General features: G+C 38.1%; 1 protein-coding gene across 1 annotated transcript; it reads left to right on the top strand.

Annotated features, from left to right (window-relative positions):
• The first annotated feature begins 40,421 nt into the window (after positions 1-40,421).
• On the top strand, positions 40,422-69,993 carry LOC131935173 (omega-scoloptoxin(05)-Ssm1a-like). Its single transcript, XM_059291542.1, has 3 exons — positions 40,422-40,441; positions 68,230-68,376; positions 69,785-69,993. The coding sequence occupies exons 2-3, from the start codon at positions 68,262-68,264 to the stop codon at positions 69,991-69,993; spliced, it is 324 nt and encodes a 107-aa protein (XP_059147525.1). The 5' UTR covers positions 40,422-40,441; positions 68,230-68,261.
• The last annotated feature ends 2,096 nt before the right edge of the window (positions 69,994-72,089 follow it).

Raw genomic sequence — 72,089 nt, 5'->3', positions numbered from 1 at the left:
CACTGTCTCACTATTGTCTCACCCCACTGTCTCACCATTGTCTCACCACCGTATCTCACCCCACTGTCTCACCATTGTCTCACCACCGTATCTCACCCTACTGTCTCACTATTGTCTCACCCCACTGTCTCACTATTGTCTCACCACCGTATTCCACCCAATGTCTCACCATTGTCTCACCACCGTATCTCACCCCACTGTCTCACTATTGTCTCACCACCGCATCCCACCCCAATGTCTCACTATTGTCTCACCCCACTGTCTCACTATTGTCTCACCACCGTATTCCACCCAATGTCTCACCATTGTCTCACCACCGTATCTCACCCCACTGTCTCACTATTGTCTCACCCCACTGTCTCACCATTGTCTCACCACCGTATCTCACCCCACTGTCTCACCATTGTCTCACCACCATATCCCACCCTTCCATTAGCCTGACATCCTGTGTCTGACACGCAAAGAAACCCTAAAATGTTTGCTGCGAACCAAACCAGGTCACGTGTCTCAAAGTTAACCCCGCCCACCTACTTCCGTTTCTTACTCTCCCGATGGCATGACCTTGTGACCTCCTGTAACGATCTGTTGCTACTTACATCTCATGGAAAAAACCTCCGGTCACAACAGCAACATCAGAGGAACATGTTCAACCAGTTTCTTTCAGGCATCTCCTCGGGGTGAAGGGGGGGGGCACCGCCGAACGAAATAAATTATTTACAATATATATATATACTTCAACCAGTATCTTCGGCATCCCCGTCTATAAAAGAAAATTTAGGACCCACACTGAAAATTTCAATTATCTCTCACCCCCCCCCCCCTCCCGTCCATTACAAATTTTCCAAATAAGATAGGAGAGATTTAAAATAGCTGCAAGAATGTAATTTTGGGCTACTTAAAGAAGAGCTTTGTTGAGTATCTTAACACTGACCATGGTAGAGCCCAAAAAACTTGAGCCTAGCCCTAACCTTTGCCCTAATGTTCATGAACAAACCTCTTATCCTATACAAGACTCCAATAACGACATCGTCAGGAAAATACGTCGTTACGACATTTATTATTATTTAAAAATATAAGAAGCTTTCTATGTAATATAAACACTAAAAAGATATTCCACTTGATATACAAGTTTCGAAGAGCATCCTACTTACCCTGCAAATTGATAAAAAGCTAGAAAAATTCCAAAAGTTCTAAATCAATAAGAAAAAATAAATTAAAATCACATTATCTTTTTACTATCACGCGAATAACGTGTAGTTTGTTAATCTCTGTCCTTGTATAAACTGAAAGAAATCGAGCACTGCCCTAAAATTTCATTAAAAACCCGCGAACAGAATACATTCAGCGTCCCGGCTCTATCTCCAGTCTCCCATTTCCTGGCCAGCTTAGTATTCCCAAAATTCAATTGAAAGGCAATACATTAAAACCTGGTGAACCGGGGTGCCGAGAGGCGCTGCTAAACGGTGGGGCCTGCAAGTTTTGGCCACCGGCTATTTGAGTCTGGGGATGGCGCATTATGGGAAAAGTGTGTGTGTGGGGGGGGGGGGGGGATAATGATAGAAACAATGGAAGGATCTCAGTTTTTGAAACCAAACGTGTGTGATAAAGTATGGCCCTGTTCAATACAAGTAAAAAGAGGTCTTTAATAAAAGTACTTTTGTAATAAGACATGCTAGGCTTAGTACTTTTGTAATAAGACATGCTCAAATAAAGTACTCAAGTAACGAGACATGCTAGGTAAAGTACTTTTGTAACAAGACATGCTAGGCAACGTACATGTGTAATAAGACATGCTAGGCAAAGTACATTTGTAATAAGACATTTAAGGCATGCTACGTGAAATTCTGTAGTAGCAAGATATGCTAGGCAAAGTACTGTAGAAAACGAGTTACACCGTTTTATTCTAGTTCTAGGCAATATCCCTGGTAATAAAGGAAAAATATATTCTATTGTAGCTTGGCTTAAATTGGGAGTTTTTGCTCTGCCTTTCAGTGCACAATTTTCATTATTGTAGAAGTAGTTTGGTGGTTGGGTGTACAGGAGACGAACTCTAGACCTACAGCGGCAAGTTTTACATTAAGAATAAATAATCAATTTTAATGTTCTCAATTCATCAAACCTAAAGATTCAATCCCTTCCTTCCTCTGGCCAACAGTGAAGATCTTACTCCTACACTCAAACATAAAGCAAAGTACCGACCAAACCTCCCACATCTAAAGTAAAAATTAAATTTATCCCCCAATTATCCACAGCTAAAGTAAACACGAACCCCCAACCTCCCAAGTCTAAGTAAACACGAACCCCCAACCTCCCAAGTCTAAGTAAAATTTAATCCCCAAACCTCCCACGTCAAATGTATTTATATTTACCCCCCAACCACCCACATTAAAGTAAAGGCTAACCCCAACCACCCACTTAATACAAGTAAAACAATCTTTTGTTCCTTATTCAGCTGTGACATTCCCAGAACTGCAGCCAAGTCGTACACAATTTTTTTAGATAGACAATTTGAATCTGGTTACATGTCAAGCCTTAGGTAAAACAAAGAAAACAGCGATTGCCTAATAAGCTATTTAGCTCGAGAATAATTAAAAATAGCCAAACCAGTTATCACAAGTCTTTGATTTTCGCATTTTTTAACGCTCGTTAGATGTGTTTTAACACCCCCCCCCCCTCTACCCAGTAAGTTTTATCAATACATTCAGGTTTTTTTTTATCCGCCCCCACTCACCATCATTAAATTACAAATTTTCAATATTTTGTTCTTACACCACCCTTTGATCAACTAATTAAAAACGACGTTTTTTTGTTATGACTCGAAATACACTTTTGACAAAGGACATTTTTAGGTCTAGGGCACTTAATTTTAATTTGTCTATTTTGTTTCTTCCTTGTGTCTTTAGACAGACAACTCTACGTGTCTTTGGACAGACCACTTCCTGAACTAGTTACACAATTTCCACTGTTTTTAATGGTCAACTTCCCGTGTCTTAAGAAAGATATCTTCCGCGTTTCTTTGTAATAAAATTATACTATACTTAAGAAAACTTTTAGCTTTATTTAAAAAAAAAATACTTATCTTTTGAGTCTGGCTATATTCGTCATACATCTTTAAAACTATCTGCCCATGTTAAGCGCGGTACAAACACAAGCACACACATACCAACACACACGTACACATACAAACGAGACGAGACACCATTACGATCAGACCACAAGTCGCTGATGGCCTTTAAATGAAACATTACGCGGCACGCAACACGCTTCTGGTTTCTAAAAGCAAAGAGAAAAAAACTGTATACTAGTTACAACTAGATCTATAAGTGTGACAAAGACAGATACTATTTTTGTCTCTCTGCAATTCCCCCCCCCACCCCCACTCTTCACAATCACTGATATATTTCCTCGCTTTAATTAGTAGTTATAAGCTAACCAAATCACTCGTAGTATTTCGCTGAAAATATCAGAACAACGGGGTGCTATGATCAATGATGATATTTTTTTCTAGTGTGCTGTGGTCTATGTTAAGTATATATATATATATATATATATATATATATATATATATATATATATATATATATATATATATATATATATATATATATATATATATATATATATATATATATATATATATATATATATATATATATATATATATATATATATATATATATATATATATATATAGCCCGAAATATGTTTAGTTTTACTATGCCCTTGTTAAATCACATCTTCTTACTACCATCCACATTACGTGATTAATTCACATGAACCATCTTCTTCTTCTGCGTTCTTAACGTTCAACTTCGTGGATGAACTGTACTGTGGTCTCCAGATTTGCGGGTACCCCATGTAGATGTTCCTTGAGTTGTAACCATCTAATCATGTGGTTAAATGACACGTAACCATCTACATCACGGGGTTAAATCACACCTAACCATCTCCATCACGTGGTTACATCAAATCCAAACACCATTTACATCACGAAAACGGAGCTGATAATGTCTTAATTACCGCACTCGCAGCTAATCTAATTACCAGTCAGCGCCTTAGCCCGTAATTAGTAGCGTGTTGAAAACGAGTCGGCAGCATGGGATTATAGCCGTTTTTAAAGCCAAGATTTTTTATAAGGTCTGGGTATCAGAGCGAACAACGCTCATGTAAGAATGACATTTTTTCCCATCAAGCTAGAAGAAAGGAACATTTTTTAGACTAAATTATCACAATAAATAATTTTAGACCAATTCTTAACACTAAAAGCGTTTAAAACAAATTCCAACACTTATTTTTTTAGACCAAATCATAAAGAATCCTCTTTAGACCTAACGATCTATTGAGCAGATAAAGTAGAGTTCATAATTATGTTTCTTGACCTCGGCATATGAAGAGAATGTGTGTTCTTGACCTCGGCATATGAAGAGAATGTGTGTTCTTGACCTCGGCATATGAAGAGAATGTGTGTTCTTGACCTCGGCATATGAACTTAATATGAAGGGAATCAGTGGTCAGCACTTTGCCCAGTTGCCTTTACTTTTCCAAACATGAGTTAGGTACCCATTAGAGCTGGGTAGACTCAGGACGTACTACTGACTTGGACCCGGATTCGAACTCAAGACTTTCGGGTTAGCAGTCTAGCACTATACAACTTAGGCCACGCATTCCAATAAACCAAATAATTGCAATACAAGATGTTTACCCGCAATCGTAATACTAAAAATGTTTAGACCAAATATTAACAATACAAAATGTTAGACCGAATCAAAACAATACAAAATGTTAGACCAAATCACAACAATACAAAATGTTAGACCGAATCACAACAATACAAAATGTTAGACCCAATCACAACAATACAAAATGTTAGACCGAATCACAACAATACAAAATGTTAGACCCAATCACAACAATACAAAATGTTTGACCCAATCACAACAATACAAAATGTTAGACCCAATCACAACAATACAAAATGTTAGACCCAATCACAACAATACAAAATGTTAGACCCAATCACAACAATACAAAATGTTAGACCCAATGAGAAAACTAGAAAATGTTTGGAGTAACTCAGCCAAACGTACAAAAGTCAAACTCTGGTCACATAGATATGTTGGCTCCTAGTGAGGTTTAATACCAACTCTAACGCAGCGGATAATCTCAGCACTAGTTTCGTACACAAGGAATGATTTTAAATCATCACTGTTGAAGACTTTATGTTGATTTAAAGTCTAACATTTTTATTAGATACAATTTTTTTTTTCAAAATATTAGGACAACAATAGTACAACATAAATATAACAAACTTACAGAATTAGAAGAGTATGTTAAGATTTTTCGTTTGTTGTTTGTTATATATTCATGTATAACAAGAATACAACAAACATGCAACAACAGAAGTGTATTTTATATACCTCGCTTATTGGGTGTACTTTGTTAAAGTACAACAAAAATTTGACGCGCGGTATAACAAAAATTTGACGCGCGGTCTTTGATGAAATCCGCTTAGCAGAATCTCCGGTGTTTAGAGGATCTGTGTCTTAAAACGTCTTCATTTGCCCCGCAGCTTAGGTCTCCTGGGACACGACGCTATCACGTGACTTAATCACGTGACATGACCCAGATCGCTTTGTCAAGCGACGTGATCCACGACAAAAGTAGTTTGTTTACATTTTGTAACACTAATACCGGTCTTGATCAAATCGATTTTTTTTGTCGTGTCGGGGTTTGAATTCTTGAAACAAAAGTTAACCACGTGGTTCGGTCGCATCCGGTCATGTGCCGGAAGTACACGTCACCACCACGTGATTTTGATCTGATTTCTCAGGTGTATGTTCAGGTGAGAGTCTGGCCAGACCTTCGGCCTAACAACACAGCCTTTTCCAGCTAGACTAGGTCGTTACTTGACCAGGTATAACGTCACATCACATAGCCCAATTATGTATAGACCTAATGGGCAATGACCTAACACTTTACTGACCTATTGACCCAACATTTCCCATCCATGTACTGACCTACTGACCTATTATTATTTCCCATCCATTTAGTGACCTTTGACCTAGCATTCCCTATCCATGTAGTGACTATTGACCTATTATTCCCCATCCATGTAGCGACCTATTGACCTAATATGTCCACCTTTGTACTGACCATGACCTAGCTCTCCCCGCCCCTACTTATCTGAAGATCAGGCAACATCAGTGGACGATTGTATGACAATCATTGGCAAGACTGGAAATAGACACTTTGTATGAAACTGAACTGACAGTAAATGGACACTGAAAAGTGATACCGACAATGGACAATGGTATTGACAATGGACACTATGGACATTGACAATGGACACTGACAATGGAAAATACACACTGACAAGTGACACTGACAAGTGACACTGACATGTGACACTGACATGTGACACTGAAAAGTGACAACGATAATTCGAAATATTCCGTGTCCTCTTAACTGAACAATTTGATTTTTTTTCTAATGCAGAAATATCAAATTTGAGCTTTTTGAAATGATATACAAAAATATTACCAAATAGATTACATGGGGTTGTGTTGGCAAAAATGATATTTCTGTAGAAATATCTGCAAACTACAGATTCACAGAGGCGTAATGTTACAGACACTAGACATGAAATGATTTGAATGATATTCGTATTTCCTACTGTAATTTGATGACTTTATTTTTTTAACAAGATTTCCACAAACTTGTCTTGAAATTGTGACCGAGCGAGCTTATAAAATAAAATAGTGTCAGGTTGCTGTTCTATTATTTTCAAAGTTCTGATGCTCTTGTGGATCTTTCTGATCACATTGTCGGGACACGTGACCAGCGGAACATGTTTCCGAATACACGGAAATCATTAGTGGGCGGGGCATTGGTAAAACAGCTCACAACATTTGGTATTCTTAATTTATGTTTGTATAGGGCTGGTAAGTAGGTCAATAAACAGTTCTATGGCTCATGCAGGTTTTATTGAGCCGTAGAACTGGTTGGTGACCTACTTACCAGCCCTATAGCCGTGAGTATAATACACATGTATAATCTTGGTGATTTCAGATATAATCTTGATGGGTATAGCAACAGATGTGATGCCCAAAAGAAAAAAAAATTTTTACCTATGACTTTTTACTTAGTAATTCAGAAAAAAATCCTTTGGTCTAGTATTTGATTTTAGACTTTTTATTTATTAAACTTGTACTTACACCTGTCCTTACACTTTTACGTACACTTTTCTAGACTGTACGAACAGAAAACCCAGAAAATTGAATGCCCTAGAGGGTGTGGGTGGGTTGGGGGGGGGGGGGGGTCGAGATTTTGCTAAATTAGTGACTACGTTGACGTTCGCCTACGATTTCGGACATGTTTGATTCCCTCATGTGGTACAGTTTCAAACAGAGAGTCACGAGGCAATCCTTTGTCTAGTCCTTACATTTGTCGGGACTCCTGTCCTTACATATAGCCTTATATCTGTCCTTACACTTGTCACGTGGCCTGTGCTTACATATAGCTTTACACCCTCTTTACACTTGTCCATAACCTTGTCCTTACACCGTCCTTACACTCGGCCAAAATACAGAATCTACAAGCAGCTTACACCGCCATTACACAGACAAGAAAACATTAACTCGATTAAGACTTGTTTTAAACTGCTACTTAACAAATTCTAGAAGCTGGAGACGGGGCGGATGATTTAATTTAGATTCTTGCCTGGTGTTTTCCCTGTCAGGTCGGCAGAGAGGGGGGGGGGGGGAGGTGGCAGTTTTATCTTTAAAACATATGTGTGCTGGGATACTGGGATGGGCAGCTAAAATAGAAACATTTGACATAACTCACAGTACAGAGAGGTGATCATACTACTCCTCAAATACATGAACAGCTAACAATTACAGAAATGGAAATTCCTCACACCCCCAAGTACAGAAAGGTGAACACCTCACACTTCAAACACAGAAAGGTGATCACCTCACACCTCAAGTACAGAAAGGTGATCACCTCACACCTCAAACACAGAAAGGTGAACACCTCACACCTCAAACACAGAAAGGTGAACACCTCACAGCTCAAATACGGAACAGGAAATGTAAGATATTTACAGGAGGAACACTGCAAGCAAAGTAAATCAGAAGCTGACAATGCCTTTTGTGCAAGCCTATGCACTCCTCAGTCCCAACCTTCTCTGTCCTCTGCTTCAGTCTTTTCTGCCCAGTCTTCTCTGCCCTATGGCCTAATCTTCTCTGCCACCTATCTCAGCTATCTCTGCCATATGCTCTAGTCTTCTCTGTACTATGACCTTGACTTCTCTGCCATATGCCCTGGTCCTCTGCCGTATGCCCTTATTTTTTCTGCCACCTATCCCAACCTTCTCTGCCCTATGCCCTAGTTTCTCTGCCCTATGCCCTACATTTCTCTGCCACCTATCCCAGCCTTCTCTGCCCGTCCAGAAAGAACCAAAACTTCGTACAACCGACCAAGTGTGTAAGGCTTCCAATGCCACTGCCAACAAAAAAACCTACCCTATCTCCCTTAAACCTGGCTCTACTTATAGGATTTCCTAACGAGGAGTTGTCAACACTGGAAATAGCAGACTGATAAGTAGGTGTCAAGTAATTCTAGAGTTACAGAATAATCAAACAGATAAAAACCTTTATAATAACAAGCTTTCAATTCACCGAGAATAAGGGAAAAAACGGATTTGCTCTCTTTAAAAGCTTTGGTCGCTAATGATTTCTTTTGCAGATTTTAGTTATTTATTATTTTAAACGTGTGTATGTTTGTTTATTTTCCACTTTTTAGTTATTCATTCTAAGTGAAATTGACACTACAAAGACTACGACTAAAAAAAAATGCTTTAAATTAAAAGACGATCTAAAAGACAATTATCTGCCCCTTCTCAAGGCCAGTGGCGGTGTGTGAAAGCAACCGTCCGTGACCAACAGTATACAGACACCCATGACCAACAGTATACAGAGAACAGCAAGCTGAACAAGTGATCGCTAGTCCTTTATCAACTTTTCTCAGTTTAGTTTTGAGATAATTTAATTAATTTTTAATGAATAGTTTTATCATGTAATTAAATTTAAAAAAATAACCCAGATATTCTCGCAATGTAAACGAAGATGTATGTATCTAAAAAGTTTGAAAGAAATCTCTGCATTAGAAACTGGTTGAAATTGAGTTACAAGATGTGTTAACAAACTCACGAACGGACGCTTTGAACAAAGTCGAAGCTAGTAAAAAGTGTTACGCCGCTTGTTGTGGTCTGAGTTTTTAAGTTGGGGTTAAAGTGATGAAAAGTTGACGTTTTCCAACTTTGAAGAGTGTAGGTTTACAGGTATACGTTTTCCTGTGTTTGAAGAGTGTAGGTTTACAGGTATACGTTTTCCTGTGTTTGAAGAGTGTAGGTTTACAGGTATACGTTTTCCTGTGTTTGAAGAGTGTAGGTTTACAGGTATACGTTTTCCTGTGTTTGAAGAGTGTAGGTTTACAGGTATACGTTTTCCTGTGTTTGAAGAGTGTAGGTTTACAGGTATACGTTTTCCTGTGTTTGAAGAGTGTAGGTTTACAGGTATACGTTTTCCTGTGTTTGAAGAGTGTAGGTTTACAGGTATACGTTTTCCTGTGTTTGAAGAGTGTAGGTTTACAGGTATACGTTTTCCTGTGTTTGAAGAGTGTAGGTTTACAGGTATACGTTTTCCTGTGTTTGAAGAGTGTAGGTTTACAGGTATACGTTTTCCTGTGTTTGAAGAGTGTAGGTTTACAGGTATACGTTTTCCTGTGTTTGAAGAGTGTAGGTTTACAGGTATACGTTTTCCTGTGTTTGAAGAGTGTAGGTTTACAGGTATACGTTTTCCTGTGTTTGAAGAGTGTAGGTTTACAGGTATACGTTTTCCTGTGTTTGAAGAGTGTAGGTTTACAGGTATACGTTTTCCTGTGTTTGAAGAGTGTAGGTTTACAGGTATACGTTTTCCTGTGTTTGAAGAGTGTAGGTTTACAGGTATACGTTTTCCTGTGTTTGAAGAGTGTAGGTTTACAGGTATACGTTTTCCTGTGTTTGAAGAGTGTAGGTTTACAGGTATACGTTTTCCTGTGTTTGAAGAGTGTAGGTTTACAGGTATACGTTTTCCTGTGTTTGAAGAGTGTAGGTTTACAGGTATACGTTTTCCTGTGTTTGAAGAGTGTAGGTTTACAGGTATACGTTTTCCTGTGTTTGAAGAGTGTAGGTTTACAGGTATACGTTTTCCTGTGTTTGAAGAGTGTAGGTTTACAGGTATACGTTTTCCTGTGTTTGAAGAGTGTAGGTTTACAGGTATACGTTTTCCTGTGTTTGAAGAGTGTAGGTTTACAGGTATACGTTTTCCTGTGTTTGAAGAGTGTAGGTTTACAGGTATACGTTTTCCTGTGTTTGAAGAGTGTAGGTTTACAGGTATACGTTTTCCTGTGTTTGAAGAGTGTAGGTTTACAGGTATACGTTTTCCTGTGTTTGAAGAGTGTAGGTTTACAGGTATACGTTTTCCTGTGTTTGAAGAGTGTAGGTTTACAGGTATACGTTTTCCTGTGTTTGAAGAGTGTAGGTTTACAGGTATACGTTTTCCTGTGTTTGAAGAGTGTAGGTTTACAGGTATACGTTTTCCTGTGTTTGAAGAGTGTAGGTTTACAGGTATACGTTTTCCTGTGTTTGAAGAGTGTAGGTTTACAGGTATACGTTTTCCTGTGTTTGAAGAGTGTAGGTTTACAGGTATACGTTTTCCTGTGTTTGAAGAGTGTAGGTTTACAGGTATACGTTTTCCTGTGTTTGAAGAGTGTAGGTTTACAGGTATACGTTTTCCTGTGTTTGAAGAGTGTAGGTTTACAGGTATACGTTTTCCTGTGTTTGAAGAGTGTAGGTTTACAGGTATACGTTTTCCTGTGTTTGAAGAGTGTAGGTTTACAGGTATACGTTTTCCTGTGTTTGAAGAGTGTAGGTTTACAGGTATACGTTTTCCTGTGTTTGAAGAGTGTAGGTTTACAGGTATACGTTTTCCTGTGTTTGAAGAGTGTAGGTTTACAGGTATACGTTTTCCTGTGTTTGAAGAGTGTAGGTTTACAGGTATACGTTTTCCTGTGTTTGAAGAGTGTAGGTTTACAGGTATACGTTTTCCTGTGTTTGAAGAGTGTAGGTTTACAGGTATACGTTTTCCTGTGTTTGAAGAGTGTAGGTTTACAGGTATACGTTTTCCTGTGTTTGAAGAGTGTAGGTTTACAGGTATACGTTTTCCTGTGTTTGAAGAGTGTAGGTTTACAGGTATACGTTTTCCTGTGTTTGAAGAGTGTAGGTTTACAGGTATACGTTTTCCTGTGTTTGAAGAGTGTAGGTTTACAGGTATACGTTTTCCTGTGTTTGAAGAGTGTAGGTTTACAGGTATACGTTTTCCTGTGTTTGAAGAGTGTAGGTTTACAGGTATACGTTTTCCTGTGTTTGAAGAGTGTAGGTTTACAGGTATACGTTTTCCTGTGTTTGAAGAGTGTAGGTTTACAGGTATACGTTTTCCTGTGTTTGAAGAGTGTAGGTTTACAGGTATACGTTTTCCTGTGTTTGAAGAGTGTAGGTTTACAGGTATACGTTTTCCTGTGTTTGAAGAGTGTAGGTTTACAGGTATACGTTTTCCTGTGTTTGAAGAGTGTAGGTTTACAGGTATACGTTTTCCTGTGTTTGAAGAGTGTAGGTTTACAGGTATACGTTTTCCTGTGTTTGAAGAGTGTAGGTTTACAGGTATACGTTTTCCTGTGTTTGAAGAGTGTAGGTTTACAGGTATACGTTTTCCTGTGTTTGAAGAGTGTAGGTTTACAGGTATACGTTTTCCTGTGTTTGAAGAGTGTAGGTTTACAGGTATACGTTTTCCTGTGTTTGAAGAGTGTAGGTTTACAGGTATACGTTTTCCTGTGTTTGAAGAGTGTAGGTTTACAGGTATACGTTTTCCTGTGTTTGAAGAGTGTAGGTTTACAGGTATACGTTTTCCTGTGTTTGAAGAGTGTAGGTTTACAGGTATACGTTTTCCTGTGTTTGAAGAGTGTAGGTTTACAGGTATACGTTTTCCTGTGTTTGAAGAGTGTAGGTTTACAGGTATACGTTTTCCTGTGTTTGAAGAGTGTAGGTTTACAGGTATACGTTTTCCTGTGTTTGAAGAGTGTAGGTTTACAGGTATACGTTTTCCTGTGTTTGAAGAGTGTAGGTTTACAGGTATACGTTTTCCTGTGTTTGAAGAGTGTAGGTTTACAGGTATACGTTTTCCTGTGTTTGAAGAGTGTAGGTTTACAGGTATACGTTTTCCTGTGTTTGAAGAGTGTAGGTTTACAGGTATACGTTTTCCTGTGTTTGAAGAGTGTAGGTTTACAGGTATACGTTTTCCTGTGTTTGAAGAGTGTAGGTTTACAGGTATACGTTTTCCTGTGTTTGAAGAGTGTAGGTTTACAGGTATACGTTTTCCTGTGTTTGAAGAGTGTAGGTTTACAGGTATACGTTTTCCTGTGTTTGAAGAGTGTAGGTTTACAGGTATACGTTTTCCTGTGTTTGAAGAGTGTAGGTTTACAGGTATACGTTTTCCTGTGTTTGAAGAGTGTAGGTTTACAGGTATACGTTTTCCTGTGTTTGAAGAGTGTAGGTTTACAGGTATACGTTTTCCTGTGTTTGAAGAGTGTAGGTTTACAGGTATACGTTTTCCTGTGTTTGAAGAGTGTAGGTTTACAGGTATACGTTTTCCTGTGTTTGAAGAGTGTAGGTTTACAGGTATACGTTTTCCTGTGTTTGAAGAGTGTAGGTTTACAGGTATACGTTTTCCTGTGTTTGAAGAGTGTAGGTTTACAGGTATACGTTTTCCTGTGTTTGAAGAGTGTAGGTTTACAGGTATACGTTTTCCTGTGTTTGAAGAGTGTAGGTTTACAGGTATACGTTTTCCTGTGTTTGAAGAGTGTAGGTTTACAGGTATACGTTTTCCTGTGTTTGAAGAGTGTAGGTTTACAGGTATACGTTTTCCTGTGTTTGAAGAGTGTAGGTTTACAGGTATACGTTTTCCTGTGTTTGAAGAGTGTAGGTTTACAGGTATACGTTTTCCTGTGTTTGAAGAGTGTAGGTTTACAGGTATACGTTTTCCTGTGTTTGAAGAGTGTAGGTTTACAGGTATACGTTTTCCTGTGTTTGAAGAGTGTAGGTTTACAGGTATACGTTTTCCTGTGTTTGAAGAGTGTAGGTTTACAGGTATACGTTTTCCTGTGTTTGAAGAGTGTAGGTTTACAGGTATACGTTTTCCTGTGTTTGAAGAGTGTAGGTTTACAGGTATACGTTTTCCTGTGTTTGAAGAGTGTAGGTTTACAGGTATACGTTTTCCTGTGTTTGAAGAGTGTAGGTTTACAGGTATACGTTTTCCTGTGTTTGAAGAGTGTAGGTTTACAGGTATACGTTTTCCTGTGTTTGAAGAGTGTAGGTTTACAGGTATACGTTTTCCTGTGTTTGAAGAGTGTAGGTTTACAGGTATACGTTTTCCTGTGTTTGAAGAGTGTAGGTTTACAGGTATACGTTTTCCTGTGTTTGAAGAGTGTAGGTTTACAGGTATACGTTTTCCTGTGTTTGAAGAGTGTAGGTTTACAGGTATACGTTTTCCTGTGTTTGAAGAGTGTAGGTTTACAGGTATACGTTTTCCTGTGTTTGAAGAGTGTAGGTTTACAGGTATACGTTTTCCTGTGTTTGAAGAGTGTAGGTTTACAGGTATACGTTTTCCTGTGTTTGAAGAGTGTAGGTTTACAGGTATACGTTTTCCTGTGTTTGAAGAGTGTAGGTTTACAGGTATACGTTTTCCTGTGTTTGAAGAGTGTAGGTTTACAGGTATACGTTTTCCTGTGTTTGAAGAGTGTAGGTTTACAGGTATACGTTTTCCTGTGTTTGAAGAGTGTAGGTTTACAGGTATACGTTTTCCTGTGTTTGAAGAGTGTAGGTTTACAGGTATACGTTTTCCTGTGTTTGAAGAGTGTAGGTTTACAGGTATACGTTTTCCTGTGTTTGAAGAGTGTAGGTTTACAGGTATACGTTTTCCTGTGTTTGAAGAGTGTAGGTTTACAGGTATACGTTTTCCTGTGTTTGAAGAGTGTAGGTTTACAGGTATACGTTTTCCTGTGTTTGAAGAGTGTAGGTTTACAGGTATACGTTTTCCTGTGTTTGAAGAGTGTAGGTTTACAGGTATACGTTTTCCTGTGTTTGAAGAGTGTAGGTTTACAGGTATACGTTTTCCTGTGTTTGAAGAGTGTAGGTTTACAGGTATACGTTTTCCTGTGTTTGAAGAGTGTAGGTTTACAGGTATACGTTTTCCTGTGTTTGAAGAGTGTAGGTTTACAGGTATACGTTTTCCTGTGTTTGAAGAGTTGGGTTTACAGGTATACACGCGAGAGTTTTATATCATATGTGTATCATTTGCATTGTATCTACCGAAAGGTTAGTTAGATAATCTTAAAAAGTTAAATCATAACCTATGGACTGCGTTTCTTGCGTGACATTGCTAAATACTAGAATATAACCAAGTGACAACCAATACAGTAGCACATGTTCACGTGACAAGCTAAACACTAGCATATAACCAAGCAGTGTTTCTTCCAGACTTTTTTCTTCGGAAATGCACTTGAACTTTTCGGGGGGGGGGGCTGACTGAAATTTTCGAGGGGGCGGACACTGTTAAAAGTATATATTTTCCAGTAGCGTAGGCAAGGGGGGGGGGGTTAGGGGGGTAATAACCCCTACGATGGACTCACACCCCTATATATATATATGATTTTATACAAATGGAAAAATGTTTGAACCCCTCCCATGACCAATTCCTGGCTACGCCACTGAAATTTTCTATATAAATTCCATTTGGTTCGGGGGGGGGGGCGGTAGACTTTCTGGGTGCCTGGAAGAAACTCTGTAACCAAGAGACAACCAATAATCTAGCGCATAATCACGTGAAATTGCTAAATACTAGCACATAATCAAGTGACAACCAATAAACTAGCACATCATCACGTGATATCCTATAGGCCAGCACATCGAGTCTATAAATACCCCAGTCCTTGTACTCAGCCACCGGAAATGCGCGCGTGTGTTCCGCGGCGATAATGACGACTATTTCCGGTACGGTGGGGGGATAAGATAATGAAATTAACCTGATTTGGGGGAATGCGATCAGTGATCCGGTCTATCTGTCACACTTTGCTGACAGAAATATGCTGTGCACTAAAAGTAGAGTCTTTTAGCATTATTCTTTAGCGTTGTTCAGATCTCTTTAGCACTGTTTCGAGCTCGTTAGCAGTTTTTAGATGTCTTTAGAACTGTTCTTTAGCAATGTTCTTTAACACTGTTAAAATCTCTTTAGCACTGTTTAGAGTTCTTAAGCACTATTTAGATTTCTTTAGCACTGTTTAGAGTTCTTTAGCACTGTTTAGAGATCTTTAGCACTGTTTAGGGTTCTTTAGCACTGTTTAGTTTGTTTAGCATTATTAAACGTAGTCTATTTAGCTCTACTAAAAGTAGGATTCGTAGCACTGCTTACTTATATAAACTCCACCAACACTACTTAAAGTAGAGTCCTACAGTATTACTTAAAGGTGAATTTCAATGTACAAGTAGGTTTTATAGCACTACCCAAAGCAGAGTCCTATATCACTTCTTAAAGTAGTGTCCTATAAAGGTGAATTTCAATGTACCAGTAGGTTTTATAGCACTACTTAAGCTTAGTCCTATATCACTTCTTAAAGTAGAGTCCTACAGTATTACTTAAAGGAGAATTTCAATGTACAAGTAGGTTTTATAGCACTACACAAAGCAGAGTTCTGCAGCACTTCTAAAAGTAAAGACAGCTGATGATTCCGAATGACAGTTAAATTCTTTATTTTCCTGACGATATTTCACACGATCATTTTTTTTTTCCTGTTGTATTTCTTGCTCGTGTTAACCTGCCCCATTTCGACACAAAAAATGTGTGAATAGCCTGGCGATTAACCCAATATTATTTTGTAATTTTCTCTCAACAATTTTCATCTGCGTGTTAAGAGTCCAATTTGTTAAGACTCCAATTTGTTAAGACTGCAATTCGTTAAGACTCCAATTCGTTAAGACTCCAATTCGTTAAGACTCCAATTCGTTAAGACTCCAATTCGTTAAGACTCCAATTTGTTAAGACTCCAATTTGTTAACATTCCAATTCGTTAAGACTCCAATTCGTTAAGACTCCAATTTGTTAAGACTCCAATTTGTTAACATTCCAATTCGTTAAGACTCCAATTCGTTAAGACTCCAATTTGTTAAGACTCCAATTTGTTAAGACTCCAATTTGTTAAGACTCCAATTTGTTAACATTCCAATTCGTTAAGACTCCAATTTGTTAAACTCTAATTTTTTAAGACTCCAATTTGTTAAGACTCTAATTTGTTAAGACTCTAATTTGTTAAGACTCTAATTTGTTAAGACTCCAATTAGTTAAGACTCCAATTTGTTAAGACTCCAATTTCTTAAGACTCCAATTTGTTAACACTCCAATTTGTTAAGACTCTAATTTGTTAAGACTCCAATTTGTTAAGACTCCAATTTGTTAAGACTCCAATTTGTTAAGACTCCAGTTTGTTAAGACTCCAATTTGTTAAGACTCTAATTTGTTAAGACTCCAATTTGTTAAGACGGGCCACCCTTACTACAGAAGCTGATCGTTATGTGCTGATGTTCAATGATATATAAACACTATAGTTAACACAAGGCTTATGGCTTTTTCTCTTCAAAAGCATTTTCGTATTGCAACAAAATATTATTTCAACTCTATGAAGAAGTTTGTTATTTTATTCTAAATAGCGCCAATCTAGTAAATTTTAACTGAATTCTAAAAAGTTATTAAATATATTCTCATGTAGATGTGTGTCTAGCAAACACAACAATATGATTTGAATCTCCCAGTTAGTTATCACACAATTTGTAATTGCCCAGTTAGGTATCACACAATTTGTAATCGCCCAGTTAGTTATCACACAATTTGTAATCGCCCTGTTAGTTATCACACAATTTGTAATCGCTCCGTTAGTTATCACACAATTTGTAATCGCCCAGTTAGTTATCACACAATTTGTAATCGCTCCGTTAGTTATCACACAATTTGTAATCGCCCAGTTAGGTATCACACAATCTGTAATCGCCCAGTTAGTTATCACACAATTTGTAATTGCCCAGTTAGTTATCACACAATTTGTAATCGCCCTGCTAGTTATCACACAATTTGTAATCGCCCAGTTAGTTATCACACAATTTGTAACCGCTCCGTTAGTTATCACACAATCTGTAATCGCCCAGTTAGTTATCACACAATTTGTAATTGCCCAGTTAGTTATCACACAATTTGTAATCGCCCTGTTAGTTATCACACAATTTGTAATTGCCCAGTTAGTTATCACACAATTTGTAATCGCCCTGTTAGTTATCACACAATTTGTAATCGGCCAGTTAGTTATCACACAATTTGTAATCGGCCAGTTAGGTATCGCACTGATTATAAGATTTCTGTCAATAGACAGAAACCTTGAAATCTCTGTGTCAATAGACAACGCTTGAAATCTCTGTGCCAATAGACAACGCTTGAAATCTGTGTCAATAGACAACGCTACAAAACTTGAAATCTTTGTGTCAGTAGACTATGCTTGAAATCTCTGTGCCAATAGACAACGCTTGAAATCTCTGTGTCAATAGACAACGCTACAAAACTTGAAATCTTTGTGTCAGTAGACTATGCTTGAAATCTCTGTGTCAATAGACAATGCTAGAAAACTTGAATTCTCTGTGTCAAGAGACACTGAAAGAAAATTATGCAACATAGACAGGGAAACCCTTGAAGGAGAACTTTTGCCTTCCGTCGTTATCACGTGATGTATCAGAGGAAGCCATGTTAGATGACACGTCAGTGGTTTTATGTTGTCTGATGTCAGGTCATGATGTCAGTGGTTTAATATCGTCTGATGTCAGTGGTTTAATATCGTCTGATGTCAGTGGTTTAATATCGCCTGATGTCAGCACCTAATGTCAGTGTTTATATGGGATGAAGTATCACTGGATACACTTTTCGCTGTGTTGAAGATGGAACAGCTCTAACCATTAGCCAAGAAAATGTGAACATGTTTAGAACAGGTTTAGCCATTAGCCAAGAAGTTGTGAACATGTTTAGAGCAGCTTTAGCCATTAACCAAGAAATTGTGAAATCTGTCGTCACATAAATACGTCAACTAGACGCCATGTTGTTTTGAAATATTCATGGCCGATTTAGATTTGAAAGATTCACTTTTCTAATTTATAATGCTCTATTCTAGATAGTGTCATTTAAAATTATATTTTTATAAATATGTATGAGTTTCTTATATTAGGTTGACAATCAGAACAATGCACTATTGAGACTTCAGATTGCTTTTTTGAATTCTTGCAACGCTGACGTATTATGGGATCTCACGTTTTCAGTTCTTGCAATACTGAGGTATTATGGGATCCCATGTTTTGAGTTCTTGCAATACTGAGGTATTATGGGATCCCATGTTTTGAGTTTTTGCAATACTGAGGTATTATGGGATCCTATGGCATCAATGAAAAGTTTTGTATGATCTATATACTACTAAAAGTCAAGTTTGTTTACATGTTTGAATATTTATTTGTTTGTTTGCCTGATCAAGTATCCTGATATGTTCGGCTCTATCTGGAAAGCTGTAAAATAGTATGTAGGTAGAGAATAATTTTTTAATGCAGACAGACTGTTAATCACACATTTATTTAAAGACGTTAATTAATTTATTGATTTATTCATAGTTAAATTAACCGTATTTTTTTAAAAATGTTAATACTTTGAATAAACTTTGTGGGGATAGTGACGTCCCTTGATAGTGACGTCAGAGTTTTTTGTTGACTCTTTAGTACAATAAAATGGCGGCGCGTCTATCGAAGAAAATTGTGTTCCCATTCCAAAGTTTAACGCGTTCTAAATCTAATTTTCTGTCGGTCATAACTTTAACAATACGTCCGTTTGCTGTATTTATTACGTTCCAACACTTATATCAATTTTCAACTGTCTTTTTCATTTAGTTTTACGATAAATTTCTCTAGATCTAAAGATCAGCTGTCGAGAATCTAGCCAGGGCCTAGAATCTAGATCTAGGTCACTAGAGTCATAGATCTAGACTTAATGTAAATTCTACATCTAGAATCTATTTCGGGCCTTAATTATTTTATATAAATCTTTGTTTAGCTTCAATGATCATCTAATTCGAGAATACATGGGATTTTTTTGTTATCTAGGTTTTATATCTAGATATAGTAGGATTACTCACTAACTTGGAGGCGTGGTCGGCTGCTAACAACAATATGGCGTACGGACCGGACGAATGACTTCCTAACATTTTTAGGCCATGTTTACCACGAGCAAAATGGCGGGTGTTCACATTATTTAAACATGGTATAGGTGGCCAGGGCTAGATATGCCAGAAAAGCATTTTAAAATTTGCTTTGGAGAATGAAGGCTAAATTTTAAAGCCAGTGTCATAAACATTAATAGAACTTTTTTTTTTTTTTACGTTTTCAATTATTTTTTCTTAAGCCCTATATGTGAATGATAAGGTTGACTATCAGGACCTCGCGGGGCACAGGGCACGTGAAGTAGGGTTCATCTGTTTCTTTGTCCTAAGCAAATGAAGGGATAGTGTGGTCAGAGACATGCTTGGCTGGAATCGTTTTTGTTGTCTGAGACTTGGCGGGACACTGGGCAGGTGAAGTAGAGTTGAGTAGGTCACCTGTGACGTCAATATATGAAGGGATAGTCCGAAATCGTTGTTTTCGGTGTTTTTAAAAGATAAAAAACATATTTTTGAATGTGGGTTCTGTTTTTTGTGACGATAAGTGACACTGCAGTAGCGTAGCGAGGAGGGGGGGGGGGGGGGGCGGGAGGGAAGGGGAGGCGGGGGGAGGTGGAGGGGGGGGGGTGGGGGGGGGGACATGTTGGGGCGCCAAAATAATTTGGAAAAATAAATTGAAAGGTTGAGGGGGGTTCAAATGGAAATTTTGAGTGGGGGGGGGGGGTGCACATCAAAAGTTTGAAGGGGGTGGGGGGGGGGGGGTTGAAAATCGAAATCTTGGGGGGGGGGTTCAAATCGAAAAGTTTGTCCCCGGGCGCCGGGAAGGGTCGCTATGCCTCTGAGTGACAGACGTGATGTTTTTTGATGGATGACCCCCGAAACCCACAGTTATCCAACGGATGACGGGTATTCTAGTATTTTCTATAACTAAAGTAACTTAAGCTAAGTCACATATCTAAGTGGACGGTAGAGAGGCTAGTCCAATATCTAGTTAGCAGTTGTTAGGCTAGTCCAGTGTGTAGTTGACAGTTGATAGTTTAGCTGTCTGGCTTTGGCTGTCTGGCTTTAGCTGTCTATCTTTAGCTGTTTGGCATTAGCTGTCTGGCTTTAGCTGTCTTGCTTTAGCTGTCTGGTTTTAGACTGTCTGGCTTTGGATGTCTGACTTTAGCTGTCTGGCTCTAGCTGTCTGGCTTTAGCTGTTTGGCTTTAGCTGTCTGGCGTTAGCTTTTTACTTTAGCTGTCTGACTTTAGCTTTTTACTTTAGCTGTCTGACTTTAGCTGTCTGGCTTTAGCTTTTTACTTTAGCTGTCTGACTTTAGCTTTTTACTTTATCTGTCTGACTCTAGCTTTTTACTCTATCTGTCTGACTTTAGCTGTCTTGCTTTAGACTGTCTGGTTTCCCCGTTCATCCCTTGTACCAACTTCAGATGTCTTGACCTAGCCATCTGAACCCACAGGCCACTTTTGTAATTTTTGTTTCGTTTAATGCATTTTTAAAGTGAGGCTATACAAACTGACGATACAATGTAATCAAATTAATTTGGCCTCGCCGATATCACACATCACATAATCAGTTTACAAGTGCAAGAACACTTTGCCACAAAAAGTGTGAATACAGGATTTCATTCTTAGAGAATCGTTTATTTGAACAAGTTTAGAATTGAAAGTATTAGAGATGGGATATCTAATTTCAGGTTTCATGTGAACATCCCCCCCTTTCCCCCCCCCCCCCCCCCCCGCCCACTTGCAAGCGGATGAATATTTGATCTGATGTGATACAGGCCAAATAACATTTTCAGTTTGCGCAATGGCAGTAGGTAGTGTCATAGAAATTGGATTAGCTCGGTTGATTGTCACGTGGCATGTTTTCACGTGTAGGTTGTCACGCGTAAGGTGCCACGTGTAGGTTGTCACGTGGTACGGTATCACATGGCAAGGTATCACGTATAGGTTGTTATGTGGCAGTTTGTCACGTTTAGATGTCCCCGAAAAGGAACTTGCTTCACGATAACTAAAGGTAGCATATTTTCCTGTATTTGTTGCGACCACTATTTAGATACGTCGTGTTTTGTTAACGAATGTCATCCATTTAATTTTAAACTCACAAATCGTATCCAGGTCTCATACTCATCCTTTCGAACTCACATTCAGCTGTAGGTATAAAAATTATCTTTTCTAACTTACATTCAAATGTAGGTATAAAATTTATCTTTTCGAACTCACAATCAGCTGTAGGTGTAAAATTTATCTTTTCGAACTCACAATCAAATGTCGGTGTAAAATTTATCTTTTCAAACTCACAATCAGCTGTAGGTATAAAATTTATCTTTTCGAACTCACAATCAGCTTTAGGTGTAAAATTTATCCTTTCGGATTCACAATCGGATGTAGGTATAAAATTTATCTTTTCGAACTCAAAATCAGCTTTAGGTGTAAAATTTATCCTTTCGAACTCACAATCAGCTGTAGGTGTAAAATGTATCCTTTCGAACTCACAATCGGATGTAGGTGTAAAATTTATCCTTTCGAATTCACAATCGGATGTAGGTCTGTGATTTTCCTTCGATCTCATTATCGGTTTATGTCTTTGAACTCCAGTACTGTCGGCGTGTAGCTCTGAGGCCTATCACTTCAAAGACCAGACACTTCTAGCTGTAGGTCTGATTTAGGTTCTATTTTTAGAACTTGGTGTCTGAACGTCTTAAATCCGATTCTTCAGTTAGCCATTTCAATTTACGAAGATAGATTGGTGGAGTCAGAAAAATAATTTATTGTCGGAGTCACAAAGATAGATTGGCGGAGTCACAAATATATATTGGCGAAGTCGCTAAGTTATAGTAGGGGACGCACTAAGACGCACTAAGATGACGTATTGTTGGAGTCACAAAAATAGATTGGCGGAGTCACAAAGACAATATGCTTGCGGAGTCACAAAGATGTAGTGGCAGACTCACAAAGATAATATTATACTTACAGACTCAAAATGATATATTGACGATCACATAGCTATATTGGCAGAATACCCCTTTTTTTTTTCTTCTGTATAAAAAGACTCGCCCATAACAGGTTACTGCCCCTTGCAGCACTCGTTCTACTTGTATACGTTTAAAAACTTCAAGGGAAAAAACTCAAATAAAATCCCTTATTATTTTAAATTTGCCTTCTAAATACCCCAAAGAGCATTAAACCACACAAAAACCCTTAAGAAAAAATATATTGACACTGTCAACGTTAGATAGCTCTCTACTGATTTATTTCACACAGCTTTTCACACAAAAGCTAATTAAAAAGAAACGTTTTTTTTCTTGCTAAGATAGCTGCAGTTTTAACGAGATTATAGATAATTAATTTTTTTTTTATAAGGGGCGGTTTCCTAACTGGTGGGGTCAAGCCGACAACAGAACAGCCAATCATGTATGTGTGTTTGGGAGGGGGGTAAGAGGGGGGTGGGGTAGCCAGGGGGAGACAACCCATATTACGATTGTCCTAACATTTAATCAGCTTGAGCTCTCATGCACCATAAGCGTCTGTACCGGAAGTGCCATTTTTCTTCAGAGCAAAAATAGTTTAACGATTCTTCCCTTCGTACATATGGCACGACGTTGTGGTCAGTTCCTGTCTGGGGTCAGTTTTGTTTAGTTGTAGATACAGGCTTGGCATTAGACCAGTCACAGGGATATTATAACATTTCAGATATTGACTGTCAATAACTATAACATTTCAGATATTGACTGTCAATAACTACAACATTTCAGATATTGACTGTCAATAACTACAACATTTCAGATATTGACTGTCAATAACCATAACTATTTCAGATATTGATTGTAACTAAACATTACATTTCAGATACTGATTTAACTAAACATAACATTTCAGATATCATAACATATCAGTAATCAGATGAACCATTTGTCCACAAGTAGAATAAGATAAAATATGTAATCTAGAAGCAAAGTCATGTCTAGGATAATGTCTAGAACAATATCTAGAACAATGTCTAGAAGAATATCTAGAACAATGTCTTGAGAAATGTGTAGAACAATATCTAGAACAATGTCTAGAACAATATCTAGAACAATGTACAAAACAATATCTAGAATAACGTCTAGAACAAAATCTAGAAAAAAATATCTAGAACAATGTCTAGAAAAATGTCTAGAACAATGTCTAGAACACTTTCTAGGAAATGTCTAGAACCATGGCTGGAACAAACCTTATAACAGCCCCAGTTAGTGACCAATCTCCCGGGGTCGTGTGGACTTAACGCATGAATGGAGACGTCCGTTTGTAGTCTGGGGTTTAACCTAAATGATAGTCTGGTACCCAAGTTCGGGGGTTGATGGGGGTTGGCGCGCCTGATTACTTGCCCAGAAATGGTGACTCCGTGTTTTGGCTGACAGAAGATTTCCAGACACAAAAACTTGGAGATTTTAAGTACGCCGTTTTCTATTCCAGTTAAAGGTCATTTGACTTATTTTTTTTAATGAAACAAACAATTTATAAAAACATGATGTGGCTTTTCACAGAAGTTAAACAAGGCCTGATAAGTAAGTTATAAAATATATTTGTCAAATCGTGTTATAAAGTTATAAAGTCTTTTCGTTTCTGAAGACAAAGTTGGCTTTACATTCGACTTTTTATGTATAAATAGGTTTTAGTTAATACTTTTCTGGAATGTAAGTAACTTTCAGATTTAACTGATGTTTCAGTAGGTTTAACAGTTTTTGTGAAGTATAATCAGGCATATTCTCTGACTTGTTGTGTAAAAAGGTTTAGTTTATATCTACCACAGTGGGTTGGGCCGGTTGGGTTTAGATCGTGTACACTGATCAAGCTACGATAAACCTAACTATATTTTTATAATGACCAAAGGTGACCTAACAATCTTCTCATGACCTAATCTTACAATATAAAATGACTTTGAGAGTCTAATGTTAACATATCTTAATGACCTAATAGTATCTTCCCCGAATGACCAACATTGACTGATATACATTTCATAATGCGTTGATGAAGCTTATGTCGTCCAAAGACCTAAACAGCCTAAATATGTACTCAGCATTGAACACGAAGAGCAAATCGATACCTCACTGGTATCGATTACACGGTAATCGTCTTTGTGTGACTCTTGTTTAACTGCCAATGTTTATCCCCCCTTGACTTAACACTAAAAAAATCGCCGAACAGAATTTTGTCTTTGTTGTGAGAAGTAATATGATCAAATCGATGAGGGACATTACGGCTAAACTGGGAGTCTTTGCTGTTTGATTTCAAAATGGACGTCTTTATACTGGTAGAAATATTAAATGGACGTCTTTATACTTGTCGTCTGTTTGATTTAAAAATGAACGTCTTTATAATGGTAGTCATTGACTATAGACGTCTTTATACTTTTCGTTTTCGCTGCTTGATTTAAAACTGGACGTCTTTATACTGGTAGAAATTAAATAGACGTCTTTATACTTGTCGTCTGTTTGATTTAAAAATGGGCGTCTTCATACTAGTCGTCTTTGCTGTTTGATTTAAAACTGGACGTCTTTATCATGGTAGAAATTAAAGGGACGTCTTTATACTGGTATACATGGAATGAACGTCTTTATACTGGTAGTCATTGTATGGACGTCTTTGAATATGGTAGTCATTGAATAGACGTCTTTATACTGGTAGTCATTGTATGGACGTCTTTATACTGGTAGTCATTGCATGGACGTCTTTATACTGGTAGTCATTGTATGGACGTCTTTATACTGGTAGTCATTGAATAGACGTCTTTATATATGGTAGTCATTGAATGGACGTCTTTATACTGGTAGTCATTGTATAGACGTCTTTGAATATGGTAGTCATTGAATAGACGTCTTTATATTTGTGGTCATCGCTGCTTTTTTAAGAAATGGACGTCTTAACAAATGCATCTCTAGCTGAATAATATACTGGTTGAATAAAAAAGTTTTCGGAATAAATGTCTATTTATTACATAAAAGTAGTTTTTTTTTAAAACGACACAAAGGCAGTAATTAATAAAAGAAACGTTCACGAAACCACAGACAAACACACAAAAGGCAAGCTACCGCTGTTTATTTATTAAAGGTCATTTTGAAAACACATTTACTACGATAGAAAATAACCATCGTGTTTATGTATAGCAGTACGTGGGATCTATGCAACCAAATAAATAAAACACATCGCTACATCTACAACGCTAATCAGATTATATTTATGTGTTAGCATAGTTTCTTCTACTGCGCATGCTCAGTTATTCCTATTTATTCAACAGACGAATGGCCATCTTCTGGTCCATAAATCGGACAGTTCAACATACACATAAAACAGCAAAACACATAATCCCTACAAATAAATAATGATATATAGTCCATTTTTATGGCATACGCATATATCTACTCATACTTGTTTACATCAAGATTATTACAACTAATTTATATTTTAGCCCTTCCTCTCATTATATAATCTAATTAACTGACCTTCAAATGCTCAGAAATTCAGAAATAATCAATCTGAAATTTCCGCAAGCTCATTATTTTCCGTCAAAGAAATATCGACATGCTAAAAACAAAGGGAAGCAATTGTGACGAGCGTAGGTTAATTCCTCATACCTGCATCTTTCCTCGAGTTAAAGTTTCAACTAATTACGCGCCACACGATAATTGAGCCCTAATTACGTACACCTCAAAAGATATTGGAAGCCTTTTTAATTACGCCACGCTCGGTAATTGCCCATAATAAGCGATTCTTTTTTAAATTTATATTTCCAAGGTATTGCTAATCAGTTGCGTCAAAGAAAGTGTGGAATCTGAAAACATCTAGAACAAATTTTATATTCTGAATGAGATGCATTAGGTTGGACTGTCATTTAAAATAGTTATGTTTCCAATAACAAATTTATCATTAATATAATAATGCATAATTATAATTGTCTTAATTATTTCGCTAAGATTATGACATTCGCATTAACGCATTCTCATTATGTCATGGACATCTTTGTAAATGTCAAGGTCATTTCTCATCAGATGATAATCTCAGACAGACAGGTATAAGAATTGTTAAAACAATTTTAAATTTGAAAACGTGTTTTCATTGGTTACTTGCGTCGGATACCAGAATCGGTGGTTGTTGGAATTGGTTGTTGAAAGGTTAGGTGGTTGCTGAAATGGCTGGTTGTCAATTGGGGGATAAGGGGGCCGGGGGCTTCCAGTAAGTAATGAAAATGTTTTGTGAATGTTATTCAGTGATCCTTCATTTGGATGTGAATTTCCTTTCATATCATATTTGCATTCGACTTGAAATATTGTGAGAAATAAAAATAAAATTCCGTTTACGAAAACATCAAAGTTGTCAATATGATGTCATTATATTAATCAACATTCATCCAATCCAGGAAAGCAAATTTTTACTTTTTATTTTGCTGCAAAAATATTTAGAAAACATGGTGTGGATTACTTTTCAAAAATAGTTTGTCGAGGAAACGGTTTAAGTTTTTGTGATGAATGGCTATTATGTAAGGGGAACTAGCATCAGGCAGCCTTGTGTAAATAACTCACAAAAACGCACGCGCCTCCATTCAAGGCCACACTGGGCCTGAGCTAACACAATCATCCTCGGAGAGAAATGTGAAAAATGAATTTCCTGTCATGCGCAGTGCATTAGAGAAATCTGGAGGTGTTCACTATCGTCCTGTTCTGCTCGAGACTGACATGCTTGATGTGGACAACATGCTCGGGGGCTACATTGATTGGCTGGGGCCTAACCAATCAATGTCATGTGTCCCGGAGTTTGTCCAAACAGACAGACGACATTGTCAGATTTGTCGCGATAGATGGACCATGATGGGAGATAACTGTCAAGTTGACGTTTATTTCTAATAACACACATATGTACATATATGTATATATATGCATATGTATATATATATATATATATATATATATATATATATATATATATATATATATATATATATATATATATATATATATATATATATATATATGTACATATATATGGCTTTAGAGTCTAAAATAAGATTGGATGACTGTGTCTTGGAAATCAAAGGCTGGTAGCAAGTTGAGAAGAACCATATTCACACACACACACACACACACACACACACACACACACACTCTCTCTCTCTCTCTCTCTCTCTCTCTCTCTCTCCCCCTCTCTCTCTCTCTCTCTCTCCACACCCAGCTGATGGACCCATGAGACAGGACGTTACCTGCACAACTTGGCATCATTTGTTTCAAAGGAGATCTCGGTAATCCTATCGCCTAAAGGGTTTCACTTCAGTTTGATTTCGGAGTTATCTCTCCTGGATAGATTTTTGTCCCCAGTTAAAGGGCCTCACCGGTCCGAGTGTTCAAACTAGGGACATTTCGGATAGAAACCACCCGATCTCTTCGACAGCTTTATAAATACACACACTTCCCCCCATATATATATACATATATATATATATATATATATATATATATATATATATATATATATATATATATATATATATACAACGCTTTGAAATATATCCTGTCTGACCGAAGCTGTCTACATCGTTATGTTCTAAAGTTTCCTGAGGGAGGATATCCTGTTTACGTTCAACTTACATTGACAATCTCATTAAATTTGGGATCACGTGCCTGTAACGGCAGCCATTGAACGTTCACCTGTCTGTTAAGACATTGTCTCGTTCAATAAGATCCGAACGATGTACAGGTAATGTCGTCTCGAGCGAGACTTCAGACATCCAGATGGGCTATTGTAATCTACAAGCAAGCATTTCTCTGCTTCTTGCATCTCTACGTGTCTCAGGACACGCTTGTTGGGGAAGACGAAAATTGAAAAATTTCTGACTCATTAGATTTCAGTAGATGGGGCGTGAATTAGTTCTGATGGGATATTTGTTTTTCATTACAAGGATTTAGGTTTTGGTGGGGTAAGTAAAGCTTATTTCTTTTAGGAGTGTTACTATAAGTAAAATTATGAGAAGACGGGGTGTTGTAAAGTTGACATTTTTAAATGATTTCAGAAGCCGACAAAGTGCCTTGTATATTTGTTTGTGGAGGTTTTGTTAGGGGGCTTTGTTTTCGGACCTATTATATATTCTGTTACGGGCTGAGAAAAATGCAAGCAATCGTTGAAATAGGGCGCTTTAAAATAAAATGTATAGAAGGCCCTTACAAATTCTTTAGAAAAAAAAATGGACCCTGCCACAACAACCCAAAACTAATCATATCGCCCAAAATATCATAATCATAATTTTCCGTTCAGACCCAAGACACATGGGGAAGATGTAGAATCCATCTTCATAGCTATCTAGACATGAGTAAACGAACGCAAGACAGGTATCTCCATCAGAGCAGGCAAAAGCTCTATCATTTGACCACACCCCCCCCCCCCATTAGAGACTACCCTCATCGCCTAAAATATTAACGGCGTTATCGTATTAAGACCAATTACACTATTAACCAAAGTTTTACTTTACCATGATACATGTATGTGATTATTACATACGCTTTATGCCTATTGTTTTACCATGGCTGTCGATAATTTAAAATACCCTTCTCTTACAAGCGCCAACGATCACCACGTTAGTCTAGAGAGATTTGCCAGACAATATCGGTACATTTCGTTACCCAGAGATTATTCCACTTGATCTCTCGTGTACCGTTACCAGACGTGGTTATTTCTCGAGAGTTCTGTGTCAACCAGGGTCACGATGTTCAGTGCAATAACCAGCTCGAACTATTGACATCCAGCAAAGTTCAGTCTTTGGCTGATTCCGTTTCTCTTAGCTGTATGAAAGTACTAATCTTGTGGTGGCTAGTTAAAAATGTTGCCCCAGTCGTGGATGAAGACATGAGAATCTAACCTAAGCGAACTCACCTACTTTATATTTGAAATCTAGCGAATGTTTACTTATAAGTTGAGCAAAAAAAAAACCGTCGCAAAATGGTGTCAGCTATTTTTATAACAGCCTGGGGTTAACGATTTTATGAAGATCCCCAAACATCTATTACAATCATGGGTTAATTTTCTTTTTAAAAATACTTTAATACTTCACGTAATGAAATTGAAATTAAAATTATCTCCTATTTCTTTGTCATAGGACATAGGTTCTTGCAAATACTGATAAAAACTGGATTCCTTCCGCTATCCCCTTTTGTGCAACACCACACTTCTAACTACAGACCAGTGGTCAGTTAGGTCTTATTACATCCCAGTTTTACTTACATCAAGATACATTCTGCCCTATTCAAACAGATACCGTCTCTTACAACAAACGCTTCATTAAGGTCTAACTCAACTAACTGCTTAGAGAGATACAGTATCAAACACATTCGTTCAGCTTGTAGAGCTTTGATAAATGCAATTATAATGTAAGCGACATCAAACAAGGACAGGATAAACTGTTTCTTTACGCAGGAAGGAAACATCTTCATGAGAACAAAAAGGTATCAGGGAAATTCTTTGACAACTTGAGACCCGCTGATGAAGAAAACATTTTGTTTCAATTTATGTTGGAGGAACTTGAAAGGTGGGGAGACGTATGGGCTATGGGTGGGGGTTGGTGGGGGTGGGGGATTGGAAGGGGGGGGGTTAACGTGAGGAGAGACGACTGGGTTGAGGTGGTATGTTATGTGAGGGTGAGGGGATGGGGTAAATGTGTAGAATGCGTCTAGGATGGGGTGGGGGTAGTAAACTTGGACGTGTAGAGGGGCGTCTAGGATGGGGTGGGGGAGTTGATGTGGACGTGTGGGTTAAGAGGATGTTCAAGATTGACTGGTTCTTTTAACTACAGGACCGTTAATTGTGTGGCTGTGCCGGTATGCTAGTCAAGTGATGGTGTGGTTATGGTCAGCTGACCTATTGGAGGAGCTGTTTCTTTACATCAGAAAATGAGCGTTTGATAAGATATTTTGTCTGAGATATTTATATTTCGTCTGAGATATTTTGTCCATGATTTCATTTGTCATGATATATTTTGTCCTGGTATCTTTTCTCCGTGAGATCATTAGTCCTTCAGATCATTTGTCCTGATATCATTTGTCATGGAACCATATATATATATATATATATATATATATATATATATATATATATATATATATATATATATGTGTGTGTGTGTGTGTGTGTGTGTGTGTGTGTGTGTGTGTGTGTGTGTGTGTGTGTGTGTGTGTGTGTGTGTGTGTGTGTGTGTGTGTGTGTGTGTGTGTGTGTGTGTGTGTGTGTGTGTGTGTGTGTGTGTGTGTGTGTGTGTGTGTGTGTGTGTGTGTGTGTGTGTGTGTGTGTGTGTGTGTGTGTGTGTGTGTGTGTGTGTGTGTGTGTGTGTGTGTGTGTGTGTGTGTGTGTGTGTGTGTGTGTGTGTGTGTGTGTGTGTGTGTGTGTGTGTGTGTGTGTGTGTGTGTGTGTGTGTGTGTGTGTGTGTGTGTGTGTGTGTGTGTGTGTGTGTGTGTGTGTGTGTGTGTGTGTGTGTGTGTGTGTGTGTGTGTGTGTGTGTGTGTGTGTGTGTGTGTGTGTGTGTGTGTGTGTGTGTGTGTGTGTGTGTGTGTGTGTGTGTGTGTGTGTGTGTGTGTGTGAGAAATAAGATTCTTAAAGTACTTGAATAAAATACCGCAGTTTGATTATGAGGATGCTAAGTATTTTCAAAGAAATTCAATGTAAAACGTTTATCAAAAGATGCTAATGAAGTCATCGTTTACTGTCGCTACTTTACAGACCACCCTAAGACGGGACAAGTTGTGTTAAAGTATGAAAAGCGATTTGAGAAGAAATACCAGGCTCTAGGGTAGAGTCAGGGTGGGGGAGAGGGGTGGGGGATGTGACAACATCCAATAATGGCCTGCTAAATAATTCATCTCACTTTATTCGCTCCGTCAGAATTAGGACAAATCGAAGCTAGGAGTCTCCGGCAGTTTTCTTGTCGTGAGTGACTTGTGTGCTTTAGTTTTTGCTGGTTAGCGAGTTTTCTTGGTTTAACTTGGCTGGTTAGCGAGTTTCCTTGGTTTAACTTGGCTGGTTAGCGAGTTTTCTTAGTTTAACTTGACCAATTAGCGATTAGTTTTAATTTTAACTTAACCAGGTAGCGAGTTTCGTAGTTTTAACTTGGCTGGTTATTAATTTGTTATAGATTCACCTTGAAAAGTTAGCGACCCGTTTTATTTCTAAAGTAATTAAAATGAATCTTAAACACCGAAAATTCACTCAATATTTTGGAGTTGCAGGCCCTATGTACCTGTTACAATGGTGTTATTTTTTTTTGTTATGGAGTAAGCTCAAAAGTCTTCTCTCTCTTATATAAAAAAATATATATATATATATATATATATATATATATATATATATATATATATATATATATATATATATATATATATATATATATACATATATATACATATATATATATATATATATATATATATATATATATATATATATATATATATATATATATATATATATATATATATATACATATATATATATATATATATATATATATATATATATATATATATATATATATATATGTATATATATATGTATATATATATATATATATATAGATGTCAAGTTTTGGGGCCCATCGCCCCCCCCCCCTCTGGATACGCCACGCGGTCCGCCTAACTACATTTGACCCCACTAATTAAGTCACTGCCTTGTGTAATCAGCCAATAAGTGCTCACCAGTAATTCAACCTTTTCACCCATCTCTAACAACCGGCCATTGTAAGAAGCTAAGGTGAGATTGTCGATTAAATATCCCCCACCCACCCACCCCACCCTTGTCAACCAATCAATCTCAACTCTGCTGTTGGCACGCGGTCATTGCATTCATCTAAAGACACACTTTACTTACACACGATATATTAGTTACTATTCTTTTCTTTCAATCAATAGTAACACTGAGCAACGCCAATTTTATGTCAGTCATAAACTAGGATCAGAAGGATTGTTACGATTAACGTTCTGCACGGACTGGTTGTTCTGGATAGATTCGTGCTTTACTTGGTGACTTTATAGGTTGTTCTGGCTAGCTTTACTTGGTGACCTTATAAGTTGTTCTGGCTAGCTTTACTTGCTGACCTTATAGGTTGTTCTGGCTAGCTTTACTTGCTGACCTTATAGGTTGTTCTGGCTAGCTTTACTTGGTGACCTTATAGTTTGTTCTGGCTAGCTTTACTTGCTGACCTTATAGGTTGTTCTGGCTAGCTTTACTTGCTGACCTTATAGGTTGTTCTGGCTAGCTTTACTTGGTGACCTTATAGTTTGTTCTGGCTAGCTTTACTTGCTGACCTTATAGGTTGTTCTGGCTAGCTTTACTTGCTGACCTTATAGGTTGTTCTGGCTAGCTTTACTTGGTGACCTTATAGTTTGTTCTGGCTAGCTTTACTTGCTGACCTTATAGTTTGTTCTGGCTAGTTTTACTTGCTGACCTTATAGTATGTTCTGGCTAGCTTTACTTGCTGACCTTATAGGTTGTTCTGGCTAGCTTTACTTGCTGACCTTATAGTTTGTTCTGGCTAGCTTTACTTGCTGACCTTATAGTATGTTCTGGCTAGCTTTACTTGGTGACCTTATAGTTTGTTCTGGCTAGCTTTACTTGCTGACCTTATAGTTTGTTCTGGCTAACTTTATTTGGTGACTTTATAGTTTGTTCTGGCTAGCTTTACTTGGTGACTTTATAGTTTGTTCTGGCTAGCTTTAATAGTTTGTTCTGGCTAGCTTAACTTGGTGACTTTATAGTTTGTTCTGACTAGCTTTACTTGCTGACCTTATAGTTTGTTCTGGCTAACTTTATTTGGTGACTTTATAGTTTGTTCTGGCTAGCTTAACTTGGTGACCTTATAGTTTGTTCTGGCTAGCTTTACTTGGTGACTTTATAGTTTGTTCTGGCTAGCTTTACTTGGTGACCTTATAGTTCTCGCTAGCTTTACTTGCTGACCTTATAGGTTGTTCTGGCTAGCTTTACTTGGTGACTTTATAGTTTGTTCTGGCTAGCTTTACTTGGTGACCTTATAGTTCTCGCTAGCTTTACTTGCTGACCTTATAGTTTGTTCTGGCTAGCTTTACTTGCTGACCTTATAGGTTGTTCTGGCTAGCTTTACTTGGTGACTTTATAGTTTGTTCTGGCTAGCTTTACTTGGTGACTTTATAGTTTGTTCTGACTAGCTTTACTTGCTAACCTTATAGTTTGTTCTGTCTAACTTTATTTGGTGACCTTATATGCTTTTACTACTAGCTTTACTTAGTGACCTTATAGTTTGTTCTGGCTAGCTTTACTTTGTGACCTTATATGCTTTTACTACTAGCTTTACTTAGTGACCTTATAGGTTGTTCTAGCTAGCTTTACTTGATGACCTTATAGCTTAGACATAACTTTGGATGAAGTGTTGACTACTTGCCATGCCAGAATATATATTTAGTTACGCTTTAGTATTCACTTATACATTATGTTGAATCGTCCAGTAGTAGTTACTTAATGACAATATTAACAATATAACAATAACAATAACAATAACAATATTAAATTGACGTATAGCAATAACAATATCAAAATTATTTATGTATAACAATTCAATCTTATATCGAGTGGACCTAATTTGTCTGTAATTTAATCCACTACCATGGCTGCTATATAAAAAACTTGTTGTTGGTTAAACAGAAAGACTACTGAAAATTTGATCAGATGGATCAGAATCTTAAAAATCTGATCACATATGTCAGAATTTTATGTTTAAAATCTATTCAGATAGGTCAGAATTTTAAAAATCTGATCAGATAGATCAGCTGATCACAAAAGTCAGAATTTTAAAAATCTGATTACCTATGCCAAAATTTTTAAAATCTAACCAGATAGGTCAGAATTTTAAAATTCTGACCGGATAGGTCAGAATTTCAACGATCTTACCTAATTGGACATATTTTTTAATTTAAGTTATTTGATGACTTATGTGTTAAGCAAATAAAAAAATGAACTAAATAAAAAAAATTCATGTTGGACAAATCGCCATCATCTATTTATAAACATGATGGATCATGCTCTCAATCTCCCAACACAAATATTTCCACGACAAGTTGGTTGTTTTTTTTAACCAAACACATTCTGGAAATTTTATTGGCAGATTTTTAAAAACTAATTTTTAAGAAAAATATTATCCTGATCGATTTCAAAATGTTTGACAAATTACGTGCTCTAATTAGAATATTTTAATTAGAAAAGTAATCAATTAAACTGTTGCACCACAGAAATTTTTATTAAAATAAATATATTTTTATATTTTAAGTCCGTCGACAATTTAGAGGTGGATGGGGACGACGACTCATAAATGTTATTTCTGATTTAGTTTCCTTTTATAATTTACTTGAACTGAACTATCAACTTATGTCTAGGTTACCGTGGAGGGGAGGGGGCGTAATTTCTAAAGTAGATGTATTCCATTTTTTTTTATCATGTCCGCAGATCTGGATTCTTTTAATTAAACTTTTAAAAGATAAAATTAAGCTTTCCTCTTTCATATAAAATCACACTGAAGATGTTTCAAACGAGCGGTTCTTTAATGCATAAACTGCGCTCCGCCTAACCGATTGACCAGACCGGTTCTTTAATACAAGATGTGCGCCCCAACTAATCCACTAACCAGACCGGTTCTTTAATGCAAGAGATGCGCTCTACCTAACCCACTAGCCTAACCGGTTCTTTAATAGAAGTGTTGCACTCCACCTAACTCACCAGGACGCTGGCCAGACTGCGATGAGAGAATTGGCATGCTGCTTTAAGGGCTAGACACTAATCCCCCACTAAATGGATGCTGCACTTCTGCCTGACTGCACTTTCATTATTTAATTTCCTCGCAACTTCCGCTTTGGAGGTTCTGAATTGCTCTAAATTTAGATGAACTTCCTGTCAATAATTTGAACATAACTGATATTTTTTTTATCAAAATTTAAAAAAAAATGTTTCAGGTAATTAATTAAATTGTGTCTGTCGTTAAAAGAGTCTTACCTGTTATCAGATATTCCTCCGGATATGGTCTAGATCTACATCACGTGACTGATTCAGTTTTTATTGGGTAAAGTTAATGGCCATGTTGATTGGCTATGTGTTTGGTGTGGGATGGTTAGTGTGGGGTCACTTTAACAGATCAATACAAAAGGGGCGAAAAAAAAAATCTGCATGTCACAAAAAAGCCTGACAGCGATCCTAAGTAAACGATCAGAGGCGTAGCGACCCTCCCGGCGCCCGGGGACAAACTTTCAATTTGGCGCCACCCCCACCCCACTTCCATATATTTTTTATATTTATAATTCAAAGCTGCAGCTAAAATGAGCTTTTAATTTTTTTCCAACCCATTTTGTACCCCCCCCCCCCCGTCGCTACACCTCTGTAAACAACCCAATGAAATCCACCCCGCCATATTAGTCTGCAAGAAAGGTGTAACAGTTAAATGTAGATGAATGTATGTTTCGAGTGTGCATCTCAAAAAGGCAATATGAATATAAAATATAGGATGGGTGTGCGCATGCGCTGAGGAAAGGAAGCAGAGAGAGGTAGATAGTGCGCGAGGAGATGACGAAACTGAAGTCGTGGTTCTAGTAGTGTAGCTGCTATATTATCTGATATCAATAAAAGACTGTAAAATCACCAATAATGTGGTTTGTATTTGCCTTTAGTTTGTGCCATGAACCCAGTCATACAAAAAGGTTGTGACAAAAGGTACCACAGGTACGGGCAGATGAGGCTCGTTAGCTGAGGATGTCAACCTATCTAGGAAAAAAAATCAATCCACCTCTGTCTTGCAGAGTGTTCTCGTGTGGACAAAGACCATGAAAAAAATACCGGAAACAAACCACGCAAGTCGGAGTCAAGGGCCACATTGCGCAAAAAATGGACACGTATTACTTTATTGTGTTGGAGGAGATCCTACCTCAAACAATATGGATCCAGTCTAATGGGCCTACGACTAAACTGTTCTCGTTAATATACCTACGACAAATAATCTTTTAGATGTCACAAAGCCATTGGTCAGTCTTCGACCAAATAGATATCAGAAGGTCGTCCACTGATTGTTTTACTCATTAACCTCATTGTCTTAATGTAGTCCATGATCGCGTGGACGATACGAAGTCACACAGAGCTACTTTAATTAGGGAATTGATTACCACACAAACCAATCCTTGACATCTCTACATTCATTCAAATGTCAACAAAAGGAAGTTACCCTCCCACTGGAAATTCCCGATACACAATCGGGTATTCCCAGCTTTTCAAGACATTTCGTCTGGCCCACCAATTTTCCTTCCTCGGCGTGACGTCACCTAAAGATCCGCTAATGCCACAATTAATCACGGATCTCCAAATATATTTTTCTAGACAACGCTAAAGTGCAGCGTAAAAATATTTTAACACTCCCAACGCCGTAAAAATAGCGCCTGAAGCAGCGATTTTAAGAATTTTTATCATGGCAGATCTCTGTATTTAACGTCTCTGCTTCTGTTTCTTTTCTCACAAGGAAAATATTTGTTTTAAAAACTGTCTCTCAAATTCCGAATTACGCCATGGCTTATATGAGCCCAGATTAAACGCCACTTGTTCACAATCCGCGTCACTGATCACTTAAATGCGCAATCGGAAAACTGCGCAGCGGAAAAATGCGCCAATAGAAAAATGCGCAAAAACAAACTAATTTTATTAATACACTTTAATTTTGTCATATTTTGATGAAATATGTTTTTATGCTACATAGTACAAGCAGTCACTCTTTGTTAATATCTATAAACGCTCGATTTAAGAAAACAAAATGCCATTGCGCACTTTTTTTTGCGCAGTTTTCCGTTGCGCAGTTTTCAGTTGCGCATCTTTCCGGTCACCAGCTCCAACAGATTGTGGACCTCACAGGCTTGAAATAAGAAGAGATCGATATCGTGATGCAACATCCGGTCTCCAGCTGACTGTGTTATTTAAAGTCAGGCGCGGTGTTATCTTGGTGCTGTCTTAAACCCTGGCCTTTTAAATTTGCATAAAACATTGCCCCATATTTCACGACGTATAGAGCAAGTATTGTAATCGTGCAAACAAGAAAAATCTCGACGTATAGAGGAAGTATTGTAATCGTGCAAACAAGAAAAATCTCGACGTTTTACATCTCACTGAGTCGGAAAAACACAGTTTTGCAATTTTGTCCGTATGTCTGTGTGTATATATGTATGTGCGTATGCGCGTATGTGTGTCTGTGAACACGATAACTTGAGTAACGTTACAGCTAGGTTGATGAAAATTCGTATATAAGTATTTAATCAAATTTTTAGGGGAGATCACTCCCGGTTTTTTTTTTCAATTCAGGAAAACGTAAACTAAAAATATTTATTTGTCCACTTTTATTTTGTTATTATCCTTTTAGAAAGGATAGTTAGTTGTTAAAGATGAAATGAAAACTTTTTTTTAAAAAGCTAGGTCTAAAGCTAACGAGTTTGTATCTTTGGATAATAAAAGATCTGTCATACAAACATTATAATCAGATAGAACACGTGACGTTAGGAGAAAATCTAAATCTGTAACTAGATGTCTAGTTTTTTCTTCTTCATAGGCCGTAGTCTCTATCATCATAGGCCGTAGTCTTTATAGCGTCATAGGCTGTAGTCTTTGTATCGCCATAGGCAGTAGTCTTTATGTCATCTCTCATCATAAACCGTAGTCTCCATGTCGCCTCTACATTCTATTACAAATTAACTTCAAGACGTAGGCGAATATTCAAAGACCATGTTAAGAAATTCTTAGACAGGAATTTTAGTTAATGAAGGGAGATAACTTGGTAGGTAACTCGAGGAACAAAAGTAGCTCATAAGACTTAATGAATAATGACTGTATTACACATGATATAGCTGTAGAATAGCCGTGTGTTGTTGATACTAAATTAACGACAGACGCTTGTAGAGTGGACACCCATGATCACGACATGCCTGTTGATTATGTTAATTTGGCTTGCATCAGAACATGACGCCTTGATGTTGTAGAACGGTAGTGCCAAAGTCTTTGTGTCCCTTAGTCCACCCACCTCTGATGGGTAGCTGACTCAGATTATGGAAAACAAAGGTAGTAAGGCTACACTATTCCTATAAATGCCGAGGTCATATGAAAAGAAGTATTTCATCTACCCTGAATGTCCATAGAGAAGTTGATGTCATCGGTTTTAAAAGTCTTTAAAAGTCAGGGCAATCTTCTACTTCGTCCTTAACTTTAGTGTTGGAAGAGACTCGAGGCTTTTCGGTTTAGCAACCATGAGCTTTACCGACTCGACCACGCCGACCCTCACTCAAATATTACATTGTCATGGATATGTTGATGTCATCGGTTTTAAAAGTCAGGGTAATCTCATGTCAGGGTATTTTTCTATTGTGTGGGGTACTTCTAATTTCAGTGAACAATAGCATCTTTAGTAAATAACCAACAGACAATGATATCATCTGGTAACCGGGTCTCATCTGGTGTTATAGAAGATTGCTGTCTGCTCGAGTTTGGCGGGACTTGCCTTCTGCTGCAACATAACTAATGTCTTCTCGTCGGTACAGTCAGTTCAACCTCCTCCCCCCCCCCCGCAGTCCAGACACACCCCACCACTTCCTCCCCACCCTCGGGTCTGCTAGGCAGGAACCAACTGCACTGCAGTGGCTTATTGAAAAACTGGGAGACAAATGGCACTTTACCCAACAGAGACATCACTGTTTTATAACATACTAAGTTTAGAAAGAGTGTACTCGCTGGCAACTGGGCTTGTTATATTGTTTAAATACAATAATCAGATAAAAAATATTAGGAAGTTTGTTTTCTATATTGCTATTGCGGTTTGTTTTCATAAATAGTTTTTTTTTTTAATAGAATATTAGAAAAACATTTTTTTTTAAATTCATGGCAAAAAATCCCAGAATTCCATTGGGTAAATAAGGACTGAAATAATTTGCCAGTATTGTTATAAAGCAGATGATTAGTTTTGTTGGTATTGGAGGAATCGATTTGTTCTAAATCTGCAGGGACGGAATTCGCTTTCCTACTTCTAATAATGGGCAAAAGATGAGGTCACAGGGCTCCAACTAGCAGGAACTAATCCAATTGGCGCGACCAAAAATAGGACAGTGCTGCTATTTTTAAACCACCTACAGGACCCTACCTTCTAATTTACAACCAGAGGCATTAGTCCTGTACTTATCTTTATACAACAAACATATTTAGAAAAAAATATAAATAACGAGCCGACCCGCGGCGTATCACACGCCGCTATTTAGTTTTATTTTCTACTTTTCAGTAATTCATAATTTGTGAATTCGACAGTACCAATGCTGTCACTGAAAATTTTTGCTTTAAAACACTAAAACCCTCCTCTCCCCACCCCCACGTGAAAGCAGCCTCCTCTGAGTTACCTCCCCTAAGTTTAAAATCGTTTCAAACTAAATTATCTGCCCCTAATAGGCGTCACTAAACCCGGCTCTACGATTGTAAAAATTTAGCGTGAACCACAGCTCACCAGACCATGTCTGGGTGGGGGTGGTTATGATATGCCTAGAGAGGAAGAGAGGGGACTGCTAGGCGCGCTTACAGCTTGGTGTTTTTTAACGTCTCCAAGAAGAGAATTATATATATAGAGAGGATTACAACCTCAGGCCACTGATCTTAAAAAGTTTATCTTTTTTTTCCCCAGATGGCGGCACAGAAGTAAGTCATGAAGCTGACTCTGTTTATTGATGCTCCACAAACTTTAAGCGTGTCTGACATAGTTTTGCTGACGTCATAGACTGATTCTGGAGTTTAGAAGAAAAAAATATGTTGAGACCAGGATTGTTATCTGGAGTTGGTTTGGTGACCAGTCTTGGGATCTGTATGTTACTGTGTGGGACTGATACAGGTTCGTAATGTATGTTGCTGTGTGGGACTGAGACAGGTTCGTAATGTATGTTGGTGTGTGGGACTGAGACAGGTTCGTAATGTATGTTGGTGTGTGGGACTGATACAGGTTCGTAATGTATGTTGCTGTGTGGGACTGATACAGGTTCGTAATGTATGTTGGTGTGTGGGACTGAGACAGGTTCGTAATGTATGTTGGTGTGTGGGACTGAGACAGGTTCGTAATGTATGTTGGTGTGTGGGACTGAGACAGGTTCGTAATGTATGTTGGTGTGTGGGACTGATACAGGTTCGTAATGTATGTTGGTGTGTGGGACTGAGACAGGTTCGTAATGTATGTTGGTGTGTGGGACTGAGACAGGTTCGTAATGTATGTTGGTGTGTGGGACTGAGACAGGTTCGTAATGTATGTTGGTGTGTGGGACTGAGACAGGTTCGTAATGTATGTTGGTGTGTGGGACTGAGACAGGTTCGTAATACATGTGTATGTTGGTGTGTGGGACTGAGACAGGTTCGTAATGTATGTTAAACATCTGTATGCTACTATATGGGTGTCACTCAATTATGTAATACTTCTGTATATTGGTGTGTGGGTGTACAGTTATAAAATACAATTGTATGTTATTATGTGGGTGTTACACTACTTTGTAACGTATATGTTGATGTGTTGTTCCTAACTCTACAGCGGCAATGTATTACCTAATGCCGCTATCTTTTCCTGAGTACATTTTATGTTTTGTTTCTGACATAGAACAGACCAATTACAAGCAAACAACTCTAGCGCTAAACCACACTATTAATCTAACCTTAACAAGTAGCTTCAGACTTTGGCTGAATATTTCAAATATTTTGAAAACTTTTGAAACTATTGAAACTTTAATTTGATCCACTGTTATTATTTTTATACAAAGGAATAGATACACAGTTGGTTTTATATTTCTTATCAAATTTCAGAATGTCAATAGTTTCATTTTACTTCAGATTTCAGAATGTCAGTCATTTAATATTATTTTAAATTTCGAAACAGTTTCAGGTTTATAATTTTAGTTTTTGGAGATATTTCGTCTTTTTTTGTCTATTCCACGGATCTATATTAAGCAATACCAACCTGAATTCTTTTTTTTTTCACACAAGCCTACACTTAACAATATCAACCTGAATTCTATTTTTTCCCCACCGGCCTAAACTTAACAATATCAACCTGAATTCTCGTTTTTTTTTCCTTGTGCTTACACTTAACAATATCAACCTGAATTCTCGATCCCCCCCGGCCTACACTTAGCAATATCAACCTGAATTTGACCCAACTATCATAAGTGGGAGAGCTACAAAGCTAAATATATTTAGGTCTCGGGAATTTCTTCGTAACATTATTTAAAGGAATTATACACAGCTTTCGTTTCATTACTTCTTGTAATTTTCTGCTAATGTAAGATCATTGAGATATCTCTTCTTATAAATAATGACATGAGATAGACATCCCCGCAGCTAACTGATGATAGAAGGTAAATTAGACATCCCCGTAGGTAACTGATGATATAAAGTAAATTAGATATCACTTCTTAGATTAAGCTGCCATTTTCTTCTAATTAAAATATTTGTTCTCGGCGGAGCTGACACACGTTACTCTAAACTGACCAGAATTTTAACAGTACATCTCACTTCTATAATATCTGCCCTTTTGGCCAAAATTTATACAATATCTGCCCGTTTGGCCATAATTTCTACAGTACCTGCCCGTTTGGCCATAATTTCTACAGTACCTGCCCGTTTGGCCAAAATTTATACAATATCTGCCCGTTTGCCCAAAATTTATACAATATCTGCCTGTTTGGCCATAATTTCTACAGTACCTCCCCAATTCACCAAGGAAAAATAAATCTAATACAGACTACCTCAATAATGTAAATACAACTGGCCTTTGTCCAGATTGAGACACTTAACTAATATTCGTTGTGAACATATTCCTGAGTATTCTTGCAATGTAGACCTCATAGTTCTTTGCTATTGATGTTTATGTTTTTTATAACAGACGCATATTGACCAAAGTCTAGTAGTCTCCCATAACTATTAGCCAGAATATATTATCATTATGTTGCTATATAATATTGACCCTACAGTTTGTAATGAGAATGTTATTATGTATTTTTCCACGATTTAATACAATGAAAATCACGAGAAAGTATCAATTATAAATCTGGTTAATTGATCCAAGAAGACTCCACTTTCTTTCGTTTTCTGGCCGTTGCAGCTGTATGTATGCAGACCACAATGCGAACGAGATGATTTTTATGGCAATATTATCGACCTGCCTCGACCAAACTGCAAGCCCGACATAAGGCGATAATCTTCTTTGTGTCATCCCCCCTCCCCCCTCCTCGCCGTACGCTCGTTGCGGGATGTGCTTGTCGAAGATAAAGGGGGATGAGTCTTATGAATAAAATATGTAATAATTCCCTCCCTTTGATTTGCAGCCGTATTTACAACGCGTCAGATTACTCAGATGTACCAGCATTGTAATTCTTGTAAAGGGAGATAAATTAAAGGAGCGTCAACGTTATAGTCAAAAAATGTTTTTTTAATTTATTTCCATTATTTTTGTCTTCTTTCGACAAGTTTTTATTTTAAAAATCAAGTATTAAACAAGCATTAATCGGAATGTTCCTCTGCTGGAGTTTTTCCTATTTTTGTTTTCCGAAGTAAGACCAAAATTCATCATTAGTTAAACATATTTTGTTGTAGTCAAACTGATTGATTCTAAAAAAAAAATATTGGTTTTCAAAAGAGCATATTCTGTAAAGAAGATAACAGATTTGCTTTATAAGAACCAAAGAACACATTTTATTTAGAAGATAACAGATTTGTTGTAGAAAAACCACTGTTCACATTTTATTTAAGCGATAAGATTGATTTAGAAAAACCTTGAGCTACAAGATAACATAACTCGCTTCATCTTGTAATCGATCTTAAATTTAACGTCCCGCTGATCTTTCAGGCGAAAAGCCAAAGTCATCTTATTCACATTTTTTCTATACCAGCACTTAATGATACAGCTTTTTAAGTTTAATTATTTTTCAAAATCTTAAACTGTGCAGCATTAACCATAAAATGTTGATAAGCTTAAATGTTTTTCTTTAACATTTTTCACAAATACTACCAAACCACCACTTAATCGTAGTTTGCTTGGAGTTTTAAACATTCTTTTAACTGTTCAACATTAACTGAAAAATGTTTATAAGCTTTAATGATATATTTTCTCATTAGTTTTTTTTACTAGAATCTATATTTCGACCGTAAATTTGTCCTCAAAAACAAGATTTTAGAGGTTGATTTTTTTTTAACGTCTTTCTCCAAAGAATTGTTTTGAAAATAGTGTTAATTTGTATATTCGATACCGGTCTAAATCACGCACCTTTATTCTGCATTAAACAAAACTCAAATTTTTTAAAATTATAGAATTTTTTTGTCATCAGAATTTTGTTTAACAAGTTTTCTTTTCCTTTCAGTGAGCTAAAAGATAATTCTACGTTTTGCAAAACTTCTCATATCTTATAGTCTTTCTTATTAAAGCGTATAACAACGGACTTCGAAAGTTTTGTAACATTAAAATTTTTAAACAAGCTGATTAAATAATTTAACACATAATAAAAACATTTCAGGAAAAGGTTCTTGAAATTAAACTGCTCTACGTAAAATAAATATTTACTCTAGTTGACTTTTTGAAACAATGCGTTGTAAAATATGAAGATACTTTGATTCTATATTCAAAGTTCACAAACATTAATTTCCCTAATTGAACTTTTAGAAGCATAAAAAAAAAACGTATTTATTGCAACAGTGTAACAGGCAGTAATGTATTTGTGCAGACCAAACAGAATATTTCTAATTGCTATTTTTTTGTCTTAGAGAACAATTTCCATTCGTTGTTTTTACACTCTCGCCTGATTGAAAGGTTTCTTTAATTATCGTTTCGGCTAACGACAGAAAATCACTCTTTACACAAGCAGTCACGCTATCCAACGCTGATTTCAACTGGTCAAGAATTCGGACAGTGTGACCTAACAGTTGGGACAACCTGGATATTTAAATCAGGCTAATGGATTCACGCTGGGATGGAGTGGTCGGATGGCAGATCGCACTGCTGCAAATCTTAAAGTCCCGAGTTCGAGTCCAGGGCTCGAATCTATAGAACTTCCGAGAGTCCACCCAGCTCTTAAGGCACCCGACTCACATTAGGGATACATAGACGGCTGAGCACAGTGCTGACCACACTATCCCCTGTATGCCGAGATCACTGAACCAGATGAACTCTACTTTATCTGCATCATGTGCCTCGGGATCGATGTGAAAAGAAAACAACTTGGTACTCTATAAAACTGTGAACTTATTTTTACTTTCTCGTATATACCAAGTATAGAGAAAGTCTTGCAATCGTGCACAAAAATCATATTAAATTTGGACAGTTTTCACCGTTTTACTCCTCAGTCCTTCATCACATCCGGGATGTAGAGGACTTATTTTAATCGGGCAAAAATTATAAATCTAGATATATCAAAATTTTGGCGTTTTATGCGTAATGGAGTCGGAAAAACTGGATTATCCAATTCTGTCCGTATGTCTGTGTGTCTGTGTGTAAACACGATAACTTGAATATCGTTATAGCTAGGTTGATGAAATTTCATATATAAGTTGTATATCAAAATCGTAGATCCATATAAACTTTTGAGCGATTTCCGATAACCGGAAGTGGTACTTTTTCTACTTTGAATTTTTCAAAAGCCTATAACTTGAGTACTATTTCAGATGGATAAATGAAATTTCACATGTAAGTAAAAGATCTAATTTTCTGCCTTTTATCAAACTTTGAGTAATTTTCGTTGACCGGAAGTAATAACTTTCGCTATTTCCGATTTCTCAAAAAACGCACGTGAATTTATAAAGTACTAATAATATCCCGCACTATTTTGTACATTTTATATGACGTTCACTTGGTGTGCACTTCTTTTTTTCTACGAGATTTTATTCTATTTTAAAAAGTTTAAGTATTTCAAATGGATTAAAAGTCATGTCTATATCCCGAGTTGCCATTCCCTGTTGTTTCATATAAGAATATTCGAGAAAGTTTAGGGGAGATCACTCCCGGTTTATTCTAGTTTGTAATATCAAATCAAAATGTTAAAACTGTAATCAAATACAACAGAGGGAGACACACATATGAAAGCATTGGCGAAGATTCTGCATGCCATTTACAAAACATATTCTTCTACTAGATAAATGGCCCGTTGAGGAAGGGTACAACGGGCGCTAGGCTGATAGTGCTGTCTCTTTTCTCTAAACTAAAACCATCCCACCCCCCCCCCACACCCCCCCCCCCCCCCCACCCCACACACACCACCCCCACCCCCACCCCCCACCCCCACACACACCTCCACCCCCCACACACCACCCACCCCCACCCCCACCCCCACCACCCCCACCCCCCACACACCTCCCCCCACCCACCCCCACCCACCCACCCCCACCCCCCAAAAAAACATGTCTACCGTCCCATTCAACGAAATATAATTATATACTTTTTCCAGTGTCCGCCCCCTTCCCGAAAATTCTACCCCCGCCCCCGAAAACCTCAAGTACCCCCTGCCCCTCTCCGGGGAGGAAAAAGTCTGAAAGAAACACTGGTGTCGCGCTTAGCCACTACGCGAAGAATTGCATTAAAGAAATTGCGAGAAAACCACTTTTTAGATTAGACACATTAATTAGGTGGTAATTTTATTATAGAGTATCGATGAGGAAACCACCCCACCCCCACCCCCCCACACACCACCCGCCACCCCCCCCCCACACCACCCCCCCCCACACCACCCCCCCCCCCCACCACCCCCCCGCCACCCCCCCCACCTCCCACCCCCCACCCCCCACTCCCAAAAAAATCATGTCTACCGTCCCATTCAACGAAATATAATTATATACTTTTTCCAGTGTCCGCCCCCTCCCAGAAAATTCTACCCCCGCCCCCGAAAATTTCAAGTACCCCCACCCCTCTCCGGGGAGGAAAAAGTCTGAAAGAAACACTGAAACCAACCCACCCCCACACACCACCCCCCACCACCCCCCCACACACCACCCTCACCCCCCCCCCCCACACACCACCCCCCCACCCCCCCCCCCCACACACCACCCCCACCCCCCCCACACACCACCACCCCCCCCCCACCCCTCCACCACCCCCACCCCCAAAAAAAACATGTCTACCGTCCCATTCAACGAAATATAATTATATACTTTTTCCAGTGTCCGCCCCCTCCCAGAAAATTATACCCCCGCCCCCGAAAATTTCAAGTACCCCCACCCCTCTCCGGGGAGGAAAAAGTCTGAAAGAAACACTGAAACCAACCCACCCCCACACACCACCCCCCCCCACACACCACCCCCCCCCCCCCCCCCCACACACACACACACACCCCCCTCCACCCCCCCCCCACCCCCCCTAAAAAAAAAAAAAAACATGTCTACCGTCCCATTGCAAGAAAACCACTTTTTAGATTAGACACATTAATTAGGCGGTAATTTTATTATAGAGTATCGATGAAGAAATTTCTTTTGAGTTGGGGAGGGGGGGGGGGGGCTCAGACGTTCTTACGCGGGGGGTGGGGCTTCGCCCCTACCCGAAGAATTGTATGCAAGAAACTCTTCACGCAAACCATTTAGATTAGACAACATTTCCTTTTTTTCAATGTTTACGCGATAATCAATGACGTCATATTACTGTGTGCACTCTCTGGTTTGAGATTATGTTCTACTCTACGCTAAATGTGTCGACGTCATATTTCGTTTTTCGAATTACTGTGCATGTTTTTATTTTGCTTGTGTTTTCTCTAGAGCGTTCTTGTCAGACAGAGCGTTCTTGACAGACAGCGAAACTATTATTATAGACGAGAAAAATGGCCCGTTGAGGAAGGATACACCGGGCGCTAGGTTGATAGTGCTGTCTCTTTTCTCTAAACTAAAACCAACCCACCCCCCCCACACACACACACACCCCCCACCCCACACCCACCCCACACACCAGCCCCCCCCCCACCCCACCCACCGCCACCCACCCCCACCCCACCCCCACCCCCCCAAAAAACATGTCTACCGTCCCATTCAACGAAATATAATTATATACTTTTTCCAGTGTCCGCCCCCTCCCCGAAAATTTTACCCCCGCCCCCGAAAATTTCAAGTACCCCCCACCGCTCTCCGGGGAGGAAAAAGTCTGAAAGAAACACTGGTGTCGCGCTTAGCCACTACGCGAAGAATTGCATTAAAGAAATTGCGAGAAAACCACTTTTTAGATTAGACACATTAATTAGGCGGTAATTTTATTATAGAGTATCGATGAGGAAACCACCGCCCCACCCACCCCCCCACTCACACTTCCCCCCCCCCCACCCCCCCCACCCCCCACCCCCCACTCCCAAAAAAAAACATGTCTACCGTCCCATTCAACGAAATATAATTATATACTTTTTCCAGTGTCCGCCCCCCCTCCCCGAAAATTCTAACCCCGCCCTCGAAAATTTCAATTACCCCCACCCCTCTCCGGGGAGGAAAAAGTCTGAAAGAAACACTGGTGTCGCGCTTAGCCACTACCCGAAGAATTGCATTAAAGAAATTGCAAGAAAACCACTTTTTAGATTAGACACATTAATTAGGCGGTAATTTTATTATAGAGTATCGATGAAGAAATTTCTTTTGAGTTGGGGAGGGGGGGGGGCTCAGACGTTCTTACGCGGGGGGTGGGGCTTCGCCCCTACACGAAGAACTGTATGCAAGAAACTCTTCACGCAAACCATTAAGATTAGACAACATTTCCTTTTTATTCAATGTTAACGCGAAAATCAATGACGTCATATAACTGTGAGCACTCTCTGGGTTTGAGATTATTTTCTACTCTGTGCTAAATGTGTCGACGTCATACTTCGTTTTTCGAATTACTGTGCATGTTTTTAAATTGCTTGTCTTTTCTCTAGAGCGTTCTTGTCAGACAGATAGATAGATAGAGAGACAGCGAAACTATTATTATAGATACCGTGTGCCTAGTCGACATCACAATATATGATTTTTTTAATGTCGCCACGACCACTGGATTTGACTGTCTCCAGTTAATGAAAACCAGATTTATGTCATCATCACACCGTCGATATGAGTGCTCATGTTATGGGTACGTTATTATTTTTCTCAGATCCGGACAATCTGAGCATGGGTTTTCTGACGTCACGGGCCATCTGAATTTGACGTTTTACTCTGACGTAACAGACTGTATGTGCTTATCTTCCGTTAATGACAACTAGACTTATGACATCGTTACGACATCAATACGACTGCTTATAATATAAGCGACGGGACATTTCTCTGACGTCATGACAACCTGAACATGACCTTTCTGACGTCACAACAACCTGAATATGATTTTTCTCTCTGATGTCATGACAACCTGACAAGGATTTTTCCTTTGTTCCTTTTTTTTTGCCGTACGCTATCTCCGCCTCAACTAGGGGACAATAACTCTCGATAAATTATTTACCGATATGGCAACATCCGGGACGCGTTGGATAATCTCTAAGCAATCTCTCAGCGTCCACGGACCATGGGAACCGCAGCAGTGCGCATGTCTGGTGATTACTGCCGTGACAACAGCATGATAGACAGCGTCCGAGGTAACGTCGGGTCTTTGCGGTTAGATACGTTTATCTGCTTCAACCGGGCTTGTCCCACTGTCTGGTTAGCAACGGTTATCTTTTTAAAACGGTGCAAAAGTTGGCCTATATGTTGCCATCGTGTTGGGAGTTATTAGAAAATATGCGTTTCCGCCAAAAAAAAAGTTGCAATTGCTTAATTAATTTTATTGAAGTGGGTGATAAATAAAAAAGTTGTGGAGAAATAAACAGCTTTTAATCACAAGTATCCCATTGTTTAATTAATGGTTTCCGTTTTTGTTTAGCCAGTGTGTATTTTTTTTTAAAAAGAAGATTTAAAGAAAGAAACATTTAATTTTAAACATTTAATTAAACTTTTTAAATACAGTTCTCAACTTGGCGTTCAAAGAAAACGCACCAGAGCGCCATAACAAGAAAACAGGGCGTCGTTTAGCCTACTCTCTCTCTCTGTGTTTGGTGCCGGCTAATGCAGGATGGAACTTGTAGAGCTCTTCACAATACTCGATTCTATGGGGTGGGGGGGGTGTCAGTGTTTTTTTCAGACTTTTTTCTCGGGGAGGGGGGGGGGGGGCACCTGAAACTTTCGAGGAGTGTGACTTTAATTTCCGGGGTGGGGGTCTACACTGGTAAATAGTACATTTTTTTCTATTCTATTTTGTTTGGGTGGGGGGGGGGGGGGGGCGGTTGACGTACTTCGGGGTGGGAACGGGGTCGTAGGGGGACCGGATTTAGCACACCGGTTCTCTACTATGCTGCCTATTGAATAGCTGATTTTATTTTTCGTTATTTAAAAAAGTACGGTTGTCCTAAAGGTAAAAATGAAGCAAAAGTCTGAGTCAACCATATTATACAACTGTGTATTAAGTCTAACAAATTATACAACTGTGTATTAAGTCTAACAAATTATACAACTGTGTATTAAGTCTAACAAATTATACAACTGTGTATTAAGTCTAACATATTATACAACTGTGTATTAAGTCTAACATATTATACAACTGTGTATTAAGTCTAACAAATTATACAACTGTGTATTAAGTCTAACATATTATACAACTGTGTATTAAGTCTAACAAATTATACAACTGTGTATTAAGTCTAACATATTATACAACTGTGTATTAAGTCTAACAAATTATACAACTGTGTATTAAGTCTAACAAATTATACAACTGTGTATTAAGTCTAACAAATTATACAACTGTGTATTAAGTCTAACATATTATACAACTGTGTATTAAGTCTAACAAATTATACAACTGTGTATTAAGTCTAACATATTATACAACTGTGTATTAAGTCTAACAAATTATACAACTGTGTATTAAGTCTAACAAATTATACAACTGTGTATTAAGTCTAACAAATTATACAACTGTGTATTAAGTCTAACATATTATACAACTGTGTATTAAGTCTAACAAATTATACAACTGTGTATTAAGTCTAACATATTATACAACTGTGTATTAAGTCTAACAAATTATACAACTGTGTATTAAGTCTAACATATTATACAACTGTGTATTAAGTCTAACAAATTATACAACTGTGTATTAAGTCTAACATATTATACAACTGTGTATTAAGTCTAACAAATTATACAACTGTGTATTAAGTCTAACAAATTATACAACTGTGTATTAAGTCTAACATATTATACAACTGTGTATTAAGTCTAACATATTAGACAACTGTGTATTAAGTCTAACATATTATACAACTGTGTATTAAGTCTAACATATTATCCAACTGTGTAGTAAGTCTAACATATTATACAACTGTGTATTAAGTCTAACATATTAGACAACTGTGTATTAAGTCAAGCATACTATACAACTATGTGTTAAGTCTAAGTCTATGGTCTAATGTATATTTAGATTAATTATATTAAATGGTAATATTCTAAAGCTTTGTCAATACTAAACATCCGGTCACGAAACTTTAAAACATTTTGTTTAGGAGTTTATTTTGTGCAACAAAGATGTCACATTTAAAATGCTAGACTTTGGCGCCAAGATTTAACTAGAAAATATAACCACAGCAAGCTAGAGACAAGATAGATAATTCTCTTTAACTATTGAGTAAAACCAAATGTTAATGTTAAATATCTTATACGAATAGAGAACAAAATCTTACTCACGATAAAAGACTACCATACTGAAATGTTACTCACGATAAGAGACTACCATACTGAAATCTTACTCACGATATGATACTACCTTACTGAAATCGTACTCACAATAACAGACTACCATACTGAAATCTTACTCACGATAAAAGGCTACCATACTTCAATATTACTCACTATCTATAAGAGACTACCATACTGAAATCTTACTCACAATAACAGACTACCATACTGAAATCTTACTCACAATAACAGACTACCTTACTGAAATCGTACTCACGATAAGAGACCACCATACTAAAATCTTACTCACGATAAGAGACTACCATACTGGCCTCTCATTAGTTTAATTACAGTTCAAACAGAGACACGTAACTGACAATCTTAGCGGACATTCGGTGACTGCCCATCCCATCTCGTTTGTTGAAGTTCACTAAATTACAGGGTCCAGGAGTACGGAGATTACATCATCAGGGTTTGATAGTGGCCCTGGATGTAAGGGTCAACTTAACATTTAGGTCTTCATCAAAACTGTGGTGGTCAACTTAACATTTAGGTCTTTAGGTCTTCATCAAAACTGTGGTGGTCAACTTAACATTTAGGTCTTTAGGTCTTCATCAAAACTGTGGTGGTCAACTTAACATTTAGGTCTTTAGGTCTTCATCAAAACTGTGATGGTCAACTTAACATTTAGGTCTTTAGGTCTTCATCAAAACTGTGATGGTCAACTTAACATTTAGGTCTTTAGGTCTTCATCAAAACTGTGATGGTCAACTTAACATTTAGGTCTTTAGGTCTTCATCAAAACTGTGATGGTCAAATTAACATTTAGGTCTTTGTCAAAACTGTCATGGTCAACTTTATAGGTCTTTATCAAAACTGTGATGGTCAACTTTATAGGTCTTCATCAAAACTGTGATGGTCAACTTAACATTTAGGTCTTTAGGTCTTCATCAAAACTGTGATGGTCAAATTAACATTTAGGTCTTTGTCAAAACTGTCATGGTCAACTTTATAGGTCTTTATCAAAACTGTGATGGTCAACTTTATAGGTCTTCAGCTAAGCTGTGATGGTCAACTTTATAGGTCTACATCAAAACTGTGATGGTCATCTTAACATTTAGGTCTTTAGGTCTTCATCAAAACTGTGATGGTCAACTTTATAGGTCTTCATCAAAACTGTGATGGTCATCTTAACATTTAGGTCTTTAGGTCTTCATCAAAACTGTGATGTTCAACTTTATAGGTCTACATCAAAACTGTGATGGTCATCTTAACATTTAGGTCTTTAGGTCTTCATCAAAACTGTCATGGTCAACTTTATAGGTCTACATCAAAACTGTGATGGTCATCTTAACATTTAGGTCTTTAGGTCTTCATCAAAACTGTGATGTTCAACTTTATAGGTCTACATCAAAACTGTGATGGTCATCTTAACATTTAGGTCTTTAGGTCTTCATCAAAACTGTGATGGTCAACTTAATAGTTAGGTCTTTAGGTCTTCATCAAAACTGTGATGTTCAACTTTATAGGTCTACATCAAAACTGTGATGGTCATCTTAGCATTTAGGTCTTTAGGTCTTCATCAAAACTGTGATGGTCAACTTAATAGTTAGGTCTACATCAAAACTGTGATGGTCAACTTTACAGGTCTACATCAAAACTGTGAAGGTCAAATTTTTAGGTCTACATCAAAATTGTGATGGTTAAATTAACTTCTAGTTCTACATAAAAAAAAAAAACGTGATTTAATTCAATTTAACTGCACGAAAGTCACGAACGTTTAATTGAGAACAAGAAACCTTTTTATTATTTTTTTTTTGCTATTTTTGTTTAGTTTTACAGTATCTTAATGAATAATTAAATGTCGGAATCGTTATTATCACATAAAGTTGTCATTGTTAAATTGACCTTGATGTCAGTGTAGGCTTGAGTTGTCAAAGCAAAGGTCACATTTTGCAGCAGTCAGTGCCATAGTGCCATACCGTAAATGTCAGTGCCATAGTGCCATACCGTAGATGTCAGTGACATGCCGAAGATGTCAGTGCCATAGTACCATGCCGTAGTTGTCACGATGCTGTTTCTTCAAGTTGTAGCTAAGACGCTTCTCTCAGATATAGCTGTCTGCGTGTGACACATAATAGTGTTCAAGTTTTTACAGCGTTCTGTCTCTGACTGGTTCTAAATAAAATTCCTCAAAACATTTTAAATGAACATAGTTTAAAAATGTCTATATATAGTCTAATACAGTTATACCGTTGGTTTATAAATAAATAAAAAAATAACATGCCCATTTTTTTACGACTTGTTTCTTGTATACTGAATTATATCCGACCATGTCAACTCAAGCCTTAGACAATCCTCTCCATTTAACTTCCTACTAATATCATATTGACTTTGGTAATTATATTTACTCGAAGGCGGGGCTAGTCCAGAAGAGGCCCTTTATTTACTGACCTACATATAGCTCTGTCCGCTCACTTTGATCACGTAAATAGAAATGTTTTTGGTGGAGTCTTGGTGAATTTCAGGACACTTGCGGGTTTTCCTGCCATTAAAAGGTTTGTATGTTTTCATGTGTGTTGTTCGCGTAGGGAAAACCTAGCAACGGTGACATCTTTGTTGCTTGTCTAAAGAAACAAACATCCGCTTTCTGATTGCATAGATGTAAACTGTTTTCTGAAGTCACACTGTCTGAGTGTGGGGGTGGGTGGGTGGGTGGGTGAGTGGGTGTGTGGATGGTGGGTAGATGGTGGGTGAGTCGGTGAGTGGGTGGGTGGGTGAGTGGGTGGGTGAGTGGGTGGGTGAGTGGATGGGTTGGTGGGTGGGTGAGTGGGTGGGTGGGTGAGTGGGTGGGTTGGTGGGTGAGTGGGTGGGTGAGTGGGTGGGTTGGTGGGTGAGTGGGTGGGTGAGTGGGTGGGTGAGTGGGTGGGTTGGTGGGTGAGTGGGTGGGTTGGTGGGTGAGTGGGTGGGTGAGTGGGTGGGTGAGTGGGTGGATTGGTGGGTGAGTGGGTGGGTGAGTGGGTGGGTGGGTTGGTGTGTGAGTGGGTGGGTGAGTGGGTGGGTGGGTGAGTGGGTGGGTGAGTGGGTGGGTGAGTGGGTGGGTTGGTGGGTAGGTCGGTGAGTGGGTGGGTGAGTGGGTGGGTTGGTGGGTGGGTTGGTGGGTGGGTTGGTCGTAACAATGGGTGCAAGGGTCGGTGAGTGGGTGGGTGGATGTAAGAGTGGGTGTAAGAGTGGGGGTAAGAGTGGGTGTAAGAGTGGGTGTAAGAGTGGGGGTAAGAGTGGGGGTAAGAGTGGGGGTAAGAGTGGGTGTAATTTGCGGTCAAATTTTGTAAATCAATGTCGACCCATTCCTAACATTCCTGCCAGATGATTTTATCTCCGATAAATATCATATTTCCAATCTAATTAAATATGAAATTCGTCGTTAAAGATTCGTTTCAATAATATAATACTAGATAGATATTCTTGTGTTGTCATCGGTGATGCACTCTCTGAATAGGGTTGAAAGACATCCCCTCCCCTTTAAAACAAGGTAAACATTGATTTACAAGAATCGGCCTCAAATAAACTGACAACCATTGTCAACTAAGGATAAGATTGAAATCTCAGATTTGAAATAAATGTGTTACCGTACGAACTGGTTGTCTTCATAGAGTCCACCTGTCAATGAACATGTTTTTATTCTTTAGTCTTTAAAAATGTAGAGAGATTTTTTAAAGGCCTAATTTAAAAAATTCTTTAAATAAAATGCGTTTATTCTGGACAGTGTGCTACAGTAAAAAAAAATACAGACTGAAAAATATTTGACATTGTGTTTATTTTTAACACATGGAGTTTGCCTTTGACGAAGCCGGCGCGCTGGAAATTATCAACGGCCAAACTTAGCAAGTTGTTAGCGGTCCTAGTAATGAATTAATATTTCTAAAAGGATAATTCAATTAATCTTCGCGCTATCTTTATCTCTAAGCACTTTCAATCGCCGTGTAACGCACGATTTTTGTGAGGGTTTCCTGTAGACAGACCGACAGACAGACAGACGGATGTTGTCTAAAAATCTGGACAAGCTGACACGTGACAGGCAGGTTTCTAATCACGTGGTCCTCCATCTTGTCACGGCGAGGAAGACATTTGAATGAGGATGTTTATCTTTATACTCCCTCCGTGTTTTCACCTCCTCTCTTCATCTCTCTCGTATTTTTTTTTTCTTTATCGCTCTCTCTCTTCTCGTATTTCTTTTCTTTGTTTCTCTCTCTCTTTTCTTTTTTTTTTCTTTTTCTTTCCCTCTCTCTCTCTCTCTTTCGTATTTCTTTTCTTTTTCTCTCTCAGTCGCAGAGTTTCTTCCAGGCATCTTTTCGGGGGGGGGGGGGCGGCTCGACCCCCCCCCCCCAAGAAAGTCTACCTTCCCCCCTTCCCCCGAACGAAATGGAATTTATATAGAAAATATATACTTTTGACAGTGTGTCGTCGTCGTCGGCCCCCCCCCCCCCCGCAAATAGTTGGTTCCCCCCCCCCCCCCCCCCCCGAAAATTTCTAGTGCAATCCTGGAGAAAAAAGTTTGGAAGAAACACTGCTCACTCGCTCTTAATCTTTAGTTTACTTTTCCTTTTTTTTTCATCTCCCTCTCCCTCTCTCTCTCTCTCTCTCTCTCTCTTTCTATCTTTTCTCTTGATCTCTCCCACTTTTTCTCGATCTCCCTCATTTTCTCTCCGTCTCTCGATCTCGCTCACTTTCTCTCTATCCCTTTCTCCCTTTCTCTTTCTAAAATATAATTTCTCGTTTCCCTTGATATCAATTATTTTCCATTAAGTAAAATGATAATTATTATTTCGTTCCTTGGAGGAAAAATGCCAGCCATTGGAGAGATTGAACAGCGTTGATTGTCATCACTTATGAAACGTGGCTCTGGGATCAGTTAGCTAGTTCGTGCATATTTAAACCATGACCCGATTTCAGACAGAGGAAGCAGCGTTTGTAAAGAAAACCTACACGATAATTCTAGTTCGGATCCAGGGCAGGAGTTAATATGATGCCCCTGAGTCCACACAGCTCTAATGTGTACCCAAATGACTGACCTTAGGAAAGTTAAAACGGCTTAGATTAGAATCGATCAAAGGATACCTTTAAAAGCCAAGGTCACAAAAACAGAAGAACTCTACTTCATCTACCAGATTAAATCCCAATATGAAAAGAGAGAGAGAGAGTCACCATATACTGTAGTATATGCCAACAATATGAAGAGAAAGTCACCACTTCCTGACAGATGGTCCTCTCTGCATAAATATCACGGAGAATGTTTGAGTCTCCACCATCCGTCCCTTATATGTTAGAACTCCACAAAATCTTTACATCGATTTTAATCCTTTAAAACTGAAGCTTCTGAAGCAGAGCCAAGATTTAACAAAAAAATGAACAACAATTTCTGAAATATAAATTGTGCAACAAAACAAATAACTTGAAGTAATTTGTAAACGGAAATATGGAAAAGATACATTTTAATCGAGTAGGAAATCATATTTTTCGAAATCTCATAGACGCATTTTTAGTTGTGAGCTCTCAATAGCTGACCGTTAGTATGAAGGAAGTTTGAAGTTATTCATCTTCATATGTCATTCACGCTGGTTTATCGTGTGTGAGATGCAGTTTTATGGAAGACCTGTCATTCGTGTAATTAACGATCTTCAAAATAATTCTTTATTCCATTTTTTTCCCTTCTCACATCTATTTCTCTTGGCTCTTGTTTTTATTTCAAGTAGGGAGGGGGGGGGGTTAAGATAAGGCGGGGATAAAGATATGTTTTTGAGGGGGGGGGGGGAGAGGGGTGGTTATAAACCACTGAAGTGTTTCTGTGAATCCTTTGCCCTAAAACCAAGTTACCCCAAGCAGTGGTTAGGAAAAAATGACTTAAATATCTTCGTGTACAATTGCTTTTATATAGGGAAATCATTAGCTTCCCATAACTAGACTACCCAGCCAACTAACACAAACGAAAAAAAATAAATAGCCTCACATTTCAACACGACAGATGGATGTGAACGATGAAATTGTAAGCTAAATCACAGGATGTTTTGGGTGCTTGTTTACTGAAGTTTTATGACGTCTGTCGATATAGCGAAAACAGTTTAACATTCTTGTGATTTAATTTTAAAAACGGGATTTTTTTTTATCATCTGACCTAAAAACAAAAATTGAACCAAAGAAACTTTTTTTCATCACCTAACCTAAAAAAAAAAATTGAACCAGAGAAAATGTTCAGCGCTAAGTGACGTTCCTCCACTACTCCTGTGTAACTACATTTATTCATTATTTCCACGGCAATAAATCCAAATAAAATTAATTATCTTTTTAGATTATGGATTTTTTTTTTACATTTCTCAAATATTTTTTTTCAGAAATCTTTTTTTTTAATATTTGTAACATTATTTTAATATATTTTTAAAAAAAGAGATAATGGAATAAAGTAGCTTATATGTGCTGGGAATAAAAAAATTTTGTTACTAATAAAATTGGAAAACCCTGAATTTTTAAAATATTTTACAAATTATCAGGGAAAATCCGTTTTATAAGTACTGTAATTGCTAATTGAATCTAAATTGACCGACAGCTTTATAGGTTTTCTAACAATAGTTGATTGCTTTAACAGTGGAAAAATGAAAGATATAATTTGTGTCTTTTCATGCTTTACTATGGTTTTAATAAACTAAAAGAAATTAGAGCTAACAGAAATCAAGAAAATTAAACCAATTTTTCTACGGTTGATTTGAAAATTTCTGAGACATCGGATTTCTTCTAAGGAAGAAATAAAAACCTAAGCGCATCACGTAAAAAAAAAAAACTTGCGTAGAATCTTTTGGCAAGAGGAGGCTAGCCAATGTCTTAACGGATGAAAGAAGCTTTTCCCGTGTGATAGTGATGTCCCTTACATGCGTTGTATTTCACAAAATCGGACATCCGAAAGGAAGATAAATTAATGTTACACGCTTTGATTAGAAAGATAAAACGAGAGGATCTTTTAGTTAATTGATCTGTCAGAGAAACTAGAATTAGGAAACTGTTTTTCATGAAGTTGTTGTTCAATGTTTGTTTCTCCTGAGTTGTGTATTTCATTTAATGACCAGCTGAGCTATAAATAGCACCATGTTGGTAGTTCTAAAGAAAATTATTAAAGTGCTTTTTTTATAATCAATGGTTAAGCCAATTGTGCCCATGGATGATATTTTACTGCCCTCAATAATCTGATCACGTGACTATTTGAAGAATTTAAACCGGCAAATCCTAATATATTTTGGGACATCTTTATCTACTTTCTAATTCCAAAATTGTAATTTATTTTTGGTGTGCCTCAGACATGTACTTTACCGCGTCAGTTTGCCTTGCATGTTCGCTTTAGTATTACAGTTTTCATCTTCGGCTTGTGAGGACTGATACAGATTTACAATAGTAATACTTCTTTCTGACATGTACTTTAATTCGTTTCAGATGGTTTACTTATACATAGAATTAGATCGAACACAAAACGTCTAATTGGAATTTTATTAAAAAAAAAACGAAAATGCAATTGTTTAATTACATGGTGATTCAATGGATATTTTTATTGGCGTGGTGGGTTGAGGGGGTTTGGGCCTCACAGAAGAACTGAAATAAATTTGGGATTAAAGAAAAATAATATTATAAATATTATAAGCAGCCTGAATGATATGTTGTGTACAATGAGAAACATCAAATCGAACTTTCTTCCCTTTCATACATTTATATCAGGGGTCGGCAACCTGCGGCTCGCGAGCCGCATGCGGCTCTTTTGCCGGCAAGATGCGGCTATCCAGCCCCTTGCACAAATATTAATAGTTATATTATTTCATTTTCAAAATTCATATCAAATACTATACTGTAAAGAAAAACAACTTTAAACAGAATTTAAACACTTATCAGAGAGATCAGTTGTAATATGTGCAGTAGAAAGTATACGGACAGCTGACAGCAGCTTAGGCACCAGGCCCAGCCCCACAGCCCCATGGCAACAATCCCATGCTTGCCACTGCCCAAGTGCCGACCTTTTCGAATGTTTTTATACGGGGAATGTTATTTTATTCAGAATGCATTTCCCTGTATATTAGTAGTAATTAATTTGACGCGAGTGACGTGGGTTTTTTTTTAGCTATAAGCTTCCTACTGTTGAGCAGGGTACTGGACGGTGGGGGTACTAGTTTACCCTGTGTTCTAGCCTGGCTAGAATCAAAATTCAGAAGCGACAGATACACGGTCATCAAAACCGATATTCAAGCCAGTTAGTAGAAGTTATCCTTGTTGAGGCCTGCCTGGCTAATGGCAGACACCTCCTGAGCCGGTGATATCCGTAAAGAAAGAAAAAAAAGCAACTTCTAAAGTGGATTGGGATAGTGACGGATAGTCCTATAATTATATTTGATTACTTAGTTTATTATTCTGGCGAAACATGTGTATGATTTTATATGAATAAATATTATTTCATATTTAAAGCTATTTTTTCAAAATGACAAATCACATTTATTTGCATAGTCCTAATCAAAAAATAAAATATTGAAATAAAAAGGTAGTGGCTCTTTAAAAACTGGTAAATTTTGAAAATTCTAGCTTTTGGCTCTTCCGTCTCAAAAGGTTGCCGACCCTTGATTTATATCTATAGCAGTTCACCAACAGTTTTTTTAAATAAATTTATTTTAAACATTTAATTTTTTTTTTTTCAAAAATTTACAGACTGTGACAATAGTTAACAAAATAGTAAAAATATTGACCTACGAATTAAGTGTAGAATTGCGCCTGAAGGATACTTATATCTCTTTATATAGCCATTCAAACAGTTTTAAAACGGTATTTGTATTTTTTCATAAACAGCCGTTTTATGAGAATTTTACTTTGTTTTCTTGGGCCTTTGTGAAAAAATTCCTGAATATTTATTTTTTCCGTGCCTTCTCCTAATCAACGCTTAAATCAACAGCTTAAATAAAACATATAATTCCAAGATTATTACAATTCTTATCCTGACTTACCTCCCTGCCTATGATATATTGGCAGATTTACCTGCATGGCAGTATACGCCGAGTGAATGTATTAACAGATGTCGACATATTTCATGATTCAGTCGGATTTACGAGGTTACCCGATATTATTCAACTATTTAATATAGGCTACACGATTTGCTAATCTATAAAAAAAATTTCCCCCTATGATATGTGACTTGCACATCTACATATTTCATGATTTAGGTGTGCTAGCTACGAAAATCACGTCAACACATTTTTCAGTTAGAATTCTTACGCCTTCTTACGTTTCATTTCGAGGTGAGGTTAGAGTAGCCTAAAACACATAGGCTGTGCTTATGTGAGTTGAGTTAACCCCTTGTGTTTAAAGCACATCAGATAGTCCTTATGTGAGTTGAGTTAACCCCTTGTGTTTAAAGCACATCAGATAGTCCTTATGTGAGTTGAGTTAACCCCTTGTGTTTGAAGCACAGCAGATAGTGCTTATGTGAGTTGAGTTAACCCCTTGTGTTTGAAGCACAGCAGATAGTGCTTATGTGAGTTGAGTTAACCCCTTGTGTTTGAAGCACAGCAGATAGTGCTTATGTGAGTTGAGTTAACCCCTTGTGTTTGAAGCGCAGCAGATAGTGCTTATGTGAGTTGAGTTACCCCTTGTGTTTGAAGCACAGCAGATAGTGCTTATGTGAGTTGAGTTAACCCCTTGTGTTTGAAGCACAGCAGATAGTGCTTATGTGAGTTGAGTTAACCAGTTGTGTTTACGTATTGTTATCCCACGGTTGAATGCGGGTGTAGAAGGTGTGTGAACGATTGAGGGGGGGGGGGGGTGTGGTTAGGTATTGGGGTGTGGAAGGTGGGTTGCGAGAAGGTAAAGGAGAGGAATAAACACGTTAGGCACCGCCTGTTGGAGTGTTGTGTTTTAGTGCGCTTGGTCAGTATGAAGAGAACGAATGTCGACTTAACATAAACTATATGCAGATTTTTTTCAAATTCTGATAGTTCTGTTGTTATACAAGTGATATTTTAAATGTTTTTCACATTTGGGTTTTCTTGGCTAAATTTTTTATGTGCGTTTATAGAATATATTCTTGGAATACATGTGTGATATTGAGTTATTGGCTTCTTGGAATACATGTTGTGTGATATATCTTGTTGACTTATTGGCTTCGTGTAATGCATGTTGTGTGATATTGATTTATTGGCTTAATGTAATACATGTTGTGTGATATATCTTTTTGACTTATCGGCTTCGTGTAATACATGTTGTGTGATTTATTTTGTTCACCTATTGGCTTCGTGTAATACATGTTGTGTGATATATCTTGTTGACTTATTGGCTTTCGAACAATGATCATGAAATGTCAGAGACTCGCTTAAAGAAAAAAACCGTTACAAAAATAGCTTTATTGAAACTACGCCAAGCCTGTGGTCTTTCATTATTCCCCTATTTGTCAATAAGACCGTTCCGTCTTGCCGTTTTTCTTACAGATGACAAGACACATTACTTAACTTCTGACGTTCCCACATCTCGCTCCCACTACCCACTGCCTCCTACCTACTACCCTTTCATACCCACCCACCCCTATCCACTCCCCTTATCTACCCTACTTACTCCCCTTCCCTACCCACCCCCTACCCACCCCCTACCCACTTCCCTTCCCTAACAACCCCTCTACCCACTCCACCAACAGAATTATATTCTGTACCAACATCCCTACCCACTCCCCTTATCTTCCAACCCCTACCAACATCCCTACCATAGCCACCCCTCTACCCACTCACCCACTGTGATCATCATTTCGCCATCTTTCCCTCGCCAGCTATCAAGTTTCCTACTGGAACAGGCTAAAAAAATATACTCTAAACTATCTTTAAAGTACCTTCCTATAATGCATCTTTAAAACTGCACCCTAAGTGCATCTCGCCTCCGCCTAAATAATAGCATCGGTTCCGGTTTCAAAAACAGTTTAAAATAAATAAGTCCAGCGGCAAATCTGCAACTCTTTTTTCAATTTTTACTTTTCTAGCTATCTGGGGGGGGGGGGGGGGCGAACGAAATAGAATTTATATTGAAAAAATATGCTTTTAGCAGTGACCGCCCGAAAATTTCAAGTCCCCACCCCACCCCCCCCCCCCCCCCTCCGAGAAAAATGTCTGGAAGAAACACTGATCTTTACTTATATTAGACCTACATGTGTTTGTTTGTGGATTCACTGAGTATCGTAAGGTTGAAAAGCCTGTAGTTTAAGAACGGTGTTTGATTCAGTTGAAGTCACGAGCTTGTTACGTCATGTCTAAGCCAGAAATCCCCGGATGTACATCTGTACAGGCACTTTAAGAAAACGTTTTACCGTCACGTGATTGGTGGTGTTGGCGACAGAACCTCTCAGTAATTGAATAGCTGGCAGCAGAGGTTAAACGTGGGGCGGAGACTCAATACAATATTTTTGGTGAGGTTTGTGGTAAGCATGTGGGATGGGGGAGGGGGGGGGAAGGGGGCATGTCTGGGCAGCGGGACAGGAAGGAGATCTGAACTCTCGACGGTGGTGATAAAATAAATAAATATAGACTAGATAAAGCCTATAAAAAAGGTTAATCGATCTGCAGATTTTTTTATAGCTGTCACAGTTTCTGTCATTCTCACTATATGGGCCTACTATATAGGATTACTTTGACGTCATGCGTTGGGATAGTGCAAAGGTTTATCTAACTCTGGCGTGAGTTGTGTGGTGTTGGGCAATGTTATATAACACTTATATAACACTTGCAATGTTATATAACACTTATATAACACTTACAATGTTATATAACACTTACAATAATTTCTAAAATAGATTTGGATGAAAAAGTCTGACATAGTCTGTGTACACTTTATCTCTCACGTTTTAGGCTTAGTTCTACTGGATTTGTAGCAATTAGATTCCCCTCTAAAAACACGTTTCCTTCAATTATTTTAAACTGTTATTAACCTCAAGACCTTTTCTATGTAATATATAATAATATAAAACCTTGTTGGTTTGTAATGGGCGGTCTTTGTTGATGTTAAATAACGTTACTTAGGGTAGGATAGTGGATCGAATATTAATATGCAATACTCCTAAATTGTTGATTGCTAAAATTACACGTTAATTAATTGCTCACACATATTCATTGATTGGTGCTAATATCACAAGTTAATTGAATATTTTTTACATCACAAGCAAATTGAAATTAATTTTGTTACCATTACAAGTTAATGGAAGTTACCGACAACACACACGTTTAATAATACAACAACACCCAAATTTTATTCAATTATTTCCAAATACAAGCTCTCGCGTTGATTAAACATCATCAAAACCAATTAAACCATTTTAATATTAATCGATGCTTTAAGCAGGGGACAAAAATAAATGATTGTTGCGAGCTAGGAACTTCCATGACGGAGTAAAAACAGATAATATTCAACAGGTAAAGATGGGCACGAAGCTCATTAGAGAAATAATTACCTCATCGTTTTTCAAAGACAGGCTCAATAAAAATGGAAACCATTTTTTTAAATTTATTCTCTTCATCAAAAATATGCATAGCCAAGATTAAAAACAAAATATTCAATAAATATTTTTAAAGCCCAACTTTTTATAAATTCCTGCAGTTAATAAAGTGATATTAGGACGAAATTACATTGTTCCCAACATGTAGACGCAATGACCTTTTTACCCCCATTTGGACGAAATGACCTTTTTACCATCATTTGGACGAAATGACCTTTTAAAGACTGAACCGTTAAAGCTTCTTTCTTGTCTTATTTGCCTAGCCATATAAAGACGAGTTCGTGATGTCTTTGTAGAAAGGAGGGGAACCAACTCCTACAAGTATTAAAATAAAAGGGAACCAACTCCTACAAGTATAAAAAAGGGAAATAACTCCTACGATTTCAATTATCCCACTAGATTAAGTTTCTGCTCGGCTTAATGGTTTAAAAATAATGGCGGCCGTTGTGAACCGCTACGTGTAGTATAGTCGAACGTTTATACACATACACTTGACCAATGAATGATGAAAAAAAGTTGGTCATGCATGTACACTTGACCAGTGAATGATGAACAAGTTGGTCATACATGTACACTTGACCAGTGAATGATGAACAAGTTGGTCATACATGTACACTTGACCAGTGAATGATGAAAAAAGTTGGTCATACATGTACACTGACCACTGACCAGTGAATGATAAACAAAAGTTGGTCATACATGTACACTGACCACTGACCAGTGAATGATGAAAAAAAAATGGTCATACATGTAAATATATAATTCAAGTCTCACCCATGTAGTGAGTCTTGTAAATTGATGCATGCATGCAGGATGTTTGAACCGAAACTGCTCCACTTTTCATAGAAATGCTGCATTTGTTCCTGAAGATAGGAAGGGAGAGATGAAGTGTTTAAAGCATTTTTGGTCCACGCAGGGATCTTCACATGAACCTATTACCTTTTTTTAATGTACAAGAACAATTGAAAGAGAGCGGAAATTAGTTAAATGAAGTGGTTAAAAAAAGTCTAACGCCGAAACAGCGAAACAAACAAACAGAATATTCAGATATACAGAAAGTCGTAACGTGTATACAATGTGTACAGAGCATCTCTGGTACAGAACATTAGAATATTGTATTCACAAATAACGGACGAGTTTTCCTTTCTTACTTCCCCTTTATGATCGACGATTTAACACTGTAGCACCAAAGTCCCTTGTGATTTGCGGATCTTTATTAGGTGATAGCGGAAGTATCCACACTGGAATTTCAAAGATCTTTAACCGCAAAAACTTGAGTGTCCCTAGGGACTTGATGGTCGTTTGGACAGATGAAGTAGAGTTCATCTGAGCATAGAGCCACACTTGCACCATACGTTATCTGATGTATCTGTGAACTTTGTATTTGATGGATGTCATGTAACATTTACCCAAGTCATGAAACACAAGGAACTGTAAGAGACGCTTGGAATAGTCTATGTGATGACAACATGGGACATCACCCAGGTGACTCCTTTAGTGGGTCGTCAATTAGAATAAATGGTTGCTACTAAATACGAAAACAATTACAATACAAAGTACATTACAAACACGAAACACAATACATCCTTCAATACACAATATATTACAAATAACGTTGCAGTCTTCACTAAAAACTAAATTTTTAATACAAAATATAATTCAATATTTAATACAAATAAAATCAAGGACGTAATCCAGTAACTCACATTGAAGGAAAATCCAGATCACTTGCTAAAATAGACATGAAGATGGGTACACGTGTAGACGGGTTGGAAGAGGGCATCGTTACTGAAGTAACAATCCTTGTCAATATTGCTAAAATAAACACAAAAAACTTATCTCTTATCAAGTAAGGGAAAATCCCATCGTTTTTTGTTTTTGTTTCAAGGAAAATCTCAACATGTTACTATTGTATTAAAAAGGTCAACGGAAAATCTCAACATGTTACTATTGTATTAAAAAGGTCAACGGAAAATCTCAACATGTTACTGTTGTATTAAAAAGGTCAACATGACGGACAAAAACAGTGAGATCGTCAGCTTAAAAAACAACCGACAAGACGCAAGATTTTTGTCCGAACAGACAAAAAGCTAACGAGAACTGTTATTTTGTCATTCCAAACCATCGGCCTGCGTATATTTCTGTCTCAGAGTTCCAGCTCTGTTTGACCCGCATAGAAATTGGTCATTGAATGAAAGGGCAGACGGGGCACCAATGAAAGGGCAGACGGGGCACCAAAACCCAACACAGTGACCCTGTTTCTGACAGACAAAAGAGGATAATTATAGCTCCAGACACGTGACTGTCTCGCGATAATTATAGCAGAGACCACGTGACAGGCCTCCAGTGGGATTATGGGAAACATGAGCAATGATCTCGAACAATGAAGGATGAATTTTTATTCGGATCAGAATTTTTTTTTCCGAGATTGTATTTAAACGATGCATAATGAAGATCTATTTTCATTTGAAATATATTTAGAAAAAAATATTTTAATAATCATCCATAAATCACGTCAAGGCCTTTACCACCCCCCCCCCTCCCCTATCGTCACCCTCACTAAAAAAATGCATGCTCCCCATTCACGGCTATGTTATTGAGTAGTTATATAGATCAGTTCTTACTACAATTTACTACTAAACAAGCACCACAGCGCACACATGTAAATGATCTTCTTCTTCTTCTTCGTTCTTAATTGTAAAATTGGAAGGTATTTCTTTCTCACCTTAGTAGCCTATCTATATTGGATACCTTTACTAATATTTTGGAAAAGACCGACGCTTTTCTTTATAGTTTTTTAAATAGTAGTGTATAATTTATTTTCTACTTTTTAGCGCATTATTACATAAAAGCTTGTTATTAAAACTTTTTTTATTAATTTTTTTAGTGCATTATTACATAAAAGCTTGTTATTAAAATGTTTCTTATGAAATTGTTTTTAGTACTTTACATGTTTTATTTACACTAGAGGTGCATGACTAAAAACCATTGCGCACCTATTGAACTTGATGACGCGTGTCTAATAGTGTGGAATAGTTTGATAAGACAGCCTACTAGTTTGGACAAATTTTCATTAATTCATAAAAAATTTATCAGGCAACCAAATGAGTCAAATTTAATGTCATGTTGCATTGTGTTCATGTCAACGTTGAAACAAATCTGTCAGTCAGAAGTGTCCGAAATTTCGCTCGGGCGTTTCGATCTAGACTATTCTAGACAGACAGACTGACGAGCAGGGGCGTAGCGTGGGGGGGGCGGGGGGTGCGGACCGCACCGGGTGACACCATTTAGGGGGGTGACACCAAGGCAAAAAATAGCAAAATATATAGAGAAAAACTCGAGGGGGGGGTGCAAATCGAAAGTTTGAGGGGGGGGGGGTGCAAATCGAAAACTTGAGGGGGGGGGGGGGTGCAAATCGAAAGTTTGAGGGGGGGGTGCAAATCGAAAATTTGAAAGTTTGTCCCTGGGAAGGGTCTCTATGCCTCTGGGGGGGTGACACCATTAAGTGCCGCACCGGGTGACACCCGACCTCGCTACGCCACTGCTGACGAGGAAGTGAATTAAATAGAAACTTGTAATTATGTACAGTTTTAAATGTGTATGATGAAGAATGTGTACGATGTAAAATGTGTACTGTGTAAAATGTGTACAATGTAAAATGTGTACGGTGTAAAATTAGTACGATGAAATATGTGTACATGTACCTCCCCAGTGGCTGGCTTAAAATGTGTACATGTACCTCCCCATTGGCTGGCTTAAAATGTGTACATGTACCTCCCCAGTGGCTGGCTTAAAATGTGTAAATGTTGTACATCCCCAGTGACTGGCTTAAAATGTGTAAATGTTGTACCTCCCCAGTGGCTGGCTTAAAATGTGTACATGTACCTCCCCATTGGCTGGCTTAAAATGTGTACATGTACCTTCCCATTGACTGGCTTAAAATTTGTAAATGTTGTACCTCCCCAGTGGCTGGCTTAAAATGTGTACATGTACCTCCCCAGTGGCTGGCTTAAAATGTGTAAATGTTGTACATCCCCAGTGACTGGCTTAAAATGTGTAAATGTTGTACCTCCCCAGTGGCTGGCTTAAAATGTGTACATGTACCTCCCCAGTGGCTGGCTTAAAATGTGTAAATGTTGTACATCCCCAGTGACTGGCTTAAAATGTGTACATGTACCTTCCCATTGACTGGCTTAAAATGTGTAAATGTTGTACATCCCCAGTAACTGGCTTAAAATGTGTAAATGTTGTACCTCCCCAGTGGCTGGCTTAAAATGTGTACATGTACCTCCCCAGTGGCTGGCTTAAAATGTGTAAATGTTGTACATCCCCAGTGACTGGCTTAAAATGTGTACATGTACCTCCCCAGTGGCTGGCTTAAAATGTGTAAATGTTGTACATCCCCAGTGACTGGCTTAAAATGTGTAAATGTTGTACATCCCCAGTGGCTGGCTTAAAATGTGTACATGTACCTCCCCATTGGCTGGCTTAAAATGTGTACATGTACCTTCCCATTGACTGGCTTAAAATTTGTAAATGTTGTACATCCCCAGTGGCTGGCTTAAAATGTGTACAGTGTAACACCATGAACAACGAGGCGTGCTATAACGGCAACAAGATAGCGGCTGTGAACTGCACAGAGACGGGCGACCCAGCTTTCTACTGTGTCAAGTCCTACGGGACCTTGGTGTCAGGCTCAGGTCAGTTACACTGTCTTGATGTCCACTGGTGGCATGTCAGTGACACCTGACGTCATTTGTATTGACTTGTTAGCAGTGGCGTAGCGAGGTCGGGTGTCACCCGGTGCGGCACTTAATGGTGTCACCCCCCAGAGGCGTAGCGACACTTCCCGGGGACAAACTTTCAAGTTTTCGATTTGCACCCCCCCTCAAGTTTTCGATTTGCACCCCCCCCCCCCCTCAAGTTTTCGATTTGCACCCCCCCCCCCCTCAAACTTTCGATTTGCACCCCCTTCAAGTTTTCGATTTGCACCCCCCCCCCTCAAACTTTCGATTTGCACCCCCCCTCAAGTTTTTCTCTATATATTTTGCTATTTTTTGCCATGGTGTCACCCCCCCTAAATGGTGTCACCCGGTGCGGTCCGCATCCCCCGCCCCCTCCCTCGCTACGCCCCTGCTTGTTAGTGACATCTGACGTCATTTGTATTGACATGTCAGTGACATCTCACGTCCACATGGTTGACATGTCAGTGACATCTCACGTCCACATGGTTGACATGTCAGTGACATCTCACGTCCACATGGTTGACATGTCAGTGACATCTCACGTCCACATGGTTGACATGTCAGTGACATATGACGTCCACATGGTTGACATGACAGTGACATCTGACGTCCACATGGTTGACATGACAGTGACATCTGACGTCCACATGGTTGACATGTCAGTGACATCTGACGTCCACATGGTTGACATGTCAGTGACATCTGACGTCCACATGGTTGACATGTCAGTGACATCTAACGTCCACATGGTTGACATGTCAGTGACATCTGACGTCCTTTGTTAGTTGAAACTGTGTTGAAGTCTCTAATAAAGATCCGACTACAGTCAACAAACCTTGATGATACAACTGAAACATCCGAACATTCTAGCAATCTAGATGTTGATATAGGTTGAAAAAAAGTAACAAGCATTAAAGCGTATGTTTCTTTTTTTTTTCTCTGGTAAATGCACAAAAGCCATCCTGTTTGCTAAACACTATAGCCTTGCTTCGATATGCTGAACAACATTTTTGGTGCTGAAAGAAGAAACGTAAACGGACGATGTGTTAAACGGGTGAAGTAGAGTTCAGTTTTTTGCAGGCTGGTATCCATTAGCTTAGGACGTCTTAAGGTACAATCAGGGACGTCATATGGTAAATTCAGGGACGTCTTATTATGGTGGTCACGGAAGTCTTACGATGGTATCCGCTACGTTCTACAGCCTTGAGCCTAAACAGTTGGGTTCGCGACTACTTGTTTATTACTCGACCAGGCCCTTCCCAACCAGCATTCATTAAATAAAATCTTCCACTTGTTTTGTTGTCATTTAAACAGATCACGAACAAAACTTAAACAAAAATGTTGCCATTTTTCTCCCCCGCAGGTCATTTTGTGGCCCGGATGTGCTCCCACCACCCCCAGACGAACTGCACGCGCCAGACCAGCCACGGGGACCTGTACACCGTCTGCCACTACTCATGCACGACCGACGGCTGCAACAGTGCTCACCAAATTAGTGCCGGACTGCCGCAAGTCATGGCTGTGTTTCTCGTCTGTCTGTCTGCCGCCTACGTGCTGGTCAGGGACGTTTGACCGGAACTAACGTAGGCTCTGTGACTGCCGCAGGTATTTGGTTGGAACTGCCTTAAACTATTTGATGGACATAGACGCTTGACCGGAACTGTCTAAGACTCTGCGACGGTTCCAGGCGTTTGGTTAGAAATGCCTTAAGTTATGTGACTACTCAGGTCGTTTGATTACGATCTTCATTAAAGGTGAATTTTTTCTGGCGTTTTTCTTTGATGGGTGAAGTCGCGCCTCAGTTGTATCGAGAGTTTCCATTGGTCAGTGACGGACAGGAAGTATCACGTGGTGTACTAATACACAACAGTAACATCATTAGACTGGTTTTAGATTGACTTTTTCATGCGGAGTCAGAAGGTTTACACGTTTTAATGTTTCACTGTTATACAGGTAGATTTTATACATAATGTATCATGTAATCGGTGCCCAGAAAAACGCGCAATCGGAAAACTGCGCAAATAGAAAATGCGCGAACAGAAAAATGCGCAAATACTAAATATACTAATACGCTTAAATTAAATTGTGTCATATTCGTGGAAAAATTGTTTTTATTTGACTACAACGTACATTTGATCACTCTTTGTTGATTTCTGTAATTGCTCGATTAAAGCACACAAAAATGCCCGTGTGCACTTTTTTGTGCAAATTTCCGTTGCGCATCTTTCTTGTCACCCATGTTATCATTTGAACTTTTTTTCCCTGATATATATATATATATATATATATATATATATGTTTAGTAAATTGTGAACACGATGTATTGTTTTTATTAAATAATTATAGTCTGAAAGTGTAACTTATTTTCATTTTGAGTTAAAAATAAACAGCAAACTATAAGAGTTTGGACAAAAATTGTGTACTTTCTGTATCTTTTTTCAGATAAGCTATGACATTATTTATCCGAGTGATTCATGAGTAATAAAACTATAAATATAAACCTAGAGTTGGTAAAATCTCGTACTTATAGCATTGTTTTTATTTGAGTTTTAAAAATTAGAAATACCTTATAAATCATTTCAAACTCATTGGAGACCACAGTCCAGTTCATACACGAATTTGGGCTTGTTGTCTAAATCCTCCAACATAAATATAATAAATTAAGACACGGAGGAGAAGAAGAAGAAGAAGAAGAATAAGAAGAAGAAGAAGAAGAAGAAACTCATTGGCAGAAATTGATGTTTTTTTCTTGTCGGTTGCTAAATTAACGTAATAATTGTTTAGGTGTAAATGTGGTAAAATCAAGTATAATCAAGGTGTGGATGTAACTGTAACATTGTTTCATAAATAACTCTTATAATTTTTCATTGTGTGTGTAATTATTATAATCTTATCATTGTGTAGGTTAAAGTATTATAATGTTATTATTGTGTATATATAGTTGTGATAAAGTTATTATTGTGTGGTTATACCTGTGATAAAGTTGTTGTGTGGGTATAACTGATAATGTTATTATTGTGTGGTTATACCTGTGATAAATTTATTATTGTGTGGTTATACCTGTGATAAATTTATTATTGTTTGGGTATAACTGATAATGTTATGATTGTGTGGGTATAACTGCGATAATCTGTGTCTAACACAATGCTAGCTGTTGTATCAAGGCTATTACAGTGGTAGCCACAACTCACAGCTGTCACTGTGTGTGGTAGCCACAACTCACAGCTGTCACTGTGTGTGGTAGCCACAAATCACAGCTGTTACTGTGGTAGCTACACATCACAGTTGCTACAGTGGTAGCCACAACTCACAGCTGTCACTGTGGTAGCCACAACTCACAGCTGTTACTCTGTGTGGTAGCCACAACTTACAGCTGTCACTGTGTGTGGTAGCCATAAATCACAGCTGTTACTGTGGTAGCTACACATCACAGTTGCTACAGTGGTAGCCACAACTCACAGCTGTCACTGTGGTAGCCACAACTCACAGCTGTCACTGTGTGTGGTAGCCACAACTAGCGACAATCTCTGTGGTAGCCACAACTCACAGCTGTTACTGTGGTAGCCACAACTCACAGCTGTCACTGTGCGTGGTAGCCACAACTCACAGCTGTCACTGTGGTAGCCACAACTAACAGCTGTTACTGTGTGTGGTAGCCAAAACTAGCG

Source organism: Physella acuta, unplaced genomic scaffold, assembly GCF_028476545.2.
Source record: "Physella acuta isolate Inbredline_101_S28 unplaced genomic scaffold, ASM2847654v3 ptg000133l, whole genome shotgun sequence".
NCBI classification, from domain to species: Eukaryota; Metazoa; Mollusca; class Gastropoda; family Physidae; genus Physella; species Physella acuta.
The sequence above is the reverse complement of the archived record's forward strand: the minus strand, read 5'-3'. Positions and strand labels throughout refer to the sequence as shown.

Excerpts from the sequence above, each read along its gene's own strand:
- LOC131935173 (XM_059291542.1), top strand. The coding sequence starts at position 68,262 with ATGAACAACGAGGCGTGCTATAACGGCAACAAGATAGCGGCTGTGAAC. Across the intron at positions 68,377-69,784 it reads GACCTTGGTGTCAGGCTCAG|GTCATTTTGTGGCCCGGATG; the intron begins GTCAGTTACACT and ends TCTCCCCCGCAG.